This window comes from Pelodiscus sinensis, chromosome 2 (genome assembly GCF_052426305.1).
Source record: "Pelodiscus sinensis isolate ZL-2025 chromosome 2, ASM5242630v1, whole genome shotgun sequence".
Classification (NCBI taxonomy): domain Eukaryota; kingdom Metazoa; phylum Chordata; order Testudines; family Trionychidae; genus Pelodiscus; species Pelodiscus sinensis.
Genome location: NC_143053.1, coordinates 261,206,440 through 261,277,732, shown reverse-complemented (window position 1 = coordinate 261,277,732; position 71,293 = coordinate 261,206,440). Strand labels below are relative to the sequence as shown.

The window sequence follows — 71,293 nt, the reverse complement described above, 5'->3', positions numbered from 1 at the left end:
TGACATCTCTGGATCTGCTGGCAATGCTCCTCTTAATGCAGCCTAATATGCCATTAGCCTTCTTGGCTACAAGGGCACACTGTTGACTCATATCTAGCTTCTCATCCACTGTAACTCCCAGGTACTTTTCTGCAGAACTACTACTTAACTGGTTGGTCCCCAGCCTGTAACCAGGCTTGGGATTCTTCCGTCCCAAGTGCAGGACTCTACACTTGTCTTTGTTGAATCTCATGAGATTTCTAGTGGCCCAATCCTCCAATTTGTCTAAGTCACTCTGGACCCTATCTCTGCCCTTAAGCGTATCTACCTCTCCCCCTAGCTTAGTGTCATCTGCAAACTTGCTGAGGGTGCAATCCATCCCCTCATCCAGGTCATTAATAAAGATATTGAACAAAACTGGTCCTAGAACCGAACCTTGGGGCACTCCGCTAGAAACCGACCACCATCCTGACATCGAGCCATTGATCACTACCCGCTGGGCCCGGCCTTCTAGCCATCTTTCTATCCATCTTACCGTCCATTTATCCAATCCGCATTCCCTTAACTTGCTGGCAAGAATATTGTGGGAGACAGTATCAAAAGCCTTGCTAAAGTCAAGGTATATAACATCCACTGACTTTCCCATGTCCACTGAGCCAGTTACCTCATCATAGAAGCTAATCAGATTGGTCAAGCACGACTTGCCCTTTGTGAATCCATGCTGACTCCTGTCTTCCATGATTTTCCAAAGATGATAGTTAAAGGCTCAGATACCTCCTCTATCAGCTCCTTAAGTATTCTAGGATGCATTTCATCAGGCCCTTGTGACTTGCAGACATCTTAGTTTTCTAAGTGATTTTTAATTATTTTTTTAATCATCTAAACCTACCCCCTTCTCACTAGCATTCACTGAGCCTGACCAAACACTCTGAGAGGTCGTACAGCACCTGGATAAAACCCACAAGATGGGGCCAGAAGCTGAAGGCCTGCAGAAAGCCCAGAAGATATCCATGGTGCACCCTGTCAAACGCCTTCTCCTGGTCCAGGGACCCTAAACCTGAGCTCCAAGAGATCCTGGACCAAATAAAAATATCAAAAATGCTACAGCCTGGAATGGTGTAGGACTGGTCAGGGTGGAGCACGTACACCAGCAGAGACTGCAGCTGCTGTGAGGTAGCTTTTGCTATGACTTTGTAGTTCATGCTGAGGAGCGAGATGGGACGCCAGTTGCAAAGGTCATAGAGGTCCTCCTTCTTTGGTAGCAAGGAGAGCATGACTCTCCTGCACAACAGAGGGAGGACCCCACTTTCCAGGGATTCGGCTCAGATGGTGACGAGTTTTGGGCTGAGGATGTCCCAGAACATGCAGTAAAACTTCACGGCCAGCCCATTCATACCAGGGGTTTTACTGTTGGGCATGAATCAGAGGGCTTCCAAGAACTTGGCCAGAGTGAGAGGCAGATCCAGCCGGTCTCGGTCACCTGCACTGATCATCTGGAATGCGGTCCAGAGCACCCTGCAGGTGTCAGCTTCAGTCAGATCCAGGGAGAACGAACTGGCATAGAAGGGCCTGGCCCTTCCAGGCATCTCCTCCAGACCCATGAGAGGGGTGTCGTCTTCTTCCAAAAGGCAGGTGACGGGCTTTTTAGCCCCCCGCTTTTTCTCTAGGGCATAGAAGAAGTGGGAGCTGCGTTTCATCTCCTGAAGGAGACAGATGCAGGATCAAACAAAGGACCAATGTTCTGTGAGGGCCAGTTCCTCCCGCTTCACCCAGTATTCTAGACAAAGGGGTGGATCCTTGGGGTGAGATGCCAGGCACCTCTCAAGCTTCAAAACCTCCCACTCCAGCTGCTCTTTTGCCGCACCCCTCCACCAGCTGGAGCCCTTGGAGTCGTCACAGCATAAGAGCTGGGTGTGCACCTTCTGCACATCCCACCATCACTGCGCCAGAGGAAAGGTGGGCTGCTGTCCCTGCCTGCCAGCCAGAACTCCTGGAAGGACACCATAAAGCCCACGTACTCCAGCAGGCTATGGTTAAAGTGCCAACAGGCTGGCCCCAGCCTCTCCTGACTAAGACAGGCTTTCATGGCCACCGAAAGTTGGTGTGTGAACAGGGGCTGCCAGACACTAGAGGTGTAAGCTCATGCTAGGTTGAAACATTATAAATAGATGTGGTCCAACTGGGAGTCATGTGACCGATTGTCCCCCACCAGCAGCCCCCACCCCAGGCAGAAGCAATGGAAGGCAGCAGAAGCAGCAGCAATGTCCAGGGGGAGCAGGTCCAGCAGCCGGGTCCTCAGCAGGCGGGTGGTACCTGGGTAGGGCAGGGAGCGCTCCAGCTGGTGCAGGGACAGCAGGAACAGGGGGGAGAGGAAGGAGAGGAGCAGCAGCTACAACGTGCTCCTTCTCCGTCTCTGCAGTGGGGCACTGTATTTGGAAATCATGGGAGGGGTGGGCGAGCATAGCCCACCCACTTCTTAAAGTCTCTCCCCCAGCCCTACAAGAGGGATGACTAGACCCAGGGTCCAACTGATTTCCGGGGACAAATGATGACAAACAGGATCAAGGTGTGGGGATCAGGTTTAAAACAAGGGAACCGGATGGGGACATTGAGCAAAGAACCCCAGACAGTGCCCACTGCTCCTCAAAGCAGTCGGTGGAGCCAGTGGACGCTTGTGGTCTTTTTCTGCAGAACTGCTACTTAGCCAGTCGGTCCCCAGTCTATAACAATGCTTGGGGTTCTTCCGTCCCAGGGGCAGGACTCTACACCTCTCTTTGTTAAACCTCATCAGATTTCTTTTGGCCCAACCTCTAATCTGTCTAGGTCACTCTGGACCCTTCCCTGCCCTCCAATATATCTACCTCTCTCCCTAGCTTAGTGTCATCCGCAAACTTGCTGAGGGAGCAATCCATCCCCTCATCCAGGTCATTAATAAAGATATTGAACAAAACAGGCCCTAGAACTGATCCCTGGGGAACTCCACTTGAAACCAATCACTAGCCGCTTTTTCGACAGAGAGTCTAGACGCTCTCTTTTGAAAAAGCACAGTGTGGATGCAATAGCGCCTTTTGTCGACAGGACTCTGTTGACAAAAGACATTATTCCTTGTAGAATGAGGTTTACCACCGTTGACAAAACTGCCGTGTTCTGTCGACTTACTGTCGACAGAACTCGGAGGTAGTGTAGATGCAGGTATCGTTTTGTTGACAAAAATCCACTTTTGTCGACAAAACCCTGTAGTCTAGACATACCCTAGGTTACCACCCTCATCCAGTAAGGGCTCCACCCCCTCTCTGATCACCCTCTTATTGCTAACATGCCTGTAGAAACCTTTCTTGTTCCCATTCACATCGCTTGCTAGCTGCAATTCCAATTATGCGTTGGCCTTCCTAATTACTCCCCTGCATTCTCGAGCTATATTTTTATACTCTTCCCTGGTCACCTGTCCATGTTTCCACCTCTTGTCAGCTTCCTTTTTGTGGTTAAGCTCATCAGGTATTTCCCTGCTAACCAATCTGGTCACCTGCCATACTTAAAATACACCCGGCTCTCCTGGACTCCTTTCCCCTTCATGTTAGCATTCCAGGGGATCCTGCCCATCAGTTCTCTGAGGGAGTCAAAGTCTGTTTTTTTAACTTTATGTACCAGCAATATAGTTCCATTTTTGTTTAGGTGGTACCTAGCTATCCTCTGCTGGATTCCCCTTATTGAAATGGATCCCCAGTTCCTAATAAATCTAAATCCCTCCTCCCTTCACCATCATCTCATCCAATAGGACCTTGCAGTTCTGTGTCTAAGAGACTCTGGGCATAGCACTGGAACTAGTTCAGAGAATAGTGCACTGGAGACCCTGGGTTTTAATTTCTTATCTAACAGCCTAAATTTGGTCTCCAGGATCTTTCTCCTATCCATTCCTGTATCATTGGTGCATACTTGTACAATGGCACTCATTGCTCCCTAGGTCTATGTAAATGTTTTGAGAGACACACAACTTTCACACCAGTCACGCGAGTCACCTGCAATTTTCTTAGTCATCATAAACCCAGCTATCTATCTTTTTAAAGATTGAATCCCCCATCAATACTCCCTGTTCTGACAAAGCTCCTTCTTTTCTTTGGTGGGTTCTGCACTTTTGGGAGGATTGCTCTCTTCAGAGACTCTTGGAGGCCCTCAGGTTAGCCATTTTCATCAGTGGCATAAAGCTGCCATTTATTCTCCTAGCTTCATCATTGGCCTGCATGGGAGAAAGAGAATAGACTAATTCCCCTAGTCTCTATTGCCCCTCCAACTGAATTGGGGACTATCATAACCATAAGAGCTGTCCAGCAAGCTGGTGACTTAAGGGTTAACTCAGTCTCCTGTCCCTAGCCAAATATCTGGTCAGCCAATAACAATGCAGGAAGGGATTTCAAACTGGGACAAAGGAATTTTTATTTTTTCCCTCCTTTGTCTGGATCAGAGTAATTTCTTCCAAGTAACAGGGAGATGGGAAGGCCTGTCTCTCTCCAAGAAAAGACCTCTTATAATGGGTAATTAGGGCAAAGTAGTTAGCCCACCAGGTTTTATTGTTTTCATAGTTTGGGGACTTGGAATTGATGTCTGTGCTGTTAAAAGTGTGTTTTCTCTATTTTGTAACAAAGTTTTGAACCCATGGGAGCGGGGGGGGGGAGGGGGGAGGAAGGTCCCCATGAGTATTTTAATTGGTGTCTCTTTTCCATCTAGTCACTATGCTTATAACTGTAGTCTTGTTTTGATAATAAAAGTTTGTTTTCTTTTTCTAATTAACCTGTATTGGTTATTTTTTGTGTCCTGGTGTTATCTAAGGAATGACATTTGCCAAGTGATTTCTTCCCTGGTTTTCTTACAAATATTTTGGTGGTGGCAGTAGATATTCTCCAAAGTCCAGGTATTAGAATTTTGGGGGAAGTTTTTGTATGAAAGCCTGTAGCGACAAGATTTTGGGGTGCTTTTGTGGTCCCCACTTCAGCATTTGTCATGCCGAAGTGGGGAACACCTTTGACAGGTACTGGACAGACTCCTTTCCAGAAATTGTCTTTCTCCATTGACTATGTCTACTTGTCTAGATCATTTCTCCCATGGCAAGTAGGCAGTTGGAGAAATGGTGGGATGGAACCCTGGTCTGCCCTCTCTTCTGGGTTCCAGCCAAAGAATCATGTGTATAGCAGGTGCTTGTTACATCTCCTGAACAGCTGCATGACACCTATGGTTCCCTGGGCTATTTTTCTGTGGTCTCTTCCTAGCATCTTTCTTACTACAGTGCCTTCTTTCTAGAGTTTAATAACATCTGTACCTCCCATCTGTTCCACAGCACCTTCTGACACCAAACTCCTAGCCCCACTGAACTAGCTGAAGGGAAGTCCTTTTTATTCAGTCCTTGCTAGCTCATGAAAGGCTCCAGGTTTCCTGATTAGCCTGACTTAATTGGTTCTAGCAAATTCCTGATTGCTCTGAATGCTGACTTTTTTAGCTTACCTAGGGATAGAGGGACCTGTCTAACCTGGGGTCAATACACCTGCTTTCTATAACTCTTCTGTTGCTATGTGTTCCATCCTCATCACATATTCCAGCCCCCCTCTGGTCAACACTATGGGGTTAAGCAATTTGGGTCAACAAGTATTGTGCCCATGTGTGACAGGGGGTGCATACCCCGCACTGCAGCAGGTGGGGTTAAAACCCTGTGGGAGGAGAAAGTCCTGCCCCTTCACCCAGACTGGGAATGCTCTAAATGCTGGGGAAATGTAAGGCAGGAGAGCAGCTCAGTCTGGGCTGGACTCTGAAGGACCCTGACAGTGGGAATTGGAGACCAAGGAGACCACTGGTACACAGCCTTAGAGAAGATCCAGGGAGGAGCAGCTGCCTGGGAACCAGAGGAACCAGTGATCACATAGGATGCTGACCCACTGGCACTGATTTAAATATCCCATGCTTGATTAGCATATTTGCAGCCGGTCGCCATTTTAAATAGTCAGGAGATAGAAATGGTGTCCCTGGCCTCTGTTTGTCAGAGGCTGGAGAGGGATGGCAGGAGACAAATCGCTTGATCATTGTCTTCGGTCCACCCTCTCTGGGGTACCTGGAGCTGGCCACTGTCAGCAGACAGGATACTGGGCTAGATGGACCTTTGGTCTGACCCAGTACAGCCGTTCTTATGTACTTATGGTCTTATGTAGGCTCATAGCAATGTGTCCACAAGAAGCACCAGAGTGCCCAGGGGTAGCTCTGACTCCATGTTGCAGAGTGCTGTGGTGTCCCAATTGAGGGCAACCAGAGTACGTAGAGACACAAATGCTTTGCTGTCCCTCAAATATTTGGGTGGTGAGGTAGACAAGCAAGCAGGGAAATCTGAGAACTGACTGTCTGGGGGAATAAGGGGGTCTTTAAGCACAGACCTCAGTTTGCCTCAGGCAGAAGCTGCACACAGTAAGTTCTGATCTGATGCCCTGACGGAACTGGTTCCAGCCAGCCTTAAATGTGATTCAGAGTACACTCAGTGTGAATGCACTAATTTGAAATGCTATTTCAAAATCCATTTTGTGTGTAGACGCGTTATTTTAAAATATCTTATTTCAAACTAACTATTTCGAAATAAGATATTTCAAAATAAGGCTGTAGTAAGGTATGTCTACACTTGCCCCCTAGTTTGGACTAGGGAGGCAAATAAAGCATACTGAAGTTGCTAATGAAGCATGCGATTTAAATATCCCATGCTTGATTAGCATATTTGCTAAATGCCGGTCGCCATTTTAGAAAGCTGGTAGCCCATATTACTGCACCGCGTGTAGACACAGTATTCCATTAGAAAACCCTTCCCTCGATTTAACTGTTACTCCTCATTGCACAAGAAGTAACAGTTAAATCAAGGGAAGGGTTTTCTAATGGAATATAGCGCCTACACACGGCACGGTAATTCAGGCTACCGGATTTTTAAAATGGCAAGCGGCCGCGAATATGCTAATCAAGCATGGGATATTTAAATCCCACGCTTCATTAGCAACTTCAGTGTGCTTCATTTGCCTCCCTAGTCTGAACTAGGGGGCAAGGTAGACATACCCGTGTAGACATACCCTATGTACACAGTAGGCGGTTATTTCAAAATAGTGTCAAATTACTGTCAGGCTGGAGGACTTCTCACTCCAACTCCTGTAACCCTCATTGTATGAGGAGTAAGGGAAGTTGGAGGAAGAGCGCTCTATTTTGAAATAAGTGCTGTGTAGATGCTCCCACTTTCTAAATAAGCTACACAATTGACGTAGCTCAATGTGTGTAGCTTATTTTGAGTTAAGCCCTGCTGTGTAGTCACACCCCACAAGGGTCTGAGCCATGGTATTTCTGCAGCACAGCTAGGGCCTGAGAAGGAGGCTGGGGAGGTTTGTGCAGGAGACTGTGAGCCACCCTTTTATTCCAAAGATGGATGTTTGTAGGTTCCTCATCCCACAGAGTGGGGTTATGTGTTTTCCTTTCTCATTTCTCCTTTTTTTAAGTAGCTGCTGTTCAATAAATTATATTTTCTCGGGGGCATATGGAATGGTCAATGGGTTAGGAAAGCATCCAGAGCAGAGAGAGTTCCCTAGTTTGGGGACACGCTTCCCTCATGTTATGTGACCGAGAGAAGATTGAGGGTCTAGCCCCTCCTGGAAGCCTGGGCCCAGCCTCTCAGTGTTACTAGGACTCTGCCGCATAACCTGTAGAAGGGGAGAGCACGAGGGGAGGCCGGACTCTGGGTAAAGGGATAGGAGCCAGCGCTCAGATCCTTTTGCTAGCGAATTGCACTGGCAAAGTGCATAAGCCAGGAAAGTGCCCCACACTAGCAGGACCATTCCTCCACTGCCACATGCACCAAAGAGCCAGTGCTGCTTCCTGATTCTGGGGAACTCCGGCTGCTGGTTGGTGATTTTTGACTTTGTTTCACTGGTGATGAGATCGTTCCAGCCACTGCCCAGAACCTTTTGTAGGCACTTATTTTATTTTAGAAGGCCTCTGGTTTTCTGTCGGACATTTGGGTAGATGCCCTGCTCTCACAGGCGTACATTACCGGTGAGATTACATGTGTAATGAAATTTTCACTTTCAGTCTGCGGCTGTATGCCCTGGATTTCCATACCTTGTTGAATGTGGCATCACACTAACTCCAGATTCCCAGGGCAGGGTGTTTCATTGATTTCTCGGATATTACTGCAGGCTCAGCCTCTTTAGTCCAGCTTTCTCTGCTCCGGCAACATCCAGGGTTTGGCATGATGTCGGATGTCCCCTTATCATGGGTGTGGCCAAGTTTCCCACCGTCCCATAAAGTTTGTTTACAGCCCCCAGGCCTGGCTCTCAGTCTTCTGTGCTATGATTTATCTCTAATGTACCCCTCCATGTCCTCTAACAGCCCAGTCAGCAGTGGACATGCTTGTGATACCGCCAGGCTTTATTGACCTTGCGCGGTCTGGCAAATTCTCTGCTGCAGCACTGGTCAGGACTAGAGAGATTTAATCTGTACTAATCTCTGTCATTTCAACAGCACTAATGGGACACAGAATAAGTGTTCCATTGCGTTCCATGCTATTCAAACAGCGAACAAAAGAATTTCCTGCATGACAATCTTGTAATTGAAATGAAGAAGACACTAAAGGTATGTCTAGACTGCAAGCTTCTTTCGAGAGAGAGCATCTACACCTCAAAACTGGATCGAAAAAGCGATCTGCTTTTTTGAAAGAGAGAATGTCCAAATTGCATGGATTCTCTCTCGAAAAAAAGCCCTGATTGCTATGCACAGAATGGCCCCTAGCACACCTGTGCTTTTTTTGATTGCCTCTTCTTCTGAAATATATCCCTGTTTTGTGCTTTCAAAAAAGGCATTCTTCCTTGTAATGTGATGTTTACCAATGTTGAAAAAACCCTTGCATTCTTTCAATTTAATTTCAAAAGATGCAATTGCAGAGTGGACGCAGATGAAGTTTTTTTTCGAAAAAACCAATGTAGTCTAGACATACCCTAAATGGAGTTGATGAAATAAGAAATGCACATTTAATCAAGCCAATCTAATGAATACTTTTCCTGAACTTTTCACCGGGCCCTAATAGCAACCCCAATCATTCACATGTACCATATGCCTAAGGGCAGAGGGGAGGAGTCCCCTACAATATTGACATAAGAAGAAGGGTGAATGCTCACTAAGCACAAAGTTACCAATTTAATCTAAGGAGGCTACACTAGCAATAAATTAGAATGATTAGTGGGGTAGTTATTTGAGGGCATGGGAGAGATTTCCCCAGTGAAGGGCACTGGGCAATCAATGATTACAAGAAAGTTTGTTTGCTTGAGATGACTCATTTAGATTAGCATGTTTAGTTTTATTGTATGTTAACCGTTCCAATGCAGGGCTCTTATCTGCTGTAGCTATTGATTTCTTCTTGAGATGAACTTGGTAAATGACTCATTTAAATTATATTTTCCAGGTGCTCCAATTGCTTCTTCATTTCCAAGAAACTTTCTCAATAAAACTGTTTGGCTGTGTCTACACTGGGCCACTTATTCCGGAAAATCAGCCGCTTTTCCGGAATAAGCTGCGAGCTGTCTACACTGGCCCTTGAATTTCCAGAAAAGCAATGATGCTCTACTGTACAAAATCAGCCGCTATTCCAGAAAAACTATTCTGCTCCCGCTCGGACATAAGTCCTTGATCCGGAACACTGTTCCGGAAAAGGGCCACTGTAGACAGCCCAGTAGTCTTTTCCAGAAAAAAGCCCCGATCGCGAAAATGGCGATCGGGGCTCTTTTCCAGAAAAGCGCGTCTACATTGGCCACAGACACTTTTCCAGAAAAAGGGCTTTTCTGGAAAAGCAGCCTGCCAATGTAGACGCTCCTTTTCCGGAAAAACTGAAAACGGAATAGTATTCTGTTTTAAGCATTTCCAGAAATTCATGCCAGTGTAGACACAGCCCTTGAGTGTGGGATGATCCTGAATGTGGCATCCAATTCAACTGAGTGATTTCTAACATGACTGCACTGAAATAAGTGATTTTTGTAATCAAATGCAAGACCATGCAGTCCTCACACTATAGCTGAGAATCCAATCTTCAGCTTTCTCTCATTTTCTCTTTGAAGAACGTGCAGTACTGGAGAACTAACTCAATATGCTCTTCAGTGTATTACTGTTGCAGTGCCTGGATATGTTATATTTTAGGTACTAAATCCAACAGCACTCTTTTAGCAGTGTCAGGGTGCATGCCCCCACTGTGCCTCAGTGCCCCCTGACTGTCATCATCTAGCCCCTCTCAGGGCAAGTTACAGTCTGTACAGGTTGCTCATCATTGGCATTGGGGTTATCTCTACTGCCCTGCTTACCTAGGCTGCATTGTAATCCACCTCCGAACCCTGGGCCTTGCCTCCGGCCCCTAGCCCAGGGGAGTCTTGGCTGGCCTTCTCCCAGCCCTAGCCAGCTATCCCCAGCTAGTCACCCTCCTGGGAGCTCCTGCTTCCTCTGCAGTCAGCCTTTCACTGGCCCTCTCCGCTAAGCCAACTGTGCTTCACTAGATAGCTGCCAGCTGGGCTCTCCCTTGCCCTAACAGCTTCAGCTGGCCTCTTCAAGCAAACAGTGCTTCACTAGATAGCTGCCAGCTGGGCTCTCCCTTGCCCTAACAGCTTCAGCTGGCCTCTTCAAGCAAACAGTGCTTCACTAGATAGCTGACAGCTGGGCTCTCACTAGCCCTAACAGCTTTAGCTGGCCTCTCTGTTCCCAGCCCCAGTTCATGGCCTGAGTCCTGGTCTTAAAGGGCCAGTGCAGGGCAGGCGCCCTGTCACAAGCAGAAATAAACATAGGTAAGTGTAGAATGGCTTCATTTCTTCATTAAGGTATCAGGTAAAAGGGAGGAAAGATTTTCATGTCAGCAGAGGGAGATCAGGCATGACTGGAGAGAAGGCTGGGTTTATCTCCTCTCTGCCACCTTCTACCCAAACCCCTTTTATGTCACTTTCTTTCTCTCTCTCCCATTTTTCGTCTTCCTCAGATTGTACAGCAGGAAAGCATTTTACACTGTGGGATGTCCTGGAAGAGATGACTGGGAGCCCATTGTTAACAATCATCCCCCAGAAAACTACTGCTGGAGATCACTCATTTACTGTCTCACAGACTTCAGTGGAGTTCTATTTCAGTCTCTGGCTCTGAGCTTGCCCATGCACTGTCTTGCTCAGAAGTAACAACACTGGCATTAGTTACAATCTTTTCTCTTTCAGAACAACTCCGTGTGGATTCTGTTATGTCAGATTAAGCATCCTGTTGAAATAGTACCCCTCAAAATGGAAATGGGATGAATCAAAATGAAGTAAATCAGAAGACTCTAATGAAGAAAAAAATCTTAAATGAGCCAAAATGTTCCATAGAATCTCTATTCCATGCTCCAATAGTAAGAATATAACAGTAGGGATACACTGTCGACCACCTGACCAAGACAGTGATAGTGACTATGAAATGCTAAAGGAGATTAGAGAGACTATCAAAATAAAAACTCAATAATAGTGGGGGATTTCAACTATCCCCATATTGACTGGATACATGTCACCTCAGGATGAGATGCAGAGGTGAAATTTCTTTATACCTTAAATGACTGCTTCTTGAGCCCACAAAGGGAGAGAATATTCTTGATTTAGTCCTAAATGGAGTGCAGGATCTGGTTCAAGAGGTAAATATAACTGGACTGCTTAAAAACAGTGACCATAATGTAATATAATTTAACATCCCTGTGGTGGGAAAAACACCTCAGCAGCCTAGCACTGTAGCATTTAATTTCAGAAAGGGGAACTACACAAAAATGAGGAAGTTAGCTAAACAGAAATTAAAAGGTACAGTGATAAAAGTAAAATCCCTGCAACCTACATGGAAACTTTTCAATGACACCATAATAGAGACCCAACTTAAATGTATACCCCCAATTAAAAAACACACTAAGGTTATGTCTACACTTAGATGGATTTAGGGAGACTAATGATGGTGACTGAAATTGCAAATCAAGTGTGGGATTTAAGTATCCTGCGCTTGATTTGCATGTTCCCGGCTGGTCACCATTTTAGAAATTGACTAGCCTGAAGTAACTGCCCGCGTCTACACACGGGAGTGAAACAAGATTCCGAATTAAAGCCTTAAATCGAATTAGCTGGTAAACCTCATTGCAGGAGGAATACCAGCAAATTTGATTTAGGGCTTTAAATCGGAATCCCATTTCACTACTGCATGTCACCCTCATTAGCCTCCCTAGATCGATCGAGGGGGCTAGTGTAGACATACCCTAAGAGAACCAAGAAAGTGCCACCATGGCTTAAAAACCAAATAAAAGAAGCAATGAGTGATAAAACGGTGTCATTTAAAAAGTGGAAGTCAAATCCTAGTGAGAAAAACAGAAAGGAGCATAAACTTTGTCAAATTAAGTGTAAAAATATAGTGAGAAAAGCCAAAAAGGAGTTTGAAGAGCAGCTAGCCAAAACCCTCAAAAAGTAATAGCAGAATGTTTTAAAGTACATCAGAAGCAGGAAGATTGATAAACAACAAGGGTGCCTCTAGACTACGTGGCTCCATCAACAGAGCCATGTAAAGTAGTTTACTCAGCATAGTCAAAGAAACGGGGATTTAAATAATCCCCATTTCGTTAAAATAAAAATGGCCACCGCGCTGTGCAGACAGTCAGCTGATATGGCTCAGCACGGCAGTCTAGAAGTGCCGTGGTCGACAAGGGACACCTTTGTCGACCGCTCCTGTAAACCTCATTTCACAACATTTTGCGTCGTTTCACAACGGAGCCATGTAGTCTAGACGCACCCCAAGTGGGGTACTTGGACAATGGAGATGCTAAAGGAGCACTCGAAGATGATACAGTCATAGTGGAGAAGCCAAATGAATTCTTTGCTTCAGTCTTCATCACTGAGGATATTTGCAAGATTCCCAAACCAGAGCCAATTTCTTTAGGTGACAAATCTGAGGAATTGTCTCAGATTGAGGTGTCATTAGAGAAGGTTTTGGAAAAATTGATAAACTTTATAGCAACTAGTTACTGGGACCAGATGGCGTTCACCCAAAGGTTCTGAAAGAACTCAAATGTGAAATTGTGGAACTATTATCTGAGGCTTGTAACCTATCCTTTAAATCGGCTTCCGTACCTAATGGCTGGCAGATAGCTAATGTGATACCAATATTTCAAAAGAGCTCTAGAGGTGATCCTGGCAATTACAGACCAGTGAGTCTAACGTCACTATTGTCGTACTTCAGTGTTCTGTACTTCAGTACCTTTGGTGGTCTGTACTGTCAGTGTCAGCATCGTCTGCTCCGGGTCATCCTGGCACGTTCCTGACAGGACCTCTACTCCGTCGGTGATGATAAACTTTCGGCTGCGTGCATAACAATCGGTGCTCTCTTTATCTAGAATGTTAGACCCCATACACTTGGGTCAACACAGGCGATCTCTGAGAGCTCTCGGAAATGATAGATGCAGGCAAGGTTTGAAATCAATCGAGCAGGTTTATTGTCACATGCGAAGCTCTACCAGTTGGTAACAGAGATCAGTACAATGTTACACCACTGGGCACTATGGCCCGTGTTGACAAGGTACCAACACCGGGCAGGCCTATTGCCATATAACAGATAATTAACTGCAGTTAGTCAGAGGTAAGCCCCTGTGCATTCTGTAGGTCTTAGGCAATGACACCTGCCATTCAGGCACCTAGTGCGTCCCGCCTCCCCCTCCCTCCCAAGGTCGGGCGGAGAGCAGCCTTTGCAGTGTCCTTTTATAGACAGGTCCAAACAACTTACATCACTGCTTTACTTACCTTGTGCAAGGGGGGGCTTAGCTGCTATTCATCATCCTGTCAGTTCCGACCTGGTCCTGAACCTAGGTTGGTATGTGCAAAACTCCTAGGGAGTCCTTGTACCAGGACATTCCTTAAGGGCTGTGTCTAGACTGGACAGTTTTTCCGGAAAATCAGCTGCTTTTCTGGAAAAACTTGCCAGCTGTCTACACTGGTCGCTTGAATTTCTGCAAAAGCACAGACTTCCTACTGTAAGAAATCAGTGCTTTTTGCAGAAATACTATGCTGCTCCCGTTTGGGCTAAAGTCCCTTTTGCGCAAAAGAGCCAGTGTAGACAGCTCAGATTTGTTTTCCACAAAAAAGCCCCAATCGCAAAAGTGGCGATCGGTGCTTTTTTGTGGAAAAGCGCGTCTAGATTGGCCACGGACGCTTTTCCACAAAAAGTGCTTTTGCAGAAAAGTGTCCATGCCAATCTAGATGCTCTGTTCCTAAAATGCTTTTAACAGAAAACTTTTCTGTTAAAAGCATTTCTGGAAAATCATGCCAGTCTAGTCGTAGCCAAGATGTTCCGTTACTCCCCTTTGGCTTACAGTCTATACTTGGTGCTTCCCTGTGTCCTTCCATGCTTCACCTTACTTATACAATTATACAGTTATCAGTAGGGCCTCTTTTTTGGCTCCTGTGTTCCTGAACCAAAGTCTTGCTCACTAGATTTCAGACCTATTGCTGCTTCCATGTTACAGGCCTCTATTTAGGCCTGCTGACTCCATGTTACTGACACTGAACTTACTATAAGTACCAGGTAAATTAGTTGAAACTACAGTAAAGAATAAAATTGTCAGACACATGGATGAACATAATTTGTTGGGGGAAAGTCAACATGGTTTCTGTAAATGGAAATCCTTCCTTACTAATCTACTAGAGTTCTTTGAGAGGGTCAACAAGCATATGGAGAAGGGCAATCCAGTGGATATAGTTCCAGAAAGCCTTTGACAAGGTCCCTCACCAAAGACTCTTAAGTAAAGTAAGTTGTCATGGGATAAGAGGGAAGGTCTTTTCATGGATTGGTAACTGGCTAAAAGACAGGAAACAAAGAGTAGGAATAAATAGAAAGTTTTCCAAATGGAGAGAGGTAACTAGTGGGGTCCCCCAAGGTCTGTCCCTGAACCGATCCTATTCAACGTATTTATAAATGATCTAGAGAAAGGGGTAAAAAGTGAGGTGCTAAATTTTTCAGATGATACCACACTGCTCAAGATAGTTAAGACCAAAGCAGACTGTGAAGAGCTTCAAAAAGATCGCACCAAACTGAGTGATTGGGCAGCAAAATAGTAAATGAAATGTAATGTTGATAAATGTAAAGTAATGCACATGGGAAAACATGATCCCAATGATACATCCAATACGATGGGGCCGAATTTGGCTACAACTACGGAAGAGAGAGTTCTTGGAGGCATTGTGGACAGTTCTCTGAAGATGTCCACTCAGTGTGCAGGAGCAGTCAAAAAGGCAAATAGAATGTTAGGATGATTTAAAAAGGGATAGAGAATAAGAATTAAAATAGCTTATTGCCCTCATATAAAACCATGTTATGCCCACTTCTTGAATACTGCATACAGATGTGGTCGCCTCATCTCAAAAAAGATCTATTGGCATTGGAAAAGGTTCAGAGAAGGGCAACAAAAATGATTAGCAGTTTGGAACGGGTCCCATATGAGGAGAGATTAAAGAGACTAGAACTTTTCAGCCTGGAATAGAGAATCCTAAGGGGGGATAGGATAGAGGTCTATAAAATCATGAGTGCCCTGGAGAAAGTGAATAAGGAAAAGTTATTTACTTGTTCCCACAATATAAGAACTAGGTGTCACCAAAAGAAATGAATAGGAAGCGAGTTTAAAACAAAGAAAAGGAAGCATTTCTTTACTCTGTGCACAAACTTTCGAACTCCTTGGCAGTCTCCCAGTCTCCCAGCAGAGCGTCCAATATCCCCATCAATAGCTCCTCCCTAGTCTAGTGTCTTTTCTCCAGGTAGCAGGATAACCTGGGCCCCTGTCTTCTCCACCTCCTCTCCTCCACCCAATGTTCCCCCCTTGCTGGGACCAGATGGGCCAGTTGCCAGAGTCTCCCCTCTGCATCCCATTGTCTGTCACCTGGCTGGAATCGGCTGTGTCCTCTGAGCAGGGACAGGGTCACCAGGGCACCAGATGCCACAGCTACGGTTCTGGGCAGTTCTCTGCAACAACAAATTCCCCACCCTTTGTCACATTAAACCGGTAACATCTGGACGCTGAGTGGAATAAGTTGCCTAGAGATGTTGTGGAATCTCTATCTGAGGGTATGTCTACACTAGAAAGTTAGTTCGAACTAACGGACGTTAGTTCGAACTAACTTTCCTATGCGCTACACTAGCGCTCCGTTAGTTCGAACTTAATTCGAACTAACGGAGCGCTTAGTTCGAACTAGGTAAACCTCATTTTACGAGGACTAACGCCTAGTTCGAACTAGCTAGTTCGAACTAAGGGCTGTGTAGCCCTTTAGTTCGAACTAGTGGGAGGCTAAGGCTTCCCAGGTTTCCCTGGTGGCCACTCTGGCCAACACCAGGGAAACTCTATTGCCCCCCTCCCGGCCCCGGAGCCCTTAAAGGGCCACGGGCTGGCTACTCACTTTGTGCCAGTTGCAAGGCTGCCAGCACCCGTGCCTGCACAGCCTGCACCTGCCACACTATGAGCCAGCCATCCGAGGGCTCCCAGCCCTCCACTGCTCCCCACGACCAGCCTGGCGGCTCCCGGGAGCCTGCCCGGGGGCGCAAAAGGCGGGCGCCCGCCTGGTCAAGTGCGGAGATCGTGGACCTCATCGAGGTTTGGGGGGAAGCCTCAAATGTCCACGATCTCCGCACTAGCCACCGGAACGCGGCCGTCTATGGACGCATGGCTGCCAGCCTGGCCGCCAGGGGCCACCAGCGCAGCCGGGAGCAGGTGCGCTGCAAGATTAAAGACTTGCGGCAGTCCTACTCCCGGGCCTGCCTGCCAGGGGCTGACCCGGAGGCCTGCCCCCACTTCCATGCCCTGGACCGCATCCTGGGGCCTCATGCCGTCCCTGCCCCCCGGGACGTGATTGACCCCGGGGCAGAGGGACCGCTCCTGGACACCGAGGAGGAGGAAGAGGGCTCTGAGAGCCAGGAGCCTGCTGCCAGCCTTCCCAGGACCCGGGACCCCCGAGGCACCCCACAGAGCCGCTCGCCTGCATCATCAGAGGCCGGGGAGGCGTCCACCTGTGAGTACCCTCGTGTTCCCCTTATGTGTACGGGGGGCTGGGGCGAGAGGGAGCCCCGGGACCGTGCGCCTGGGCCTTGCCCACTACGGAGCAGCAGCTGGGGATCCTGCAGGGGCCCTGGCCTTGCAGAGGGGAGCTGGGTTTCACACACCTGGGCCCCTGGGGTAATTGACCGCTGGTCTTCTTGCACCACAGCTGCAGCACCGGGGACTGCAGGGCGCACCACCCCGCCTGCAGCAGCCGCCCGCGCCCGGGCAAGCAGGACAGCCAGGAACCAGGAGGACTACCAGAGGCGGCATCTCCGGTTCCTGGACCGACAGCTCCGTCTCCAGGACCACTGGGTCCAGGAGGACCTCAGGCTGCGCCAGAGGAGTCTGGAGGCCCTGGAGGAGCAGGGCCGTGCCCTGCGAGGCCACCTCCAGAGCCTGCTGGACCGCTTTCCATTTCCTCCTCCCCCTGCTCCCCCTCTTGCTCCCCCTGCTCCCCCTCTTGCTCCCCCTCTTGCTCCCCCTGCTCCCCCTCTTGCTCCCCCTGCTCCCCCTCTTGCTCCCCCTCTTGCTCCCCCTGCTCCTCCTGCTCCTCCTGCTTCCGCTCCTGCTTCCTCCACACCCCCTGTCCTCTCTGCCCCCCCCTCCACAACCATTCCCCACCGACGCCCCCGGACCCGCAGTGTGGCGAGACGGGAGAGGCACCCAGACTCCCACCCCTGAGCTTTCCTTTCCCTTCCTCCCTTCCCTCCCCTCCCCTTCCAGCTCCCTCGTCCCAGGTTTCCCCCTCCCTTCTCCCACCTTCATTCCTCCCTCCCCCACCCCAGTTCTGTGAAATAAACAGACGTTTTTGTTGGAAAAACAGGTGTCTTTATTTGACAGTAGGTAGGGAGGGGAAAGGGGAAGGGGGGGGTAGGGTGGAAGAAGGCCCCGGTGGGGCATGCAGGGAGAGGTCAGTCCTCCTCCTCCTCCACCTGGAAGCTCTCCCGCAGGGCTTCCCGGATCCGGATGGCCCCCCGCTGGGCTTCCCGGACGGCGGCGGTGCGGGGCTGACCGTAGTGTCCAGCCATGCGGTCAGCCTCAGCCATCCAGGCTGGCAAGAAAGCCTCCCCCTTCCGCTCACACAAATTGTGGAGCACACAACATGCCGCCACCACGGGAGGGATGTTGTGCTCGGCCAGGTCCAGACGGGTGAGGAGGCATCGAAAGCGGGCTTTCAGTCGCCCGAAGGCCCCCTCCACCACGATGCGGGCCCTGCTCAGCCTGTTATTGAAGGCCTGGCGGGAGGGATTGAGGTGTCCCGTGTAGGGCTTCATGAGCCAGGGCTGCAGTGGGTAGGCGGCATCCCCCACCAGGCAGACGGGCATGTCCACGTCCCCGACCCTGATGTGGCGGTCGGGGAAGAAGGTCCCGTCCTGCAGCCGCTGGCACACGGAGGAGTTCCGGTACACCCGGGCGTCGTGTGCTTTGCCGGACCAGCCCACATTTATGTCCGTCAACTGTCCCCGGTGGTCACATACGGCCTGCAGGATGACGGAGAAGTACCCCTTGCGGTTCACGTACCGGGACGCCTGGTGTTCCGGGGCACGGATGGGGATGTGCGTCCCGTCGATGGCCCCCCCGCAGTTGGGGAAGCCGAGGGCGCCGAATCCCCGGATGACGGCATCCGGGTTGGCGAGGCGGACCACCCTGCGGAGCAGCACCCGGTTGATGGCCTTGACCACCTGCGGAGAGAGACACAGCAAAGCGTCAATCAGTGGGGCGCCCGGGTGGCTGGGAGCGTGCGTGCCCTGGCAGTGCCCCGCGCCCCACTCCCGGAAGCAACCCCCCTGGCGGCGTGTAGTACGGCCGGGACAGCCCGACCCCTCCGGTGCGGGGCGCTTTCGCCTCCTCCCGCCCCCCCCTGTCCCTGGGGCGGCCCATCCCCTCCTCGCAGCCCCCCTGCCCCCCGGCTCGGTGGCCGACGAGCGCCGTACCTGCATGAGCACTGCTCCGACAGTGGATCTCCCCACGCCGAACTGGTTCCCGACGGATCGGTAGCTGTCCGGCGTGGAGAGCTTCCAGAGGGCGATGGCCACCCGCTTCTGGAGGGGGATGGCGGGCCTCATGCGAGTGTCCCTTCTTTGCAGGGCAGGGGCGAGCCACTCGCAGAGCTCCAGGAAGGTGTCCCTCCTCATCCTAAAGTTCTGGGTCCACTGTCGGTCGTCCCAGCGCTCCAGGACGATGCGGTCCCACCAGTCGCTGCTGGTGTCCAGACGCCAGATGCGGCGGGGCACGCCGGTGCCGGGGCGCCGCCGCGGCTCCTCCACGGCCCCCAGGGCGGCCAGGCGGAGAGGCAGGGGGCTGACGTTCCCCAGGTGGTGCCAGGCAGCCTCGAGCCATTGCTGGCAGGCTTGCAGCAGCAAGTCCAGAACGTGCACCAGAAGGTGCAGGGCGAGCCGTGGCTCCATGTTGCCACCTGCGGCGGTCCCCCCCGAAGGGAAGCACCGACACAGACGGGCACAGAGACCGACGCTTTGCTGTCCCTCGGCGAGGTTGGCAAGCAAGCAGGAAAAGCTGAGAACCGGCTGTCCAGGGGGGGTCCCTTTAAGCACGAGCCTCAGATAGCCTCAGACAGCAGCCACACAAAGCAACTGCTGACCTGATGCCCTGCCAGAACCGGTTTCAGCTGCCCTTAAATGCCCCCCTGCGTCCAATCAGTGTGGACGCGCTAGTTCGAACTAGCAAAACGCTAGTTCGAACTAGTTTTTAGTTCTAGATGCGCTAGTTCGAACTAGCTTAGTTCGAATTAACTAATTCGAACTAAGTTAGTTCGAACTAGCGCTGTAGTGTAGACGTACCCAGAGGAACATGGAATCATAGAATCATGTAGCTGGAAGAGACCTCAGAAGGACATTGAGTCCAGTCCCCTGCCCTAGGCAGGACCAATCCCAACTAAATCAACCCGTCCAGGGCTTTGTCAAGATGAGACTTAAACACCTCTAGGGATGGAGACTCCACTACTTCCCTAGGGAACCCATCCCAGTGCTTCACCACCCTCCTAGTGAAATAGCTTTCCCTAATATCCAACCTGGACCTCTCCCACCACAACTTGAGATCATTGCTCCTTGTTCTGCCATCTGTAACTACTGAGAACAGCCTCTCTCCATCCTCTTTGGAACCTCCCTTCAGAAAGTTGAAGGCTGCTCTCAAATCCCCCCTCACTCTTCTCTTCTGCAGACTAAACAAACCCAAATGTGCTCCAGACCCCTAATCATTTTGGTCACCCTCCACTGGACCCTCTCTAACGCGGGGTACTCCTTTGTTGCTCATTCCTCTTCGTATTTCTTCCCGATATCCGACTTTCCCACTCACCTCAGGGCTTTGGTCAGCGCCCTCCAATGAACTTAGTTTAAAGCCCTCCTCACTAGGGGTATGTCTACACTACAAAGTTAGTTCGAACTAACGTTCGTTAGTTCGAACTAACTTTCCTAGGCGCTACACTAGCGCTCCATTAGTTCGAACTTAATTCGAACTAACGGAGCGCTTAGTTCGAACTAGGTAAACCTCATTCTACGAGGATTAAGCCTAGTTCGAACTAGCTAGTTCGAATTAAGGGATGTGTAGACCCTTAATTCGAACTAGTGGGAGGCTAAGGCTTCCCAGGTTTCCCTGGTGGCCACTCTGGCCAACACCAGGGAAACTCTATGCCCTCCTCCCGGCCCCGGAGCCCTTAAAGGGCCACGGGCTGGCTACACACTTTGTGCCAGTTGCAAGGCTGCAAGCACCCGTGCCTGCACAGCCTGCACCTGCCACAGAATGAGCCAGCCATCCAAGGGCTCCCAGCCCTCCACTGCTCCCCAGGACCAGCCTGGTGGCTCCCAGGAGCCTGCCCAGGGGCGCAAAAGGCGGGCGCCCGCCTGGTCAAGTGCGGAGATCATGGACCTCATTGAGATTTGGGGGGAAGCCTCCAATGTGCACGATCTCCGCACTAGCCACCGGAACGCGGCCGTCTATGGACGCATGGCTGCCAGCCTGGCCGCCAGGGGCCACCAGCGCAGCCAGGAGCAGGTGCGCTGGAAAATTAAGGACTTGCGGCAGTCCTACTCCCGGGCCTGCCTGCCAGGGGCCGACCCGGAGGCCTGCCCCCACTTCTATGCCCTGGACCGCATCCTGGGGCCTCATGCCGTCCCTGCCCCCCGGGACGTGATTGACCCCAGGGCAGAGGGACCGCTCCTGGACACAGAGGAGGAGGAAGAGGGCTCTGAGAGCCAGGAGCCTGCCGCCAGCCTGCCCGGGACCCGGGACCCCTGAGGCATGCCACAGACCCGCTCGCCTGCGTCATCTGAGGCCGGGGAGGCGTCCACCTGTGAGTACCCTCGTGTTCCCCTTATGTGTACGGGGGGCTGGGGCGAGAGGGAGCCCCGGGACCGTGCGCCTGGGCCTTGCCCACCACGGAGCAGCAGCTGGGGATCCTGCAGGGGCCCTGGCCTTGCACAGGGGAGCTGGGTTTCACACACCTGGGCCCCTGGGGTAATTGACCGCTGGTCTTCTTGCACCACAGCTGCAGCACCTGGGCCTGCAGGGTGCACGGGCCTGCAGGGCACACCACCCCGCCTGCAGCAGCCGCCCGCGCCCGGGCAAGCAGGACAGCCAGGAACCAGGAGGAGTACCAGAGGCAGCACCTCCGGTTCCTGGATCGACAGCTCCGTCTCCAGGACCACTGTGTCCAGGAGGACCTCAGGCTGCGCCGGAGGAGTCTGGAGGCCCTGGAGGAGCAGGGTCGTGCCCTGCGAGGCCACCTCCAGAGCCTGCTGGACCGCTTCCCATTTCCTCCTCCCCCTGCTCCCCCTGCTACTCCTGCTTCCGCTCCTGCTTCCTCCACACCCCCTGTCCCTCCTACCCTCCCCTCCACAACCATTTCCCACTGACGCCCCTGGACCCGCAGTGTGGCGAGACGGGAGAGGCAGCCGGACTCCCACCCCTGAGCTTTCCTTTCCCTTCCTCCCTTCCCTCCCCTCCCCTGCCAGCTCCCTCGTCCCAGGTTTCCCTCTCCCACCCTCCTTCCTCCCTCCCCCCACCCCAGTTATGTAAAATAAAAAGACGTTTTTGTTTGAATAACAGGTGTCTTTATTTGACAGTAGGTAGGGAGGGGAAAGGGGAAGGGGGTAGGGTGGAAGAAGGCCCCAGTGGGGCATGCAGGGAGAGGTCAGTCCTCCTCCTCCTCCACCAGGAAGCTCTCCCGCAGGGCTTCCCGGTTCCGGACGGCCCCCCGCTGGGCTTCCCGGATGGCGGTGGTGCGGGGCTGACCGTAGTGTCCAGCCATACAGTCAGCCTCAGCCATCCAGGCTGGCAGGAAAGCCTCCCCCTTTTGCTCACACAGATTGTGGAGCACACAACATGCTGCCACCACAGGAGGGATGTTGTGCTCGGCCAGGTCCAGACGGGTGAGGAGGCATCGAAAGCAGGCTTTCAGTCGCCCGAAGGCCCCCTCCCCCACAATGCGGGCCCTGGTCAGCCTGGCATTGAAGGCCTGGCGGGAGGGGTTGAGGTGCCCCGTGTAGGGCTTCATGAGCCACGGCTGCAGTGGGTAGGCGGCATCCCCCACCAGGCACACGGGCATGTCCACATCCCCAACCCTGATGTGGCGGTTGGGGAAGAAGGTCCCATCCTGCAGCCGCTGGCACACGGAGGAGTTGCGGCACACCCGGGCGTCATGTGCTTTGCCAGACCAGCCCACATTAATGTCCGTGAACTGTCCCCGGTGGTCACACACAGCCTGCAGGATCACGGAGAAGTACCCCTTTCTGTTGATGTACCGGGACGCCTGGTGTTCCGGGGCACGGATGGGGATGTGCGTCTCGTCGATGACCCCCTCGCAGTTGGGGAAGCCGAGGGTGCCGAAGCCCCGGATGACGGCGTCCGGGTCGGCGAGGCGGACCACCCTGCGGAGCAGCACCTGGTTGATGGCTTTGACCACCTGCGGAGAGAGACACAGCAAAGCGCCAATCAGTGGGGCGCCGGGGTGGCTGGGAGCGTTCGTGCCCTGGCAGTGCCCCGCGCCCCACTCCCAGAAGCAACCCCCCCGGCGGCGTGTAGTACGGCTGGGACAGCCCGACCCCTCCGGTGTGGGGCGCTTTCACCTCCTTCCGCCCCCTCTTTGTCCCTGGGGCGGCCCATCCCCTCCTCGCAGCCCCCCTCCCCCCCGGCTCAGTGGCCGACGAGCACCATACCTGCATGAGCACCGCTCCGACGGTGGATCTCCCCTCGCCGAACTGGTTCCCGACGGATCGGTAGCTGTCCGGCGTGGAGAGCTTCCAGAGGGCGATGGCCACCCGCTTCTGGAGGGGGATGGTGGGCCTCATGCGAGTGTCCCTTCTGCGCAGGGCAGGGGCGAGCCACTCGCAGAGCTCCAGGAAGGTGTCCCTCCTCATCCTGAAGTTCTGGGTCCACTGTCGGTCCTCCCAGCGCTCCAGGACGATGCGGTCCCACCAGTCGGTGCTGGTGTCCAGACGCCAGATGCGGCGGGGCACGCCGGTGCCGGGGCGCCGCCGCGGCTCCTCCACAGCCCACAGCGCGGCCAGGCGGAGAGGCAGGGGGCTGACGTTCACCAGGTGGTGCCAGGCATCCTCGAGTCATTGCTAGCAGGCTTGCAGCAGCAAGTCCAGAACGTGCACCAGAAGGTGCAGGGCGAGCTGTGGCTCCATGTTGCCACCTGCGGCGGCCCGCCCCCGAAGGGAAGCACCGACACAGACGGGCACAGAGACCGACGCTTTGCTGTCCCTCGGCGAGGTTGGCAAGCAAGCAGGAAAAGCTGAGAACCGGCTGTCCAGGGGGGTCCCTTTAAGCTCGAGCCTCAGATAGCCTCAGACAGCAGCCACACAAAGCAACTACTGACCTGGTGCCCTGCCAGAACCTGTTTCAGCTGCCCTTAAATGCCCCCCTGCGTCCAATCAGTGTGGACGCGCTAGTTCGAACTAGCAAAACGCTAATTCGAACTAGTTTTTAGTTCTAGACGCGTTAGTTCGAATTAGCGCTGTAGTGTAGACATACCCTTGGTTTGCAAACCTGCTCTCAAAGATGCTCCTTCCTTTCTTGGGGTATGTCTACACTAGCCACCCTAGTTTGAACTAGGGTGGTTAATGTAGGCAACCAGAGTTGCAAATGAAGCCCGGAATTTGAATTTCCCGGGCTTCATTTGCATGTTGCCAGGCGTCGCCATTTTTAAATGTCCGCTAGTTCGGACTCCGTGCCCGCGGCTACACGCAGCATGAACTATCTAGTTCGGACTAGGCTTCCTAATCCGAACTAGCTGTACGCCTCGTTCCAATCTTTATCTTAGGTTGGAGGCGTACAGCTAGTTCGGATTAGGAAGCCTAGTCCAAACTAGCTAGTTTGTGCCGCGTGTAGCCGCGGGCACGGAGTCCGAACTAGCGGACATTTAAAAATGGCGATGCCCGGCAACATGCAAATGAAGCCCGGGAAATTCAAATCCCGGGCTTCATTTGCAACTCCGGTTGCCTACATTAACCACCTAGTTCGAATTAGGGTGGTAGTGTAGACATACCCTAGGTTAGGTGGATCCCATCTCTTCCTAACAATCATTGTGGCCAGAATAGAGTCCCACGGTTGAAGAAACTACAGCCCTTTCTCCGAAACCACCTGCATAACCACACATTTACTTCCTCAATCCCTACCCAGACCCTTCCCTTTGAAAGGGAGGATAGACGAGAACACCACTTGCACATCAAATTCTTTGATCCTTCTTCCCAGCAGTACGCAATCCACAGTAACCCATTCAAGGTCATTCTTGATCGTAACATTAGTTCCTGCATGAAGAAGCAGGAAGGGGTAGTGATCCGAAGGTTTGGTCAGTTTTGTAAGACTCCCAGTCATATCCTGAATTCGAGCTCCTGGTAAGCAGCACACTTCTCGATATTCCAGATCTGGATGGCAGATGGATTATTCAGCCCTTCTTAGGAGGGAGTGCTGGCCAACACCACCCATCTTTTTCCTTTGGGGGTGGTGGTCAAGAAACCCCCATGCCCAGGACTGCACATTCCATGCCTTCCAGTACATGGTGCCTGTGGAGAGAGCCTGAATATGATTACTTACCTCTTCAGCCATGGGGGATTCCTGAGTTGGCCTTTTTTTCTTTGTAGAAGTTACATGCTGCCAATTCTCTTCCTTGTCTTGTACTGCCTTCTCTGACTCTTCCGCCTGCTGTGTCTGCAAGATTAAATGCTGCCTTCTATTGAGGAAAAGCGGTGAGGAGTCCTGTGGCACCTTATAGACTAACTGAAGTGTAGGAGCATAAGCTTTCGTGGGCAAAGACCCACTTCGTCAGATGCATGTAGATGTATGTAGTACATGCATCTGACGAAGTGGGTCTTTGCCCACGAAAGCTTATGCTCCTACACTTCAGTTAGTCTATAAGGTGCCACAGGACTCCTCGCCACTTTTGCAGATTCAGACTAACACGGCTACTCCTCTGATACCTTCTATTGAGGAAGTCTTCATCCTTTCTGATCGAGCATTGGGTTGACACTTGGCCTCCAGTCCTTTAATTTTTTCTTCCAAAATGGCAACCAACTTGCACTTAGTACAGATGAAATCCCTTCTTTCTTCTGGGGGGAAGACAAACATGGCATGAGCAGTGCAGGTAACAATGGCAGACCTATCACTATCCATACCTGCTTTCCTTAAGTAAGGATTTAAAAGAATGGCAAGCATATCTCACACCCTTCCCACTCCTCTTTCAAATTCCCTCTCAAAACTCCCTATTTGCAATCACCGGTTCACAAGCTCCCTGGTCACTTGGTCCATTAAGCCGTGGACTGCCTGATAGTCCCTCTCCCTGCTAAGGCACAGGCAATCAGCAGAGGCTTCTAGATTTCAAAACCTGATTAGAAGCCAACAGCTTCCAGTCACAGCACACACTCAATGAGAGGGGGGAGGGGAAGTAGGAAAAAAATCCCACACTCACAAACACAGTTTCAGCACCCAGCACCCAGCAAGAAAGTCCAAATGCAACACGCACTTCAGACAGCTATTTCCCTCAGGTGTCCTGAATTTACTTCTCCTTCACCTGGAGAACTCCCTCTCAAAACTACCTGTTTGCAATTACCTGTTCACCTGTGGGGGTGACGGGAACAGTGGGTAGCCTGCAGGACTGGCTGCTAGGGGCAGGTGGCGAGTGCAGCGGGAGTGGCCAGCAGGGGGTCCTGTGGGAGTGAGGAGGTAGCTGGGGGGTGGTCTGTGGGAGCAGCTAGCAGGCATGGTGGAAGCGGCCAATGGGAGTGGCAGGGGTGGCCAGAGGGAAAGGCAGGGTGGTTGGAGGGATTGGTGGGGGCAGCTGGTGGAGTAGCCAGCAGGAGCAGTGGGGTGGCCAGCAAGAGTGGCAGGGTTGGGAGGTGCGAGTGGCACAAGAGGCAAACAGAGTGAGTGAGATGTCTTCTATTCCTACGCCTGCCCCCACAAGGGTGGGAGGGGAGCTCTTAAAATCACCTCTGAGCTCTGGTCTGCCCTGACCAAGAGCAGCAACTCTGGGTGGGGTACAAAGCAGGGTTGGGCATGCGAATGGGACACTTCCATTGCTGGACTAGTGAGCCTGAGAGGCAAAGGACATTGCTCAACCCAACTGAGCTGGGATGTTCACTCCTAGGTTGGCTATGAATTCTTCCTGTGGTGTTTTTCCAAGTCAATGTGACTTCTCTCTCTCTTTCATTCAAAGTTTCTTTTTTATGCTCAGACTCTGTGCTTGTGAGTGGGGAAACATTGCCTCTCAGGGGTGCCCAAGGGTGTAGGTGGATTTCCTAGGCTACTGGGTGCGGGCTCCAGACAGTTTTGTGTTCGACGGATGCAAAGGACCCCTAAGTATCGGACCCGGGCCTGACTGCTGCCAGCACTTCTTGGCAGAAGGTTTACACTAATAATGGGTAAAACATTCAAATACACACTTACAATTACTGGTCACTGCTCTTTAGAAGTGCCTGCCTTGTACTCTTCGTGCTGTCAACCACAGGCCTCCTGAGAACGGGGCTTCAGCCCTGCGATGGCAAGAGAGCTTCAGTCCCACAGTGGGGACCACCCAAGACCAGGGCTGAGCCCTGTCCCACTGGGCACTTGGGGTCCGGGGCTGAGCCCCACAGTGGCAAAGGGCCCTTCCTTCAGAGCTGAAGCCAACAGGGAACAGGGCTGCAGCCTGCAGTTTAGGCTGCAGCTGGGGGCCTGGTGTTCGGGCTTCAGCCCCATGTTCTGGAAAGACAGGCAGACTTCCCCCCTTCTTTATGATGCACAGGGAGGAAAGACACACACTACTACTTGGCTTCTCCCTTGGCACCCTGCCTGACTCCAGAAACCCCCAGAAACAGGAGGGTGCTGTGCCTACTGGTGAACTCACAGACTGGCAGGGGTATGCAAATACGGGACGTTTTGTCCCTTTTTAAAAAGAAGACAGCTTAAACATGGGGCAGTAAAAGCAGGATGGATGCTCTCCCTAGCTAGCACCACAGGTAGTTCTGAAGGAATGGGCTGAACATAAGGTATGGAAACATAAATGTACATTCCCTATCTGTCTGTTGAAAATGGGGTGTCTGTGACTGTTGTAAAGGCTAAGGCTCTGATTTGGGTCTGATCTCACCATTATTAGTTAACTGGTACACTGCCAGTGTCCTGGATTGCCCTCCCTTCATCCGGTGTCCCCCTCCTGGGATAAGAGTTCTGTTTGTTGTGCTTTGCATGCTAGAGGCAATTAGGGGGGCTCAGGCCCTCCCTCATTCTGAGCCCTAACCCAAGGCCTTAAAAACTGGGGTCTGCAACCCTGTCCGGTTGGTGGGGAATGCTTCCGCAGCTCACCAACCCATGGGCCCTCCTTTGGCCACACCCTAGGCCCCTTCCTACCGCCTCTCTGCATCCACGTTCATTTAGAATCTTCCTCTCTCTCCGTCTGTCACCACCATGAAGGCCTCCCATCTGGGCTTCCACGTTTCACCCCCTTCCCAGGTGGCGGTGGCGCTTTAAATGTCCGGCCCCCTGCACCACACCGTTGGAGCTGCCTTTACTTCCATGTCGGCTCTGCTCCCGCCCCATCCACCCCCAGCCCTTTTTAATGGGCAGAGCAGTCACCAGGATTCCCAGTGGCCACGGAACATGCACCACAAAACTGCAAAACCGCTGGAGGCAGCTTTTTTGCACAGCACAACAGGGTCGGTGCTGCATGAGTGCAGGAACCACTGGGGGTCCTGTCACACTGTGTTAAATGGAAACTTAAATGTATATTCTCTATGGGTATGTCTACACTACAAAGTTAATTCGAACTAACAGCCGTTAGTTAAAATTAACTTTCATAGGCGCTACACATACAAACCGCTAGTTCGAACTTAATTCAAACTAGCAGAGCGCTTAATTCGAACTAGGTAAACCTCATTCCACGAGGACTAATGCCTAGTTTGAATTGAGTAGTTCGAATTAAGGGCTGTGTAGCCACTTAATTCAAACTAACTGGAGGCTAGCCCTCCCCAGCTTGCCCTGGTGGCCACTCTGGGCCAAACCAGGGAAACTTGTCTGCCCCCCTTCTGGCCCCAGAGCCCTTAAAGGGGCATGGTCTGGCTATGGTGCCGTGCCAGGTGCAAGCCTGCCAGCACCCAGCCAGCAGACCCTGCACCTGGCACAGCATGAGCCAGCCACCCGCTGCCACCCAGCCCTCCGCCTCTTCCCGGGACCAGGCTGGAGGCTCCCAGGAGCCTGCCCAGGGCCGCAAGAGGCGGGCACCCACCTGGTCTAGTGCAGAGATCGTGGACCTCATCCAGGATGGGGGGAGGCCACCAACGTCCACGACCTGAACACTAGGCATAGGAAAGTGGTCGTCTAGGGCAGGATAGATGCCAGCCTGGCCACCAAAGGCCACATGCAAACCCAGAAGCAGGTTTGCATGAAAATTAAGGTGGTCCAGTGAGACCCCCGACCCTGAGCCCTGAGCTTAGAATGGCCGTACTGGGTCAGACCAAAGGTCCATCTAGCCCAGTAGCCTGTCTGCCGACACTGGCCAACATTCGGTACCCTGAAGGGGATGGACCGAAGACAATGACCAAGCCATTTTTCTCATGCCATCCATCTCCAGACTTCCACAAACAGAGGCCAGGGACACCATTTCTGCCCCCTGGCTAATGGACCCAACCTCCATGGACCCAACCTCCATGACTTTATCTAGCTTCTCTTTAAACTCTGTTCTAGTTCTAGCCTTCACAGCCTCCTGCGGCAAGGAGTTCCACAGGTTGACTATTTGCTTTGTGAAGAAGAACTTTCTGTTATTAGTTTGAAACCTGCTACCCATTCATTTCATTTGGTGTCCTCTAGTTCTTCTATTATGGGCACTAACGAAGAATTTTTCTTTATGCACCCTTGCCATACCACTCATGCTTTTATAGACCTCTACCATATCCCCCCTCAGTCTCCTCTTTTCTAAGCTGAGAAGTCCCAGTCTCTTTAGCCTCTCGTCATATTGGACCTGTTCCAAACCCCTGATAATTTTAGTTGCCCTTTTCTGAACCCTTTCCAAAGCCAAAATATCTTTTTTGGGTGAAGAGATCACATCTGTACACAGTACTGAAGTTATGGCGTCCCACAGTTTGACACTTCCCCTCTTCCTTCTTCCCCTGGCTTCCCCCTTCCAGCTCCCTCCTCCCAGGTTTCCCCTCCCCTCTCCCACCCTCTCTCTTCACCTCTCCCACCTCCTTTTCCCAGTCTCCCCCAGTTTTGTTCAATAAAGAGAGTTTCTGTTTTTGAGCACACGTGTCCTTTATTTTGTACATCAGGAAAGGGGGTTAGGGAGGGGTAAATGGAAGGAGGTGAGGGAGGAATGGGGTACGAGCCCCCGATGGTGAGGACTGGAGTGGCTCTGTAGGCTCCTCGGGGTGGAAACTCTCCTGTAGCCCCCCGATTGACCCCCCTGGATGGCAGCCTGTGGCAAGTGCAGCCGGGCTGATGGCCGAGTGCTGTGATGTGCCGAGTGTGGGCACTCAGCGCACTCCAAGCCAGGACTGCTCTGCAAGCCGGGAACCCCTGAGAACTGTCTGTCCGGGGTGGGGGTCGGGTCCCTTTAAGCACAGCCCTTGGCTAGCCTGAGACAGCAGCTCCATGCTCTAAGTCCTATTCTGATGCCCTGCTGGCACTGCTTCCGGCCAGCCTTAACTTTGGTTCAGGGTCCACTCAATGTGGACATGCTAGTTCGAATTAGCAAAATGCTAATTTGAGCTAGTTTTTAGGTCAAGATGCACTAGTTCAAATTAACTAATTTGAATTAAGTTAGTTCGAATTAGTGCTGTAGTGTAGACATACCCTATCTGTCTGTTGAAAATGGGGTCTTTGTGACTGTGCTAAATATATTCATAAACTATATTTGTAAATGTACTAGAGTTCTGATAGAGTGAGGGTTATAACTGTGCACCCCAGGGTTCCCAACCATAGAATAATTATATATAAGGCCTGATTCCGAGGTTCTCGTTTTCAGGATCAATCCTAAAGGTGGTAACTGGAAAATCAAGAGTAATCTAGATCAGGCAACGCATTACAATCGTTACTGTCCCCACCATTTCCACAGGCAGTACTTACATAGAAGATATCCTGGGAAGTTCTCTGCTGAAAAACTTGTTTGGAAAGAGAGCATCCACACAGCAAAAGCACATTGAAATAGCAATCCGCTTGTTTTACAGCACGCTTCCACACTGATTGGATGCTCTCTCGCACAAAAGGCCACCCAGAACCACTTCTGGCTGGGCATAAGGTCAGCAGTTACTTCCAGGTGCTGTTGCCTAATTCTAGCTGAGACACGTGCTTAAAGGGACCCCTGGACAGCCATTTCTCAGCTTCTGCTTCCTTGATTGCCTACTTGTCTAAGGAACAGAAAAGATTTTTTATAATGCGTGTTTTGGTTGCCCAGCTTTCGTTGAGAGACGAATTTGGAGGTTGGACACCAGTTCCAACTCATGGGTCCACCTGGTGATGGAGCAGTGGGATGACCGGCTGTGGCTCAACAACTTCTGCATGCAGAAGGCCATGTTCCTGGAGCTGTGTGCCTGGTTTGCCCTTGCCCTCCGATGACAGGACACCCATCGGCAGCCCACCATCCCCCTCGAGAAGAGGGACGCAATTACCATATGAAAGCTCAACAACCTTGATAGCTACAAGTCGGTGGGACACCAGTTCAGTATGGGCAAGTCCACTGTCGGGGTTCTCTTTATGGAGGTAAGACACTCTTGGGATACATTCCATGGGGGGGAGGAGATCCTGGAAAACAGGGATCCTCGAGAAAGGAGGTTGTGCCGTCCTGCCCTCACAGAGCCCTGCTGCTGAGGAGGTGGCTTCATAGGGGGTGGGTCCTGGATCAAAGCATGGAACAATTTAAAACCCACGTGAACCAGTTCTGTATGCAGGTGAATGTGCCCTCAAGCACCTCAAGGCTCAGGTGCCTGCTGATACACCTTGATGTGGGGGACTGCAACATCCCCAAGGTGGTCTGTGCATGTTGTATGCTCCACAACCTGCTAGAGATCAAAGGGGAGGCTTTCCTCCCGGGATAGGGAACAGAAGCTGGTGGCAAGGGGAGGGTGTTTGAACAGCTCTGGACAGCTGCCATTGGCCATGCCCATCAGGTCAGGATGTGCTCTCGGAGGCCCTGAGGGAGAGGTTTTCTGAAGGAGCCCAGTAACTCTCCCCAGGGCCTCCACATTGGAGGCTTCTGCCTTGACCCCCCCAATACCTTTCCCACCACAACCCCTCCCTTTCCTCCTTCCTGTACAATTAATAAACATATCAGTTTGTAAGTGAATACAAACATTGCATTTTTTTATAATAAAAGTACCCGTGGCAGAGGGGGAGCTGAGAACCTGGGTGAGGGAGGGAAGAGGGGGGAATCGGGGATGTGAGTGGCATGTGTCACCTCCGGTCTGGGGACCTTGATGACCTTGGGTTTGGGTGGAGTTGGGGACAACAGTGGGGCAGGGAGGAGGGGGAGATGAAACAGGGTCTGACTGACTGCTCAGCTACACCTCTGTGGGGTGGTAGGAGGGAGCAGGGGAAGGGTATTGGCATGACAGGGAGAGCAGGAGTGGGGGGAGGAGCTGGGTGTGACATCACTTCCTGGATGGTGGCACACATATTTTGCCCTGCTGCACAAGCTGGTCCCACTTGCAATTGCACCACTCAGCATCATTATGAACCTTTTGGGCCTGGGTTTGCTGCATGTCACAGGACATGTCATGTCATGAGTTCTTCATCGACCCCTCCAGTGCTTGAGGCTGCCCCTGAAAGCGTGGATCGCCCCACAGCGACAGCTAGTCTGGCTGTAGAGGACAAGAGGAAGAGATGGTCACTCATCCGAGCAGACATTGTCCTTGAAGTCATGTTCATCTCAGTGAGCAATGCCAAGCGTGGCCTGCACAGCAGACCATTCCTCACTGGTCCCGAGGTGCCCCAAGGAAAATGCTGCCTGCTTCCCCTATCCTATGCACAAGCAGGCCAGGAAGGTGGTGCACCCATAGTGGGATCCCAAGGCCAGAGAGGGCCTTGGTGCCGACTAGCCCTCCCTGGGGCCCACACACAGACCTGTATCTGGCAGTGCTGTGTGTGGCAGCGGGTGGTGCCTCACACATACATACATGTCCTTGTGCCATGTGCAGCACTCCTCAGTCTGTGTGGGGTCGAGTGTGTGCCCTTGGCCCAGCCTGCTTCCAGTGGTGGCTGGTGGGGGGCCATACCTCCCAGGGGTTGGACGAGTGTATAGTCTCCTCCCACCCTGTGATCCCAAAGCTTTGTGTACTCCAGGGTGAGCTCCTGAGACCATGTGGTGCATACTGCCACTGCATGTGCTTGCATGTGCACGGAAGCAGGATGTCCTGGCTGAGCATGCGAAGCAATGATCACACCCCATCCCCTGTGCTCCTGGCTCCTTTGCCCTGTGTGTGTGCCAGCCTGACAGCACTCACCTGATGTTTCCTCTCCGGTGTCAGATGATGCCTGGGAGATGTCTAAGGCCTGGGGTACTGGCTTGAGGTTGAGGGTGATGCCACTACTGAGGTCCTCTTCCTTGTACAGCTGATGTTCCTCCTCGTCCTCCTCCCACTGCTCCTCCAGGAGCACCAGCCAGGCAACTAAGGGTGTCGCAAACCGTGAGTCCACCAGAACAGGTGGGGACAGTGCTTGCCTACCACCCAGTATAAGGTGAAGCTCTCTGTAATAGGCGCAGTAGAGTGGTCCTGCCTCAGAGAGAGAGCTATGCTCCCTGGCCTGCGCATCCCCTTCCTGGAGCTCCTTCAACTTGCTCTTCAGTTGGTCCAAGGTGCAGGGTTGCTGGCTTCTGTGGGTGAGAGCTTCAGCCATCCGACCATAAATGTCAGAATTTCTACACCAAAAGCGGAGATCCTGGAGTGACTCCTCCTTGCCCCACAGCTCCAGGAAGGCCAAGATCTCAGCCCCCAACCAGGATGGCGCCTGGTGTTTGGTGCCCCAGGTGGGTCCTCACAGCCCTGCAGATGCTCTCTGCGCTGGCCAGGAAGGTTTGGGGGGCTTGTGGCTGTGCCATGGCTCATACTTTGTGAGTCAGGGAGATCTACACTGTCAGCAGGGTGTTCTGAAGCCGGCTTTCTGCCACAAGGCTTTTCCTGTATGCCTGCAGCTTTAAGAGCTGGCTGGAGACAGGCCCTATAGAGCTGTGATTACTGTGGATGGAGTAGCCACCAGGGCACCTGTGCTTTTTCCTGGAGGCCTTTTTTAAAAAAAATCTCTCTCTTCCACATTCACAGACGCCTTCTTCCTAAAAAGCTCTTTCAGAAAAGGCTATCTTCCTCATAGAATGAGGTTTACCAATGTCGGGAAACTCTTTCTTTCAATTCTTTTCGAAATAATTCAAATGCAGTGTGGACACAACAGAAGTTTTTCTGGTGGTAGTGGAACGCTGAGTGTTTCATGGAGCTCCCTGAGGCTGGTTCCTGTGAAGCGAGGGAGTCCACTGACAAGCTTTTCCACTGCTCAGTGTAGGCAGGTGGTGGCAGGGGCATCACACAAAGACAAGGCAGTTTTCTGTGAATGCCTCCCTGCAACCTCCGTGCATAGAAACCACCTGGCCTTGTGGAACCCTTCTGCTCCCAACAGTGACTCCCAAACTCTCCTCTATTGTTTTCACTCTGTCGCTCTCCTAGGGTATGTCTACACTACAGCACAAATTCGAACTAACATAATTCGAATTAGTTAATTCGAACTAAGCTAATTCGAACTACTGCATCTAGACCTAGTTCGAATTACCATTTTGCTAATTCGAACTACCATGTTCACAGTACTGGCAAGGCATCAGATTAGGACTTAGAGCATTGAGCTGCTGTCTCAGGCTAGCCGAGGGCTGTGCTTAAAGGGACCCGACCCCCCACCCCAGACAGACAGTTCTCAGGGATTCCCCACTTGCAAAGCAGTCCTGGCTTGGAGTGCCCTGAGTGCCCACACTGGGCACATCACAGCACTCGGCCATCAGCCCGGCTGCACTTGCCGCAGGCTGCCATCTGGAGGTGGTCAATCAGGGGGCTGCAAGAGAGCTTCCACCCCGAGGAGCCCGCAGAGCCACCCCAGTCCTCTCCATCGGGGGTTCGTACCCCATTCACCTCCTTCCACTTACCCCTCCCTAGCCCCCCATCCTGATGTACAAAATAAAGGACAGGTCTGTTCAAAAATAGAAACTTTCTTTATTGAACAAAACTCGGGGGGGGGGGGGTTAACCTCTGGGGAAACTGGGAAAAGGAGGTGGGAGAGGGGAAGAGAGGGTATGTCTACACTACCCCGCTAGTTCGAACTAGGAGGGTAATGTATGCATACCGCACTTGCAAATGAAGCCCGGGATTTGAATTTCCCAGGCTTCATTTGCATAAGCCGGGCACCGCCATTTTTAAATCCCGGCTAGTTCGAACCACGTGCCGCACGACTACACGCGGCACGGAGTAGCTAGTTCAGATTAGGCTTCCTAATCCGAACTAGCTGTACTCCTCAGTCCATGAGGAGTACAGCTAGTTCGGATTGGAAGCCTAATCCGAACTAGCTACTCCGTGCCGCGTGTAGCCGCGCGGCACGGGGTTCGAACTAGCCGGGATTTAAAAATGGCAGCGCCCAGTTTATGCAAATGAAGCCCGGGAAATTCAAATCCCGGGCTTCATTTGCAAGTGCGGTATGCATACATTACCCTCCTAGTTCGAATTAGGAGGATAGTGTAGACATACCCAGAGAGGGTGGGAGAGTGGAGGGCAACTAAAATCATCAGGGGTTTGGAACAGGTCCCATATGAAGAGAGGCTAAAGAGACTGGGACTTTTCAGCTTAGAAAAGAGGAGATTGAGGAGGGATCTGATAGAGGTCTATAAAAGCATGAGTGGTGTGGAGAGGGTGCATAAAGAAAAGTTCTTCATTAGTTCCTATAATAGAAGGACTAGAGGACACCAAATGAAATTAAATGAATGGGTAGCAGGCTTCAAACTAATAACAGAAAGTTCTTCTTCACAAAGCAAATAGTCAACCTGTGGAACTCCTTGCCGCAGGAGGCTGTGAAGACTAGAACTATAAAAGAGTTTAAAGAGAATCTAGATAAATTCATGGAGGTTGGGTCCATTGAGTGCTAGTAGCCAGGGGGTAGGAACGGTGTCCCTGGCCTTTGTTTGTGGAAGGCTGGAGAACGATGGCACGAGACAAATGGCTTGGTCATTGTCTTCGGTCCTTCCCCTCCAGGGTACCTAGTGTTGGCCGCTGTCGGCAGACAGGCTACTTGGCTAGATGGACCTTTGGTCTGACCCAGTATGGCCGTTCTTATGTTCTTATGTTCTAAGCTCAGGGCTCAGGGTCGGGGGTCTCACTGGACCAACTTGATTTTCATGCAAACCTGCTCCTGGGTGGCCAGGCTGGCAGCTCTCCTGCCCTAGACGGCCACATTCCTGTGCCTAGTGCGGAGGTTGTGGACGTTGGAGGCTTCCCCCCAAACCTGGACGAGGTCCACGATGTCTGCACTAGACCTGGTGGGCGCCTGCCTCTTGAGGCCCCGGACAAGTTCCTGGGAGTCGCCAGCCTGGTCCCGGGAAAAGGCAGAGGGCTGGGTGGCAGCGGGTGGCTGTCTCATGCCGTGCCAGGTGCAGGATCTGCTGGCTGGGTGCTGGCAGGCTTGCAACTGGCACGGGCACCGTAGGCAACCCGTGCCCCTTTAAGGGCTCCGGGGCCGGGAGGGGGGCAGACGAGTTTCCCTGGTGTTGGCCAGAGTGGCCACCAGGGCAAGCTGGGGAGGGCTAGCCTCCCACTAGTTCGAATTAAGTGGCTACACAGCCCTTAATTCGAAGTAGGCGTTAGTCCTCGTAGAATGAGGTTTACCTAGTTTGAATTAAGTTCGAACTAGCGGTTTGCATGTGCCTATGAAAGTTAATTCGAACTAATGGCTGTTAGTTCGAATTAACTTTGTAGTGTCGACATACCCCTACTGTTGTGACTGGCTAGACTCCTCTGGGGCACAGAAAAGGTCCTGGCCATATGCATCTCTGAACACCGACTTGCCTTCGGTCTCTGGCCCTCTCCTTCTCCTCTACCACCCTCTCCTCCACCATTTCCGCCTGGCTCAGTCCACTGTTGAGGGGCCCCTGAGTCAAGGGACTATTTCATGGGATCGTCACCATGGAGGTGGAGTCACCATCTAGTTGTTTACCCACCTCTTTGTAGAATCGGCAGCTCATATGCACAGCAGTGGGGGGGCAGTTTGCTCTTGTGCCTTGTGCTAGGACTTCCAGATGTTCTTCACTTTCACCATTTCTATCTGTATGTAGGTTTCATAGCTCCTATGGTTGGAGCACAACTGCTGATGAGGTCCAGCCCCTGGGCACTGCTCCTTGTAGTGCATGGATCAGCCATGGTCATTGGGAAGGGTATGCAGAGACCAGTGCACGTGTCTCCGAGCACATGGGACAGGGACTTCTAAATTCCCATGGAATTGATGAGGTGGTCACCTGCGGGCAGGGCAGTAAGGTTGAAACTGAGGACCATAGAGGTTAAAATAGGCATTGTGGGACATCTCCAGAGGCCACTAGCAATGCTGCAATAGCCCAGGGTGTCTGCACTTACACCACAGCATTGTAGCACCTATGCAGAAAGCGGTATGTGTCTTGTGTATTGTTTACAGCATGGCAGCTACACAGTTCCTATGGCTTAGTGATGTGATGTGATCCACAGAAATCTGATTTGCTGCACAGAAACTTGCTAGTGTCAACATGCAAGTGAGCAGAGTATCTGCAAAGGGCCCAGAAAGGGAAGAGTAAAGGGCGGGGCAGAGTCCGGGGGCCCAGGCAGCCAATTCACCTACAGGGGGTTCATTGACACAGTGTCAGTCCGATCCCTGAGACTCACAATCTCACTGATAACGTTCTGGTAAATGAACAGACTCCGTGAGGCTATGCCCGGGCAATAGAAATCACATGACTCGTTCAGCACCATTGCCCCCGATTAGCTTGCGAGAAAAATGTGACCATTGATTGCTGAAGCCCTGTCTGAGTGATAAAATACATACACGCAAACCCGAAAGTAAAACCCAAGATAAAGGACACAGTGGTGTCTTTCACAGCCAGCAATTCTGGGCATTGTCTGCTTCCCATCAGGGCAATGTCTCTCCACCCCCTTCCAGGAACAGTCATATTCAGAGTGGAAAGCGAAAGTCTAGATACACCCAGTAAACTGTGAATTATTTACATGCACTCGTGAACTCATTTACTACCCATCTAGTCATGGGGATGAAGGCTGTTGAGTGGATTGGCTCCCGGCCATCTCCTCCAGGACAGCACTCCCTCTAAAACGCTGTTCTCCTGAGGGTGAGTCTGAGGGAGGGGGAAACGTTGGGGAGGGACAGAAAGAGCAAGTGACATAACAGTAAAAGGGTCTCTCTGGGGAATTTGGCAATGAAGAGGGAAACACAACCCTCCCTCTGGTCCGGTATAATCTCCCTCCACTAACATGAAAATCTCTCTCAGTCCTAAATGGGAATTTGGTAGGTCTGCCTTGATAAGTCATATCTTAATAAGCAAATGAAATGCTCAGGGTATGTTTACACTACAGCACTAATTCAAACTAACAATTTGAATTAGTTAATTCGAACTAAGCTAATTCGAACTAGCGCATCTAGAACTAAAAACTAGTTTGAATTAGCATTTTGCTAATTCAAACTAGCATGTCCACATTGAGTGGACCCTGAACAGAGGTTAAGGCTGGCCGGAAGCAGTGCCGGCAGGGCATCAGGTTAGGACTTAGAGCGCGGAGCTGCTGTCTCAGGCTAGCCGAGGGCTGTGCTTAAAGGGATCCGAACCCCACCCCAGACTGACTGTTCTCAGGGTTCCCCGCTTGCTTGTCTAACTCGATGAGGGACAGCAAAGCAGTCCTGGCTTGGAGTGCGCTGAGTGCCCACACTGGGCACATCACAGCACTCGGCCATCAGCCCGGCTGCACTTGCCGCAGGCTGCCATCTGGGGGAGGTCAATTGGGGGGCTGCAGGAGAGCTTCCACCCCGAGGAGCCCACAGAGCCACCCCAGTACTCCCCACCGGGGGATCATACCCCATTCCTCCCTCACCTCCTTCCACTTACCCCTCCCTAGCCCCCTTCCTGATGTACAAAATAAAGGACATGTCTGATCAAAAATAGAAACTCTCTTTATCTAACAAAACTCAGGGGGGGGTTAACCTCTGGGGAGACTGGGAAAAAGAGGTGGGAGAGGGGAAGAGAGAGGCTGGGAGAGGAGAAGAGAGAGGGTGGGAGAGGAGAGGTGGAAACCTGGGAGGAGGGACCTGGAAGGGGGAAGCCAGGGGAAGAAGGAGGAGGGGAAGTTTCAAATTATGGTACGCCATATCTTCAGTACTGTGTACAGATGTGATCGCCTTACACCCAGAAAAGATATTTTGGCCTCGGAAAGGGTTCATAAAAGGGCAACTAAAATGATCAGGGGTTTGGAACAGATCCCATATGAAGAGAGGCTAAAGAGACTGGGACTTTTCAGCTTAGAAAAGAGGAGATTAACGGGGGATATGACAGAGGTCTGTAAAAGCATGAGTGGTGTGGAGAGGGTGCATAAAGAAATGTTCTTCATTAGTTCCCATAATATAAGGACTAGAGGACACCAAATGAAATGAATGGGTAGCCGGCTTCAAACTAATAACAGACAGTTCTTCTTCACAAAGCAAATAGTCAACCTGTGGAACTCCTTGCCGCAAGAGGCTTTGAAGGCAAGAACTATAAAAGAGTTTAAAGAGAAGTTAGATAAATTCATGGAGGTTGGGCCCATGGAGTGCTATTAGCCAGGGGGTAGGACCTTCGGTCTGACCCAGTACGGAGGTTGTGGATGTTGGAGGCTTCCCCCCAAACCTCGATGAGGTCCACGATGTCCGCACTAGACCAGGCAGGCATCCGCCTCTTGCGGCCCCGGGCACGATCATGGGAGCCACCAGCCTGGTCCCGGGAAGAGGCAGAGAGCTGGGTGGCAGCGGGTGGCTGACTCGTGCCGTGCCAGGTGCAGGGTCTGCTGTCTGGGTGCTGGCAGGCTTGCACCTAGCACGGGCACCGTAGTCAGATCATGCCCCTTTAAGGGCTCTGGGGCCGGGATGGGAGCAGACAAGTTTCCCTGGAGGTGCCCTGAGTGGCCACCAGGGCAAGCTGGGAAGGGCTAGTCTCCCACTAGTTTGAATTAAGTGGCTACACAGCCCTTAATTCGAACTACTTAATTCAAACTAGGCGTTAGTCCTCGTAGAATGAGGTTTACCTAGTTCGAACTAAGCGCTCCACTAGTTGGAATTAAGTTCGAACTAGCAGTTTGTATGTGTAGCACCTATCAAAGTTAATTTGAACTAACGGCTGTTAGTTCAAATTAACTTTGTAGTGTAGACATACCTTTACTGTCTCTGTATAAAACTATGGTACGCCCACATCTTGAATACTGTGTACAGATGTGGTCTCCTCACCTCAAAAAAGTGGCCATGGACCTGGTGGGGCCCCTAGAACCATCAGGGAGGGGGCACCATTATATAAGGGTGGTAATAGAGTATGTGACCCGATAACTCAAGGCTGTCGCCCTTAGGAACACCAAGGCCCCTTCCCTAGCCCAAGAATTGATGAGGGTTGGGCTGCCGCAGGAGATCCTAACTGACCACGTCCCGAATGTTACTTCTCAGGTTATGCGGGAACTGTGCTGAATGCTGAAAATTAAGTGGCTGCAGACCTCAGTATACCATCCGCAGACCGATGGTCTGGTTGAGCGATTTAACCAAACGCTAAAGGGAATGCTGAGGAGGTTCATGCAGGGCGACCCCCGGGGGTGGGATCAAATGCTCCCAGGCCTTCCGTTCGCAGTACGAGAAGTCCCCCAGTCATCTACGGGATTCTCTCCCTTCTAACTACTGTATGGCTTCCGTCCCGGGGAATCTTGGACCTACTGCGCGAAGGGTGGGAGAATCAAGCCACGGTGGGCTGAGGAACCATCTAGTACATCACACAATTACATGAGACGCTAAGCCGACTGGGGGAATACGCCCGTTTAAACCTGGAGGACAGCCAGAGGCGCCAAGCCCGGTACTATGATATCAATGCTCGTCAACCAGTATTTCAACCGGGTAACCGGGTGATGCTCCTGTTACTGACGAAAGAGTCCAAACTATTGGCCCAATGGCAAGGCCCCTTCGAGGTGGTTAAGAGATTAGGCGAGGTGGATTACGAGGTGAGGATGACGGGTCATCGGCGGGGCACCCAGATTTTCCACGTAAACCTGCTGAAGAAGTGGGTCCCCCGGGAGACCCTATGATCGCACCCCCATCAGAGGGAGACGACCTCAGACCATGGGGCAGGGCGAGGACACAAAGATGGTGGCTGGCATAGGCGCTGACCTAAAGGCCTGGCACCAGAAACAGCTTCAAGATTTCCTACAACGGCACCAACAGACCCTCACGACCCAGCCCAGGTGCATGGCCTTAGGGGTACACCGAATAATTACGGAATACGGCAAGATCATGTGGAAGCCACTACGGCCGCTGTCCCAGAAAATGTAGGACACCGTAGCGAAGGAGATCCAGCTGATGCAGCACTGGGGAGTGATAGAAGAATCAAACAGCGAGTGGCAGAGCCCAATCATCCTAGTCCCGAAGTCCGACGGGTCGAATCGGTTTTGCATCGACTTTCGGAAGGTCAACTCAATATCCCGCTTCAATGCGTCCCCGATGCCTCGGGTGGATGAGCTCCTAGAATGGCTAAGCCAGGCCGTCTACATATCCACCCTAGACCTCTCAAAAGGGTACTGGCAGATTCCACTGGACCCTGAGGCCAGAGAGAAAACGGCCTTTTCAACCCGCTTTGCCCTATTCCATTTCATCACCATGCCCTTCGGCCTACACGGGGCCGCCACCACCTTCCAGCGGATAATAGATCGATTACTGACACCCCACCACGAATATTCATCTGCGTATATAGACGATATCATTATGTATAGCCAAACGTGGGAAGACCACTTGAGACACATAGAGAAGGTACTCACCTCCCTAGGTAATGCTGGCCTTATGGCTAACCCGAAAAAGTGCTACTTTGCACAAAGGAAAGTTTCCTACCTAGGGTATACGGTCGGGCGGCGGAAGTTGAGGCCAATTTATAGCAAAGTACAGGCGCTACGGGACTACCCGACGCTGACTACAAAGAGTCAGGTAAGGCAGTTCCTGGGACTTGCAGGCTATTACAGGAGGTTCGTGCCGCAGTTTGCCATACTGGCGGCACCTCTGACCGAGATGATAAAGAACACCGAGCCAACAAATGTGAGGTGGACCCCGCTGGCTGAACCAGCTTTCCAGGCACTAAAAGGGAAACTTTCGGCCGCCCCGATATTGACTCAGCCTGATTTCAATAGGCCTTTTCTCCTATATACAGATGCTTCAGAGGTGGGACTAGGCACAGTACTGGCACAGGAACACCAGGGAGAAGAACACCACATCTTGTACCTCAGCCGGAAGCTCCTAACCCGTGAGCGAAGCTACGCCACCGTAGAGAAAGAAGCTCTAATCTGAAGTGGGCAATAGACACACTGAGATATTACTTATGGGGTAATAAATTTAAATTGATAACCGATCATGCCCCCTTAGTGTGGTTAAACTTGATGAAAGACATGAACGCCCGCATTATGCAGTGGTACTTAGCTCTCCAACCATATTGTTTTGAAGTGGTGCACCAGCCTGGAGCGTCCCATCAAAACACGGACTTCTTTTCACGAATAGGGGAGCCGGAGCCAACCCCGATGGAGCTTCCCCAAAGGGGGGAGATGTGTGACGGACCCAGCAGGGTCCACACTAACCTGGGTCGGGGGATACCCCCCCCCCCCGGTGCAGAGAGGGCAAGCGGATGACCCAGACGGCCGGAATAGCCCCGGTCGGGCTGAGACCCAGCACGGGGGAATGCACCTGGCCCCGCAGCAAAGACAGCGGGGCCAGACGCAGATGCGGCAGGCCGGCCGGGAGCCCACCAAGCTTGCCGGCTGCACAGGGCTGTGCAGGGCAGGGGGCAGAGCGCCAAGCCCCGGCCGTTCCGCAGTGGGGCGTGTGGATGCCCGAGGGGTGGGGCTAGCATACCTGGCATCCTTGCCCGGGCTGCTTGAAAAGCAGCTAGGAGAGACAGCTGGGGGCGGTGCAGGGAGGCGCCGCTGAACGCCCCCAAGCGGACAAGCATCCCACCCCACTGGAGGGCAAGAGGACTGACGCCAAAGCCCCCAGGACACCAGCCGGATGAGGCCAATGGCTCGGGTGTGGTAAGTGGCCCGGGCGAACCCTCCGGCAGGGCAGCAGGGAGCGGCGAGTGGAAGAAGCCCGGGGCAGGGCACTTCTGGCGCCCGTGGGCAGGTGAGTTACGGGGATAGTCCCCACCTGCCATGGAGGGAACGCGGTAGATATCCCCCACTTAGGGTCCTGGCCTGGGACCCGGTGAAGAGGGTGGGCCCAGGTCCCCCACACCCCTCCCCTTTGCCCGCCACTCCAATTTACCCAGTAAATCTATCACAAGGTTACCCGGCAACTCCTAGGGAGCCGGGCAACCAAGACCTCAACCTAGACACCAGACACCCCTTACCCCCTTCCGGGGAGGACCTTTCTTCGGAACAAGCCTCCGGAATTCTTCCCCCCCATTTCCTACAGGACCCATGGACCCCTGATGGGCAGGGCAGTGAGTCTGCCAAACCCTGGCACCAACACACAGCCGCTGAAGCCTCCTACCCCATCGGGAGGGGGCGCTCGCATCCAGTAAATCCGTCACACCATGTAATTTACACAAGAACCTTTGGGCTGTGTCTAGACTGGCAAGTTTTCTGCAAAATAATCTGCTTTTGCGGAAAAACTTGCCAGCTGTCTATACTGGCCGCTTGAATTTCTGCAAGAACACTGATGATCTCATGTAAGATAGTCAATATTCTTGTGGAAATACTGTGCTACTCCCGTTCGGGCAAAAGCCCTCTTGTGCAAATCATTTGCGCAAGAGGGCCAGCGTAGACAGCTGTGGCGGGATGGCCCCGCCCCTCCCGAGAGCCGCCGGCACGCCGCGGAGGGGGGGGAGGACTCAACCCCCGGGACGGCACAGCCCGCCGCCCGCGGCTTCAGCGCAGGGAAGCCGGCGCCCCGGCCGGGGAACGAGCCGGGGCGGGCGGGGGCGAGGGAAGCCGCCGCGGTACAGACCGCCGCGCACGAGGCAGGAACGGGGGAGCCGGCACCCCGGCCGGGTGACGAGCCGGGGCCGGCAGATAGCGCCGGAGGGGGACGAGGGCGAGGTGACGTCAGGGAGACGTCACATGACGCCCGACCCTGGGAGGGGCCGCAGGCAGACGAAGGCGCTGACGTCATCTGCCTGCGACCGGCGGCCCATTCAAAAGCGGCCGGGAGCCAGGCAAGGGGGGGAGACGCCGAGGAGACGCTTCCTCCGCAAGGACCAGCGAGCGTAAGCTGGTGTTGGAGGCCCTGGGTGGGGGCCGAGGGAACACCCGGGTGAACCGATGGGTTCCGGGGGAAGAAGTGGCCCAGGGCAGGGACGTGGACCCTGAGAGCAGGGGAGTTTAGGGGTCTCGACCCCCCCTGTTAGGTGGGGAGTCTTTCCCTTACCTTAGGGCCCTGGGCTGGGGTCCGGAGCGAGGGCGGGCCCGGACCCCCTTCCCCCAACCGCCGCGGGGCACGCACTGAGCAAGTTGCGTGGAGTGGCATACAATGTTTTGGTAACTGAGGGGGCGGACCTAAGTTCCCCCGGGGGTCAATCCCCTACACGTGGTGGAGAATGTGGGCAACGTAGGCCCCGAAACGGGGGTCTGGACGGGGTAAGCGAAATTAACAAGGTACCGATTAGCAGGACACGATGGAGGCAAACAAGATCTTGGAATGGTGGACGGAGACCCAGAAAGTGCAGCAGCAGCAACAAATGCAAGCGCTACAGCAACTCCTCAACCAGTTCCAGGAGCAGCAGGAGCAAATGGCGCGAGGGACACCGGTGATGGTACCCGGGGCAGCCGGAGGGCCCGGAGGCGGAGAGGGGGTCGGCACCCAACTACCTATACGCCTCACGAAGTTGGGGCCGGATGACGACCCAGAGGCATTCTTGGTAACGTTCGAGAGGGTGGCCGCCGCGGCGAAATGGCCACCAGAACACTGGGCGACCCTCCTCGCACCCTACCTATCGGGGCCGGCCCAGCTGGCCTACCGGGGGATGTCCGCCAACGACGCCTTATGCTACTTTAAAGTCAAGGAGGCAATTTTAGATCAACTAGGGGTCACCCCGGAGACTCACCACCGCCAGTTCCGTGAGGCCAAGTATGACCCTCGTGAGCGTCCACGGGCAGTGGCCCAGCAGGTAAAAGAAGCAGGGATGCGATGGCTCGAGCCTGAGGCGAAGACGGGGGTCCAGGTGGCCGACCTAGTAATACTGGAGCAGTACGTCCGCATCCTCCCGGCCGAAGGACAGCAGTGGGTCCGGCGGCACCTCCCAGAGACACTGGACGAGGCGGTGACCCTTATGGAACACTACCTGGCCGCCGAAGGGCCGGTAGGGAAGGAGGCAACCGGGACCCCGAGAGAACCTCGGAGGAGCGAGACGGGGACGGCCAAGCCGGCAGGGGCCCAACACGCCGGAGGAGGATCCGGGGGCTCCCTGGGGCCCCTCCCGACAAGAAGGTTGGCACCACGGTGGAGCCGCCCAGGGGGAGAGGCCAGGATGGACCGAGCAACGGAAACGGGGCCGGGCACCCCACTGCCCGAGGGGGCCCCGAAGGTAGTCTGCTACCAATGCGGCCAGGAGGGCCATTACAAAAGGGACTGCACCCTGATGGACTGCACCTTCGGGCAGAGATGCATGGGAGGCACGGACAGGAGGGCGGCTAGCATGGCGCAGGTAATCCGGAGACTATGGGTTAATGGGAACCCGGTGGAGGCCATATTAGACTCGGGGTGCGGGCAGACCATCGTCCGGAAGGACGTGATACACCCGGTGCGGGCCCGGGGCGTGCCGATAGCCCTCCGATGCGTTCATGGGGACATCCACTACTACCCCACAACCCAGGTACGGATAGGGGACGGGGAGGTGGAAAGGAACTGCATAGTCGCCGTTGGCCCAAGATTAGCATACCCGCTCCTGCTAGGACGGGATTGGCCCGGCCTGAAGCGACTCCTGGGTCAGTGGGGCAGGGGCCGGAACCCCGGACAAGAGCCCGAGGTGGGGCAAGGGACCCTGGTAGCCCAAGGAGAGCAGGAGGGGGAAGAAGCGATCCCGGGGGTGGCCCCGGCGGCTGAGACATCAGGGCAGACCCGACTCGACGTCGAGGAGGGGGACTTCCTTACACAGCAGCGGGAAGATCCCACCCTACGGGCAGCCTGGGAGCAGGTGCGCACTACAGGGGAAACCCCAGGAGAAGACCCGCCCAAGCAACCAGACGGGCCTCGGTTCGAGGTAAGAGACGACCGCCTTTATCGAGTATCTCCAGGGGAACTCCTAGGGGAGGAGAGATGGCAGCTGCTGGTCCCGAGGCCGTACCGATGGAAGGTCCTGGAGCTAGCGCATGAACACCCGTGGGCCGGACACCTGGGCACGGAGAAAACCCAGCAGAAGGTACTCCAGAGATTTTTTTGGCCCGGGGTGTACCAAGAGATTAAAAACTTTTGTAACTCCTGTCTACAGTGCCAACGATCATCCGGGACCCGGGTCCCACCGGCGCCCCTTGTCCCCCTGCCCGTAGTGGGGACCCCCTTTGAACGGGTGGCATTGGACCTAGTGGGGCCACTGGAGAAATCAGGGCGAGGGCACAGTTACATTCTAGTCATCATAGACTACGCCACCCGTTGCCCCGAGGCGGTGGCCCTGAAAAGAGCTACGGCCCCCGCTATTGCAGAGGCACTGGTCAAGCTTTTCTCATGGGTCGGGCTGCCCAGGGAGCTGCTGACGGATCAGGGGACGAACCTAACCTCGAAAGTTATGACAGAACTGTGCAGGACCTTGCAGATCCGGAAGCTCCGGACGTCGGTGTACCATCCCCAGACCGACGGGCTAGTAGAGCGCTTCAACCGCACGCTAAAGGGGATGCTCCGGAAGTTCGCCCAAGACGACCCCCGGGAATGGGACAAGCTGCTCCCCGCACTGATGTTCGCCGTCAGAGAGGTACCACAGGCATCACTCGGGTATTCCCCTTTCGAGTTGTTATACGGGCGGCGGCCGCGGGGAATCCTGGACCTGGTAAAGGAGGGATGGGAAACGTCGGTCTCCCCCGCCCTGGGGGCAGCCCAGTATGTGCAAAAACTGAGGGGGACCCTCCATACCCTGGCGGGCCGGGCACGAGAGAACTTAGGAAAGGCGCAAGAGGGGCAGAAGGCCTACTATGACAAGAAGGCGCAGGTGAGGGAGTTCGAGCCCGGCGAGCAAGTCCTCCTATTGTTACCCAGTGGGGAGTCCAAGCTCTTGGCCCACTAGCAGGGGCCCTTCCGGGTAATAAGGAGGCTGGGCCCAGTAGACTATGAAATACGGGTGGACCGCAACCGGCGAGACACTCAAATTTATCATGTAAATCTTTTGAAGAAGTGGCACCCGCGGGAGGTCCTCCTAATCGAACCCAGAGACACGGATATCGAGCTGGGTCCGTGGGGGGAACCCGAGGTGAAAATCGAGGGAGTAAGGATTGGAGAGGAGCTACCGGGCCCGAAGCAAGAACAGCTGCACCACCTCCTCGATCAGTTCAGGCCAGTATTGACTAGCCGACCCGGGCAGACCACGCTGGTACAGCACGAGATTGAGACAGAACCCGGCAGAGTGGTGAGGGACAATATGCGCCCCCTTCCGCGAAAGTTATGGGGCACGGTGAAGGAAGAACTCCAGGCCATGCTAGAATGGGGGGTGATACAAGAATCCCGTAGTGAATGGCGAAGCCCCATTGTGTTAGTACCTAAGGCGGATGGGTCAACCAGGTTCTGCATCGACTTCCGCAAAGTCAACGCGATTTCGAGGTTCGATGCGTACCCTATGCCCCTCATAGACGAACTACTGGGACGCCTGGGCAGAGCCACCTACCTGTCAACCCTTGATCTTACCAAAGGGTACTGGCAGATCCCGCTCTCGCCCGAGACCCAGGCAAAGACGGCGTTCGCCACACCTTTCGGGCTATATCAATTTAGGAACATGCCATTCGGGTTGCACGGGGCCGCAGCCACGTTCCAAAGACTCATGAACCAGGTCCTGCGAGAGCACCAGGACTACACGGCAGCATATATTGACGATATTGTGATATTCAGCGAGTCCTGGGAGGAGCATTTAGGTCACATAGCAAACGTGTTAGGAGCCCTGAGGAAGGCAGGGCTGACGGCCAACCCAAAGAAGTGTCAATTCGGGAGGGCTGAAGTGTCATATCTAGGATACACGGTGGGGAGGGGAAAGCTCAAACCCTTAGTGGACAAGGTTCAAGCAGTACGGGACCACCCGGTCCCAACCACGAAAAGAAAGGTGCGGCAGTTCCTGGGGCTGGCAGGTTATTACAGGCGGTTCATCCCTAACTTTTCCTCACTAGCGGCGCCTCTTACAGACCTTACACGGAAAGGACAACCAGAAAGGGTAAGGTGGACCCCAACCTGTGATGGCGCATTTCGAGAACTACAAGGCCGACTGGTAAGCGCCCCCGTACTAGCTCAACCGGATTTTAATAAGCCCTTCACCCTTCAGACGGACGCGTCCGAAGTAGGACTGGGAGCAGTGTTGACGCAAGAGGAGGGGGGCGAGGAACATCCCATCCTCTATCTAAGTCGCAAGCTCTTCCCTCGGGAGAGGGGGTACGCGACAGTGGAAAAGGAGGCCTTGGCCCTCAAATGGGCTATTGACTCACTAAGGGTATGTCTACACTACAAAGTTAGTTCGAACTAACGGACGTTAGTTCGAACTAACTTTAATAGGTGCTACACTAGCGCTCCGCTAGTTCGAATTTGAATCGAACTAGCGGAGCGCTTAGTTCGAACTAGGTAAACCTCATTTTACGAGGACTAACGCCTAGTTCGAACTAGCTAGTTCGAACTAAGGGCTGTGTAGCCCTTTAGTTCGAACTAGTGGGAGGCTAGCCCTCCCCAGGTTTCCCTGGTGGCCACTCTGGCCAACACCAGGGAAACTCTATGCCCCCCTCCCAGCCCCGGACCCCTTAAAGGGGCACGGGCTGGCTACGGTGCCCGTGCCAGGTGCAAGCCTGCCAGCACCCAGCTAGCAGACCCTGCACCTGGCACGGCACAGAGCCACCCACCCGATGCCCCCCAGCCCACCCCCTCTTGCCGGGACCAGGCTGGCGGCTCCCGGGAGCTTGCCCTGGACCGCAAGAGGCGGGCACCTTCCTGGGCTAGTGCGGACATCGTGGGCCTTGTCCACGATCTCCGCACTAGGCACAGGAAAGTGGCCGTCTAGGGCAGGAGAGCTGCCAGCCTGGCCACCCAGGACCAGGTGTGCATGAAAATCAAGGGGGTCCACTGAGACCCCCGACACTGAGCCCTGAGCTTACAATGGCCGTACTGGGTCAGACCAAAGGTCCATCTAGCCCAGTAGCCTGTCTGCCAACAGCGGCCAACACTAGGGACCCTGGAGGGGATGGACCGAAGACAATGACCAAGCCATTTGTCTCGTGCCATCCCTCTCCAGCCTTCCACAAACTTTGGGCAGGGACACCACTCCTACCCTCTGGCTAATAGGACTCCATGGACCCAACCTCCATCACTTTATCTCACTTCCCTTTAAACTCTGTTCTAGTTCTAGCCTTCACAGCCTCCTGCAGCAAGGAGTTCCACAGGTTAACTATTTGCTTTGTCAAGAAGAACAACTTTCTCTTACTAGTTTCAAGCCTGCTACCCATTCCTTTCCTTTGGTGTCCTCTAGTCCTTCTTTATGGGAACTCAGGAAGAACTTTTCTGAATGCACCCTCTCCACCCAACCCCTGCTTTTAGAGACCTCTAGCCTGTCCCCCCTCCGTCTCCTCTTTTCTAAGCTGAACAGTCCCAGTCTCTGTAGCCTTTCTTCATCTGGGACCTGTTCCCAACCCCTGATCATGTTAGTTGCCCTCCCCTCTCCCAGCCTTTCTCTTCCCCTCTCCCACCTCCTTTTCCCAGTCTCCCCCAGTTTTTTTTCAATAAAGACAGAGTCAATGTTGGAAGAAACGTTATCTTTATTTTGTACATCAATAAGAAGGGGGGCTAAGGAAGGGTAAGTGGAAGGAGGTGAGGGAGGAATGGGGTACGAGCCCCCGATGGGGAGGACTGGGCTGGCTCTGCGGGCTTCTGGGGGTGGAAGCTCTCCTGCAGCCCCCCAATTACTCCCTCTCCCCAGATGGCAGCCTGCGGCAAGTGCAGCCGGGCTGATGGCCGAGTGGTGTGATGTGCCCAGTGTGGGCACTCAGGGCACTCCAAGCCAGAACTTCTTTGCAAGCGGGGCACCCCTTAGAACTGTGTGTCTGGGGTGGGGGTCGGGACCCTTTAAGCGCAGCCCTCGGCTAGCCTGAGACAGCAGCTCCACGCTCTAAGTCCTCCTTTTATGCCCTGCCGGCACTGCTTCCGGCCATCCTTAAGCCCTGTTCAGAGTCCACTCAATGTGGACTTGCTAGTTCGAACTAGCAAAACGCTAATTCGAACTAGTTTTTAGTTCTAGATGCGTTAGTTCGAACTAGCGCTGTAGTGTAGACGTACCCTAAGATACTTTCTCGTAGGTGACAAATTTACCGTGGTGACGGACCATGCCCCATTGCAGTGGATGCAGCAGATGAAAGACACCAACCCACGGATTTTGCGGTGGTATCTCAGCCTGCAGCCATACCAATTTCGGGTCATACATCGCCCGGGGACCAACAATGGAAATGCAGACTGGCTGTCCCGCGTGGCCGAGAATTCGGAAACAGAGACGGCGAGTGGGGCACCAGACTTAAGGGGGAAGGCGTGTGGCGGGGTGGCCCCGCCCCTCCCGAGAGCCGCCGGCACACCGCGGAGAGGGGGGGAGGACTCAACCCCCGGGACGGCACAGCCCGCCGCCCGCGGCTTCAGCGCAGGGAAGCCGGCGCCCCGGCCGGGGAACGAGCCGGGGCGGGCGGGGGCGAGGGAAGCCGCCGCGGTACAGACCGCCGCGCACGAGGCAGGAACGGGGGAGCCGGCACCCCGGCCGGGTGACGAGCCGGGGCCGGCAGATAGCGCCGGAGGGGGACGAGGGCGGGGTGACGTCAGGGAGACGTCACATGACGCCCGACCCTGGGAGGGGCCGCAGGCAGACGAAGGCGCTGACGTCATCTGCCTGCGACCGGCGGCCCATTCAAAAGCGGCCGGGAGCCAGGCAAGGGGGGGAGACGCTGAGGAGACGCTTCCTCCGCAAGGACCAGCGAGCGTAAGCTGGTGTTGGAGGCCCTGGGTGGGGGCCGAGGGAACACCCGGGTGAACCGATGGGTTCCGGGGGAAGAAGTGGCCCAGGGCAGGGACGTGGACCCTGAGAGCAGGGGAGTTTAGGGGTCTCGACCCCCCCTGTTAGGTGGGGAGTCTTTCCCTTACCTTAGGGCCCTGGGCTGGGGTCCGGAGCGAGGGCGGGCCCGGACCCCCTTCCCCCAACCGCCGCGGGGCACGCACTGAGCAAGTTGCGTGGAGTGGCATACAATGTTTTGGTAACTGAGGGGGCGGACCTAAGTTCCCCTGGGGGTCAATCCCCTACAACAGCACAGTACTGTTTTCCGCAAAAAACCCCCGATGCCTAAAATGGCGATCGGGGCTTTTTTGTGAAAAACCGCGGTCTAGCTGGCACGGACGTTTTTCTGCAAAAAGTGCTTTTGCGGAAAACTGTCCATGCCATTCTAGACATGCTTTTCCGAAAATGCTTTTAACGAAAAACTTTTCCGTTAAAAGCATTTCCAGAAAATCATGCCAGTGTAGATGTAGCCTTGCTGAGGGATCTTGTCAAAGGCTTTCTGAAAACTTAAGTATACTATATCTACTGGATCCCCCTTGTCTGCATCTTTGTAAACCCCTTCAAAGAACTCTAATAGATTAGTAAGACAGGATTTCCCTTTACAGAAACCATGTTGACTTTTCTCCAACAAATTATGTTCTTCTACATGCTTCACAATTTTATTCTTTACTATTGTTTCGACTAATTTGCCCAGTACTGAAGTTAGACTTTCTGGTCTGTAATTGCCAGGATCGCCTCTAGAGCCCTTTTTAAATATCGGTGTCACATTTGCTACCTTCCAGCCTTTAGGTACGGAAGCCGATTTAAAGGATAGGTTACAAACCACAAATAGCTCAGCAATTTCCCATTTGAGTTCTTTTAGAACCCTTGGGTGAATGCCATCCGGTCCCGGAGATTTGTTAACATTAAGTTTTCCTATTTGTTCCAAAACCTCCTCTAATGACACTTCAATCCGGGACAGTTCCTCAGATTCATCACCCACAAAGGACAGTTCAGATTTGGGAATCTTCCTAGCATCCTCAGCCGTGAAGACTGAAGCAAAGAAATCATTTAGTTTCTCCGCAATGGCTTTATCATCCTTGATTGCTGCTTTTATAGCTTGTTTATCTAGAGGACCCACAGGCTTTTTAGCAGGCTTCCTGCTTCTAATGTACTTAAAAACATTTTGTTATTTCTTTTTGAGTTTTTGGCTAGCTGTTCCTCAAAATCTTTTTTTGCTTTTCTTATTACATTTTTACACTTGATTTGACAGTGTTTATGTTCCTTTCTATTTATCTCACTAGGATTGGATTTCCACTTCTTAAAAGATACCTTTTTGTCCCTCACTGCTTCTTTTACATGGTGGTTAAGCCACAGTGACACTTTTTTAGGTCTCTTGCTATGTTTTTTAATTTGGGGTATACATTTAAGTTGGGCCTCTATTATGGTGTCTTTAAAAAGTTTCCATGCAGCTTTCAGGGGTTTGGCTCTAGTCACTGTGCCTTTTAATTTCTGTTTAACTAACCTCCTCATTTTTGTGTAATTCCCCTTTTTGAAATTAAATGCCAGGGTGCTGAACTGCTGAGGTGTTCTTCCCACTACAGGAAAGTTGAATGTTATTATATTATGGTCACTATTCCCAAGCGGTTCTGTAACGGTTATATCCTGGACCTGATCCTGTGCTCCACTCAGGACTAAATCGAGAATTGCCTCTCCCCTTGTGGGTTCCTGTACCAGCTGCTCCAAGAAGCAGTGATTTAAGCCATTGAGAAATTTTATCTCTGTTTCTCTTCCTGAGGTGACATGTATCCAGTCAATATGGGGGTAATTAAAATCCCCCATTATTATAGAGTTCTCTATTTTGGTAGCCTCTCTAATCTCCCTCAGCATTTCTATGTCAGTATCGCTGTCCTGGTCAGGTGGTCGGTAATATATCCCTACTGCTAATTTCTTATTATTGGAGCATGGAATTACTATCCATAGCGATTCTATGGAACATGTTGATTCATTTAATATTTTTATTTAATTTGATTCTACGTTATCTTTCACATACAGTGCCACCCTGCCACGCACCCGGCCTGCTCTATCCTTCCGATATAGTTTATATCCCGGTATGATTGTGTGCCACAGATTTTTTTCATTCCACCAGATTTCAGTGATGCCTATTATGTCAATCTCCTCCTTTAATACGAGGTACTCTAGTTCACCCATCTTATTAGTCAGACTCCTAGCATTTATGTAGAAGCACTTTAAAAATTTGCTTCTGCGTATTTGTTTGCCCTTCCCTGATGCATTGGATTCTTTTATATGCGGTTGTTTGTTTGCTCTGGCCATGGTTTGTCCTCTCCCCTCCTCTCTTTCTGACTATAGCTTAAGGAATCCATTGATAGAGATTCTCCTGTATGAGAAGTCTCTCTCTGATTTACATGCCTCTCCACACCAATCGACTTTCCCCCATCTCCTAGTTTAAAAACTGCATTATAGCCTTTTTAGGCTGTGTCTAGACTAGCAAGTTTTTCCGCAAAATCCTCTGCTTTTGCAAAAAACTTGCCAGCTGTCTACACTGGCCGCTTGAATTTCCACAAAAGCACTGACGATCTCATGTAAGATTGTCAGTGCTTTTGCGGAAATACGGTGTTGCTACCAATTGGGCAAGAGTCTTTTTTTGAAAAACTTTTGTGCAAAAGGACCAGTGTAGACAGCAGAGATTTGTATTCCACAAAATGCCTCGATCACGAAAATGGCGTTTGGGGCTTTTTTTGGAGAAAAGCGCGTCTAGATTGGCTACGGACGCTTTTCCGCAAAAAGTGGTTTTGCAGAAAAGCATCCTGCCAATCTAGACACGCTTTTCCGAAAATGCTTTTAACGGAAAACTTTTCCGTTAAAAGCATTTCCAGAAAATCATGCCAGTGTCGACGTAGCCTTAATGTTTAGTGCCAGCAGTCTGGTTCCACCCTGGTTTAGGTGGAGCCCATCCTTCCTGTATAGGCTCCCCCTCTCCCCGAAATGTCCCCAGTTCCTAATAAAGCCAAACCCCTCTTCCCTACACCATCGTCTCATCTACGCATTGGGACTCTGAAGCTCTGCCTGCCTTTCTGGCCCTGTGCATGGAACTGGAAGCATTTCTGAGAATGCCACCATAGAGGTCCTGGATTTCAGTCTCTTTCCCAGCAGCCTAAATTTGGCCTCCAGGACATCTCTCCTCCCCTTCCCTACGTCATTGGTACCTACATGTACCACGACCATCGGCTTCTCCCCAGCACTACTCATAAGTCTATCTAGATGGCTCGAGAGATCCGCAACCTTCGCACCAAGCAGGCAAGTGACCTTTCGGTTCTCCCGGTCATCACAAACCCAACTATCTATGTTTCTAATGATCAAGTCACCCACTACTAGCACCTGTCTCTTCCTAACAACTGGCATTCCCTCCCCCTCAGTGGTATCCTCAGTTCTTATGTCCTCATGTTCTTTACTGACCAGTCCCGCTGTACCAGCTCCACTGGTCTCTCCCAGCCAAGGCCCCGAGCTGAGGTCCCTGCCTCCACCATGAAGCAGCACAGACACTGAACCTCTTCAGGTGCAAGAAGAGTTCAGTTTGGGGCCCAGCTTCCTGTGATGCCCCTCCCCAGCTGGCATCAGATCCCAATGAGTCATTTAGGTAAGCCTCCTTTAACAATGAAAGTGTTACTTCCCCAGGTAATAGTATTTTGCACTGGGTTCGATAGAAAATAAAAGTGATTTCATGAATTACAAGCAGTAGGATTTTCGTGCTAATAAGTGAGAACAGGCAGAGCAATGTGGGTTACAAATCAAAAGAAGAAAAACAAGTGGCTAATTCTACACTGAACCCTCAATATAAACGTCTTCAAACTCACCCTAAAGGATTTTTTCCAGTGCCCCTTCAAACCAGGGCTCTCCCCACCCTGATGTCTTCTGCGCCTTCCTTCGGTTGCTGCCCAGCCCAAAGAACAAGGCCTCTGCTTTCCTGCTCTTTTTGTTAAGGAACTGAGGCCACTCCCTACCAACCCCTGCTCAGACATAAGGACAAAAGAGATTGTTTACCAGTTTCTCCTCAATGCAGCCAGGGTAGCACCCTTCATGTCTCCCATTCACAAATTTGAAACTCACAAAGTATTCCTCATTCCATGGCTACGTCTACACTGCACTAAGATATGCAAATGCGGAGGGGGATGAATTTCATCACACCTAATTTGCATACTGAATGAGCTGCCATTTTTGAGGCATGGGCTTTTGTGCAAGAAGGAGCTGTCTACACTGCTCCTTCTTGTGCCAAAAACCCCCTCTTGCACAGATCCATTCTGCGGCCTTGGTCAGTTGGTGCCTCTTGCACTAGTCATTCTCAGAAATGCTTCCAGTTCCACACGCAGGGCCAGGGAGACAGGCAGCACTTCAGAGACTCAATGCATGGATGAAACCATGGTATAGGGAGGAGGGGTTTATATGTATTAGGAACCGGGGGAATTTTGGGGATAGGGGGAGTCTATACAGGAAAGAAGGGCTCCACCTAAACCAGAAAGGAACCAGACTGCTGGCCCTGAACATTAAAAATGTCATAGAGCAGTTATAAACTAAGGGCTGGGGGAAAGCCGACGGGTGCAGAGGAGCATGAGGATGAGACAGAGACATCTCTTAGGGGTGCAGTCTATTAAAAAAGGTGCTCTGTGTTCTAGTCAGGAGGAGAGGAGGGTAGTATGGGTTGAATCAGATGAGACACAATCAGATGAAAAAGAGTCTAACATCAGGAAATGGCAGACAGATAAATAGTGACAAATTATTACAGTGCTTATACGCAAATGCTAGAAGTCTAAATAGCAAAATGGGTGAACTGGAATTCCTAGTTTTAAAGGAGGATATTGATACAATCAATGGGACACAGTCATACCAGGGTAGAAAATATATCAGAAAGACAGAACAGGTCATGCTGGTGGGGGAGTAGCACTATATCTGAAAGAAAATGTATAATCAAATTAATTAAAAATCTTAAATGAGCTAAAATGTTCTATAGAATCTCTATGGATAGTAATTCCATGCTCCAATAATAAGAATATAGCAGTAGAGGTATATTATTGACCCCTGATCAGGTCAATGATAGTGACTATGAAATGCTAAGGGAGATTAGAGAGGCTATCACAATGAAAAAAATTTGATAATAGTGGGGGGTTTCAGCTATCCCCATATTGACTGGGTACACATCACCTCAGGACAGGATGAAGACATTAAATTTCTTGATACCTTAAATAACTGTTTCTTGGAGCAGCTAGATCTGGAACCCACAATGGGAGAGGCTGCTCTTGATTTAATCCTAAATGGAGCACAGGATCTGGTCCAAGAGGTAAATGTAACTGGACGGCTTGGAAATAGTGTCCATAATGTAATAACATCCCTGTGGTGGGAAAAACACCTCAGCAGCCCAACACTGTAGCATTTAATTTCAGAAAGGGGAACTACACAAAAATGAGGAATTTAGTTAAGCAGAAATTAAAAGGTCCAATGACAAAAGTAAAATCTCTGCCAACTGTTTGGTAACTTTTCAATGACACCATAACAGAGGTTCAACTTAAATATATACCCCAAATTAGAAAAAAAACACAATAAGAGAACCAAGGAAGTGCCACTGTGGCTTAACAGTAAAGTAAAGGAAACGGTGACAGATAAAAAGACATCTTTTAAAAAGTGGAAGTCAAATCCCAGTGAGGAAAATAGAAAGGAACATAAATTTTATCAAATTAAGTGTAAAAATATCATAAGAAAAGACAAAAAGTATTTTGAAGAACAGCTAGCTATAGACTAGGAAGGAGTTTTTGTAAAATTTGGATGGGTTAGGCTCTCTGATCTGACCAGAAAAATCTAGGTATGTCCTCTATCCCAGATTACAGTTCTGACTGACAGCAACCACACTTTAACTCAGGAAATGAAATAGAAAATAATTGTATTGCTAAAGGAACAACTATGATAACCACTACAGCAAAAACACTGGCAAGAACACAAATCACTTGAATTCCTTCCCCAGATGTCATTCACACAATCAAATTAAAACTTATCTAAGTATACAGAGAGTAAGAATACTATAACAATACTTCCTACACACAAGGACCCCAAGATTGGACGGAGAAGGGTGGCTTCCCTTCCCCTGCACGACCTGGGAGCAAGTCGTAGTGAGATTCTTAAAAGCAAACTTAAGAAAAATTAAAGAAGCAAGAAGACAGTGTAGCAACAAGATAGATAAAAATATTTAATTTCTGACCTGAAGGGATAGCACACTCCGGAGTGGACTACTTTAGCGGAGCTGGGACAGCAGCCCCAATCTCTCTAATTCCTAGGCCTAAATACCCCTTTCGGCACCAAAATGTTCCGGATATACAACCCCTTTTCCAAAGTTGGCTTAGAACCCTCAGATTTCTAAGGATACCATCTCTGATTGGAAGAAATATTCGGGGACCTTATGAATATTTATTAAGAATGACTGATGTTTTATTGGATAACCTCCCAAAACCACTTGAAAAATGCGAGAGGCTGTGGTTTCAGAACTTGCCGTCTGGACCAATTGCGCAGAAGATTTGAAATGACAACTATCACTATGTTGGCAGATTTTCTTTGTAAATTCCAGGCAGAATTTAAAAATAGGCTATTGCACCAACTACAAACTCTTGCTTCACCCATTTTATGGAAAAATACAGAGAAAAATAACAGGGCTGTGTCTAGACTGCATCCCTTTTTGGTAAAAGGGATGCAAATTAGACACATTGCAATTGCAAATGAAGCAGGGATTTAAATCCCCCCTACTTCATTTGCATAAACATGGCTGCCGCTTTTTTCTGGCTCGGAGCTTTGCTGGAAAAAAGCGCCAGTCTAGACGGGGATCTTTCAGAAAATAAAGCCTTTTCCAAAAGATCCCTTATTCCTTAGTTCCATGTTTGATGCATGATTGGTGCATGATACACCACCAAGGGAGGCGCATTCATCCGTTCGTTATAGAAGCCATCTTCAAGGTGACCTATGGACTCGACTGCATCCCACTGCTCAAATACATCCTTGTCTGGATCCAACATAGGCAAAGACACCATGAATGACACATACAAGAACTTGAAGACTGAGCAGCCCTCTTGGTTGGGATGCGGTGTCATAGATCCCAACTGTCTCGTCATCCTGAAGGACGTTTGTGGACAGGCATCTAAGCAAGTGGATCTTTCACTTACAGGCCCCTGAAAGAATTTTGGGCAGTATCAATTAAGTAACTGCTAATCCTTAATCAAATCAAAGTTTCAGCAATTGTATCTATAACATATTCCCCATAGGCAGAGTGTGATGGGGTGGACAAAGCCCAATCTCCCTGCTAGAGGCCTTTCAGCTCCCTGGCCAGTGGAAAGTTCCTCTGAGCAGGGTAGAGGGGTAGCCTTCATTGCAGTGAATCAGAATGTGGCATACTGCTATACAAGGAGCTAAAGCCTGTCAATTCTTTCCTGGACCTCAACGCATGTAGACCTCTGGGCTGACTGGCAACACCAGAACCTTGGACAGCTCTGGGTGGGTGCTGAGCTCTTGTAGCTAAGTGGAGCTAGATCCTCCGCCCAAAGGCTAGCCAATGACAATTCTAAGGAACCCGGACAAGAGGAACTCTGCAGCAAAGCTCTAGAGAAGGGCTGGATTAAATGGCATCCCGGGGAAGTGGCCCAGAGATGCGACCATACCTGCAGACTTTGAAACTTTGCAAGTAACTGCTACATATAAGATCCCTGGGCCAGGACCCAGAGAAGTGGGCTGGCCTGGGTACCCCCAATGCCCTGCAAACCACACCTGACTGAGGGAGAAAAGAAGAGGACTGCGCCTTGGCCACACACTCCACTTTGACTCACCTGATGACAGGCAAGTTAAATATTGTGAAATCCCCTTCAGCCACCAAGGGGTGCTTGCACACAGGACTGAACTGGTTACACTGGTACAAGGAGCGGGGAGATTCTATGAGCCACCCCTGCATAATGGAGGACTTGGGGAGGCTCTGGTCTCAGCAGCAACATAGTGCTGCCAAGGCACAGAAGGCCCTGCTGGAAGCACAACAGGAGGCCCGCAAGTGGCCCTGCAAAAGCACAGAGTACTGCTGGAGGTACTTCAGCTACAGCAGCAGAGGCAACAGCAGCAACAGCAATTTCAGGAGGCAGTACTACAGTGACTGGTAGCCCCAGGGCCTGCTAATCTAGTGAATGCAGGTCTTGGGATCCGGCTGGCCAAGCTTGGGCCACACGATAACTCAGAGGCCTACTTGGTCACCTTTGAGTGGGTCGCTACTACCACCAGCTGAGAACTCATAGAATCATAGAATACTAGGACTGGAAGGGACCTCAAGAGGTCATCGAGTCCAGTCCCCTGCCCTCATGGCAGGACCAAATACTGTCTAGACCATCCCTGATAGACATTTATCTAACCTACTCTTAAATATCTCCACAGATGGGTATTCCACAACCTCCCTGGGCAATTTATTCCAGTGTTTGATCACCCTGAAAGTTAGGAAGTTTTTCCTAAAGTCCAACCTAAACCTCCCTTGCTGCAGTTTAAGCCCATTGCTTCTTGTTCTATCCCGAGGCCAAGACGAACAAGTTTTCTCCCTCCTCCTTATGACACCCTTTTAGATACCTGAAAACAGCTATCATGTCCCCCGTCAGTCTTCTCTTTTCTAAACTAAACAAACCCAATTCCTTCAGTCTTCTTCATAGGTCATGTTCTCTAGACCTTTAATCATTCTCGTTGCTCTTCTCTGGACTCTCTCCAATTTTTCCACGTCCTTCTTGAAATGCGGTGCCCAGAACTGGACACAACACTCCAATTGAGGCCTAACCAGTGCAGAGTAGAGCAGAAGAATGACTTCTTGTGTCTTGCTCACAACACACCTGTTAATGCTGCCCAGAATCATGTTTGCTTTTTTTTGCAACTGCATCACTCTGCTGACTCATATTCAGCTTGTGCGCCACTATAAGCCCTTGATCCCTTTCTGCCGTACCCTTTCCTAGAAAGTCACTTCCCGTTCTGTATGTGTGAAACTGATTGTTACTTCCTAAGTGGAGCACTTTGCATTTGTCTTTATTAAACTTCATCCTGTTTACCTCAGACCATTTCTCCAATAGGAGGAAACTCTTAGAGGGAACACATCCCCCAGCCTCTCCACTCCCGAGTTAATGTCACACACATTGGGTTAATGCAATTGCAGGGGGGTTTGGTGGGGACCAAACTAATCCCTAGTGGTAGGAGGATGGTGGGAAAAGTCCTTGGGGGGGTCACATGTCACCTTTTACTTCTGGTCATGTGTCCATCTTGCCCCCAAGAGTGTTACCTCCAGAGGTGTAGCTAATGGGAGTCAGGGGGTATGGCTAATGGGGGCCAGGGGCGTGGTTAACAGGGGTCAGGGGTGTGACTAATGGGGGTCAAAGTACATTTACAAAAATTCTTTGGGTGCGCACTCTAATGAAGTGTGCTGCACATGCCTATGGTTAAGTATATCTGTAGATGTAATGTTCTTTGATGAACACACTCTTCTATGTGTACTACAGGGAAAGGAGTTGTGGAATAAGTAATCATAGTCATCATGCCTGGTATGGCTGATTAAGTGAAAGACTCTGGTTGCATATGACCAATTTTGCATGAAACCAATCAAAAGTGTTGCCAATGTAGGTATCAGTATAGTTCCTTGGAGTGTCCTGTCACAAATCCAAATTTCTGTTTTACTGCAAAGTATCCCAACTTTGGTGGGGAACCAAGCTATTTCCCTAGGATTACATTTAAAGTCAATGTTAGCTCATAAAAAGACCCACTTCACAGAAATTACTAATGATATGAAAAAAACAAAACAAGCTATTCCCCAGTTAATAAAAGAAGGTAACGAGTCTTCAACAGTCCTTGGTGTAAATGTTGGATTAAAAGGATAGGTTATAAATCAGGGATTATTGAGATTATTTTCATCTCAATCTAAATGGTATAAACAAAGACCTATAGAGGCACGAAACATTGGTAACAGTGAATATAAATACATAGGGGTATGTCTACACTAGCCCCCTAGTTCGAACTAGGGAGGCTAATGTAGGCATTCAAAGTTGCAAATGAAGCCTGGGATTTAAATATCCTGGGCTTCATTTGCATCTTCCCGGGGGCCACCATTTTTAAATCCCCTTTACTCTGAAGTCCGTGCCCGCGGCTAGGATCTCTAATTTGAACTACCGTTACTCCTCATAACAGGCTAAGTCTGAGGGGAGGCAGACTGATTGTCCCACGGACCGAGGACCCAGCTGACATTGGGAAGAGCCATCTCTGCTCATCAGAGGGGCTGTGCAGCTTGTACTCTGGGCTGACGGACGAACTGAACGTACACACTGCTGCCTTGTGCTGCAAATCCTCAGGCACACCCATGCAAGCAAGTGTCTTGGACTCTGGACTCCCGAGCAGTGAATGCACTGTGTGGGTAACTGGTGGCAGTGTAAATGACAGTTACGTATGTTGTGCTTATTATTGTCTCCTGTGTTTAATTGGCTTTATTCAGCTACTTGCTGTGGATTTCAATTACTGGTCATATTTCATCTTAGTCCATTACACCCCTTCTCTTCAGGTAAGTGAAGGTGTGTGAAGTCTCATTTAAGTACCGTGGCTGCATAACTGGTAGTGTTGAGAAACAGCAAATAGTCTAGTTTATGGGTTTAGCTGTGGTGGTTGTTGTTGAAGTTTTTTGTTACAGACTAACTCAGCTTCCCCTCGTCTGGTATTGCTGAGTTAGACTCTTGCCAGGGGTTGTTATTAGAAGAGGAGCATGGCTGGATGTTCTCTCGGCATGCCATTGAGAGTGCCCAGGGGCCAGCCACAGCGAGGTGCACCTATTTCAAATTCCTGTCAGAGGAAAGGGACTACGACAGAGGGATGGCTAGAGGATACCCATCTATGCAACATGACTGCTGTCGTACCTGGGACCATCCCTAGCATCAGCAACATCAGACGCTCAGGCACACAGGTGAGCGATACCTGTTCCCAGGTAACCAAAGAAGGAAGGCTCATTGCATCTCAAGAGGCGTGAGTGATGTTACACTGTGCCTGAGTGGTCACTAGCCCATTGGCACCACACGTCATTCTGAATGGGCTCACCTGACGCAAACAGCCTTGAAAGCACCAGTTCCCTTGTGCAATTCTTGCTACATATTTAGGTCGTGCCTATTACAGCAACAGCTGCCCTTCACCATAATATCTGACCATGCCAGCGGGCAGAGCTTTGATGATGGGCGAAGCTTGAGAGAGTATTAGCCTCCAATGTTTGTCTCCTACTTAACCCTGTTGTGCGTAGAGCTCCAGAAACAGTGTCTACAAACAAGAACATTTCAATACATGGAAGAAGTTGACACATGGGAAAGGAATCCAGAGGAGGCCCATAAAAAGGACTGAAGGGATTTCTCCCCTTCCTCAGTTTCTCCTTCACCTACAGCAGCTAACCCCTCAGGAGTATGAGCACTGGGGGCAGATTTCCCCTGTTCACCCCACACCCCCTTCTGGCCACTCTTTCTTCCCTGCTGGGGGAAGCTCTTAGAGGATGTAAAGTGGCTGCTGAGTCATCTGTCCCATCCTGAAGCAGGTGGGGCCTGAGGCAGGCCAAGGTGTGCATGGGGCAGAGCAGTTTCCCTCCACGGCTCCCAACTGATGTAGGGTCCCCTAGGGATCAGATCTGGATGGAGTAAATTACACCAGCCACAGGGCCTGGGGCTGCTGGAGACTGCGGAAGACATACCTAGCTCCTTCACCGCCTCCTTCTAAGCGACGAGGTCGTGACAGATGGGACCATCTGGGCCTCAGTGTCACGTCAGAATAAGACAACAAGGAAGCGCGTTATGCCTCTGAGTCGGTTGAAGACACCAAGTAAAGAGAATAGAACCGGCCGGACTGCAACTGTGAATTCTGCCTTTGGCAGGTGGGGAGAGTTGGCAGACGAAGCAGAGAAACTGCCAACTGGCACAGCAGGGGTTAAAGAAAGCCTCTGAGTCCAGTTAGCCCCACCCCAGTGTCCCTGCAGCCAATGGCAAGCCTGGAAGTGGGATAAAAGAAGGGAGGTTGGCTCAGCTCGCGCTGACCGGAGAAGAGGCAGAGGCTAGCCGTCTCCCTGCCTGAAGGAACCGAGCTCAGCCCCGCCAGCAAGCACTGGCATCCTGCCAGGTGAGACTGCAGAGGTGTCCCCGCACCACAGGTAACTGAGCAAATCCAGGGCCCTGTGGGGCTCGTCCCTACCAGTTTGTGGTTCCCTGCCCACAGGAGCCTGGGACGGCAGCAAGGTGCTATCCAGACCCCAGAGGGACTCCTGTGGGCAGCAAGCTGCCTGCTAGGCGGACTAGAGGGACCGTGCCCAGACTGAAGGGATTAGTGGACTGGTGGGAGTGGCCCTGGGCAATGGATTTGGACTCCCTGCTGGGAGGGACACTAGCCCCTTTTCAGGGGCTGGCATAGACAGGGCCCTGAGCTGAGGTGAGGAAGGGCCTGAGTCCCCCTACTCACCTCAGAGACGGGGGCCCCTCACTCAGCCATCACCACAAAGTCCAGCTCCAGGGGATCAAGTGGGGAACTCGGTTCTATGGGGCGTGAAAACAACGAGTCGATCGCCAGCGGGTTCAGGTCCAGGTTACTGCAGAGGCCACAGGGCCTTGGTGCGTGTGTAGCTGTGGATGTGGTGAATGTCCAACCACTGTAGTGTCTGCATAATTGCTGCTGTGTGTTTGCACAGGGAATTCTCCCCTCTGCTTCTGGGAATCTGGCTTTTGAACCCAGACTGAGGCTCTGCAGCTCCTGACAGCTTTTACACTTTCCTGCTCCTGCCAAAGCTACCAGGGGTTCATTGATTTTCTGGTCAGACAATGGTGTAGAAATAGCCTCAAAACATAGCGGCAAACTTAGATGGTTTCCCTCAAAGGATGCACCTTGTGTGTTCCAGGTTGTAACTTGTAGATTTTTTGTGTTTATGGAAATCAGGTGAATTTTCTGTACGTCTCCAGTCTTCACCATTGTCATGTGTTTGTATGTTGTAATCCCATCCCCTCCTCTTCATCTTTTTGTGTCTTTGTCTCATAAGCCCTCATGGGCAGGAAGTGCTCTAGATGACGGGGTCCAACTGGAGCCTTTACTTGCTCCCAAGTAATAGATACCCATATGCTTATGATTAGTCACTAATGCCAGTAATGTGCCATCAAAAAAAAATATATCCCAGCCTGAGTTTTGTCACCTTTTTCAGGGACACTTTTGGCAGAGCATCAAAAAGGCGTGTGTGCATGCACACAGACACACACACACACACTCGTATAGTTCTCTGATGAATCCAGTTGTGCACCTTGCTTTGTTACATCTTCCCAGATACAATCCTCCATTTTCTCCCATACAATGGCTCATATTTGCAACATGGCTATGTCAGCTGCATGCTGTTTATGTGATCTTTGTGCTGGCTGTCTTTATGGCTATAAATGTTCTTCTCTCCTCGAATACGGGTGCACTGGCTGCAGGGCAAAGGTTCTAATTCATTCTGCACCGACCCACCTCCTGTGAAATGCAGACTTGTTTATTTAGCAAGAGGTATTTCCTGGTCAGTGGCAGCAGCTGGCTCTGCCTTTATGTAGAAAGAATTCTAAGTCACCGAGTAGCTGATTTTCATTTTCACAACAGTTCCATCAGCTATTAGTACAAAGCTACTGGCAGAAAGAGGAAACAAGAATACTCAGGCATTTCAGAGTAACAGCAACAGCTGGGAGGACTGTGCAGAGGTTCGAAATACCTGCTTAATCTAAGAAAATATCACAGATTAGATCTCCAAGCTAAGGTATGTGTGTGCACTCATGCTCCTATGCCTGTGGGTACATGGAGAACGGTGGTTTAAGGGAGGTATTTTACGTTACCTGCAAAGCTTGAAAAATGAAAATATTTCTGAGCAGAGGAAATGCAGGGGCAAGCCGATTTCTCTTCCCTTGGTATTTGGATGCAGAAAGCCTGCCTGATTCGGGCATTAGGGTCAGTGGGAATAAAGTTTGGACGAAGAATGCCTGAAAAACACAGCTGGTTTAACTTGTTCTAACCTGCTACAACCCAAGGCTGGGTGTCATTTGGGCAGCCTGGAGGCTACTCTACCTATGAGAGAGTCCAAACTGTCTCCTGCTCCTGCATGTGTCCCAAGTTAGAGGAGGAACAAATGCATTAGAAAGCCACCTTCCCCCCTACACCATCACTATGCTCAGCTCAGCTGGGGTGCAGTGATGTCCAGCGCCCTCAAGCCTCCTCTGTAGGTGCTCCAGCCCTCGTACAATCAAACCTAGACTTCATCTATAATAGCTTATGGAGATTTGGTTTAACATACTCTCTGCAGAATCACTGAGATAGGTGATGAAAGTACAATGGAACAGCGAGAATTCCAGTAACTCCAGCAAGCCCCTGGAAGAACAGAATTTTCTGAGTCCATGCAGTACCAGCTAGAGCCAAAATGTCTGACTGCTCACATTTTTACAAGAAATAGTTAAAACATTTCAAGCATTTTCATGAAGTTCAGTGCAATATAGGGCCCAAACTGTGATTTTGAAAATCCCAGTAAGCAGCAGTCTGCCCCGTTAGGTGCCAATATGGCATTACAATCTGGGTCATGGTAAATAAATCATTCTTGTGTCAAGAACTTTCCAGGAGAAAGGAGATTCCTTTGACATTGCTTGGCGGTAATGAGATAATTCTGTGTTAGTAATTGAAGTCCAGGAGAAGAGCTGGTTGGCTGACAGGGAACAGATGAATATGAATGGACACTACAAGAGTCTGAATAATTCTTAGTGTGTTTCAAGCTTCCCAGACTCTGCTCTCTTGAGATGCCAATCACAGTCTGTGCAGTTGCCCTTAATACAGTCATGCAAATGCTGCTAGGCTTGGTTCCATCTCAGAGGGGTCTGAACACATCCCGGGGCTAGTCAGCCTTTGTTCCCGTTTGGTGGGGCTTTACAGAAGTCTCCAGTCTTGATTTCAACTGTTCCATTGAGAGAGAATTCACCACAACTCTTAGTAAATCAATCCAGTGGTTCATTGCCCTCCCTATTGTAAACATGGACCTTAGTTCCACTCTGATTTTGTCCTGCTTCCAGTTCTGGCTACTGGGTATTGTCATATCTCTGTCTGCTAAATTATAGATCCCACTGTCCGATTGTTGTTCTCCACATTGGCACTTCTGGAATGTGATGAAGTCACCGCTCAGTCCCGGGGGAATCCTGCAGTTATACCATGGCTCCTGATGCAACAATCGCAGAATTCCTCCAGGGCTACGTCTTAACTTTCTCTTTGTCAGGATGAGCAGATTGACCTTCTCCAGTCCCTTACTTTAAAAATGGTTTTCAAATCCTTTAATCAATCCCATGGCTTTTCTTTGAACACTCTCCAGTCTCTCAACATCCCTCTTGCTATGTGGACACCACAACTGGACCCAGTTTTCCAATATATAACTATGGAAGTAGATCAACCTCTACTCCAATTCACGATTGCTCCAGGATCACCCTGAGCCCTTTTGGCCACAGTCTCTCTAGGGGATCATATTTAGCTGATTATCCACTATGACCCCCAAAATCCTTTTCAGTCACTGCTTCCTATGGTAGCACCGCCACCTTGTAATTATGGCCTGTATTACTTGTTCAAGATGTATGCATTCTCATTTACCTGCAGTAAAACCAGGACTTGTGCTGGGGCTCACTGGGCCATAGCTCTGGTATGAGATTTGTTATTGTGCGTTCTGTGCACTGTGCATGGGAGAGCACACCAGCAGTGGTGGAATAGTGCACTCAAAAAATGATGTCCACCATTTGGTGCACTCTGCTTGACTTCCTTCTTTGCACACTGATTAAAATACATGTTGTTCAACTCTGCCCATCTTGCAATGCAATCCAGTAACACAATCAGTGACATGTCCTCTTCAATATCTACCACTGCCCCTTCTTTTTGTTATATTCAAATTTGTTCAGTGATTATATATATATATTTTCCAGGTCATTGATAAAAATGTTAAATGGCATTGGGTCAAAAACTGTCAGACTCCCCTGGAAATACTCCTCTTTGGTGACACTTTCCCATTTCCATGACATGGGTTTTAATCCATTCAGTGTCTCCTGTGTTAATTTTGTACCATTCTAGGTTCTTTATTAAAATGTTGAGTGGTACCAAGTTAAACACCTTACAAAAAACATGCATATTACATCAACACAGTCGGTGTTATCAAACAAACTTGTGTCAAAAAAGATAGGGAGTTTAAGAGGATTTATTTTCCATAAATATGTCAATTGGGATTAATTATAATACTCTCCTTTCTGTTTTATTAATCAAATTCCATAGTTACTGCTCCATTCTCAGTCTACAATGTATTTCAGACTGGTATCACTATGTACCTGGGTAATCCCATTTACCCTTTTAAAATATTGCTGCAACATATGCTTCCTTTCAGTCTTCGGGAAGTTCCCCAGTGCTCCCAGAGTTACTGAAAACCAACATTAAGGGACATGGAAAAATCATGAGCAGTCTCTGGAGACACCAGTGATTATCATGAGGGCCTAAAAATGAGGTGTTGCAACACTCAGCTCTGATGTGTATCCAGGCCTGTGACTCTGATCCTGCAACTGAAGGCACAGTGCCCTGACTAAGCCACAGTAACAGGCAATGAATATTCTGCCAAGCCCAGTCTCCCTGTTAGACGCTCCCCTCCCAGGAGCAAGGTCTTAGCTTAGAGGCTCTTGTTGTAAGGACCTAGAGGGAGAGTTTCAAAGCCCCCATGCCAGTTAGGGCCCTAGCTCCCATGGACGTGTGCCGCAAGGTCTGCCTCGGAAATTCTCCCCCGTGTCCTCTTGTCATCTGTCACGCACATTTATGGCACCTGTGACATGTCCCCCTCCCATGCTTTATGAAATTGACTTATGGATCCAAATATGCACAACTCGAATGTGCTTTGGACAAAATACCTCCTGTAACCTATGAATTTTAATGTCACAGGCTGCTGGGTATGTATATCCTATGTAGGCACATGTAACATTCTTATGTGTGAAGTTAGATATATGAAGAATGGAATGCTTTGTGGTATTAAATGTGCAAATGAAAGCCAGAAAGGGTGTTTCCAATGTTAGAACTATCTAAGCATTTTCTGTTATGTTACATTTGTGATTTACTTTGCCTGTTTTCGCTTGCAACCACTGAAATTGTACTGCTTGCACTAAATAAATCACTTGTTTATATTACCAAACCCAGTGTAAATTATTGTTACCTGGGGAGCAATCAGTGTGCACATTCCCCCTTTCTTTGTTAAAGGGGGCTGACCTGAATGGTTTATTTGTCTACTCATTCCATGTGGGGGTTGGGTTCATGGCTCCTGTGCCTGAAATGACATTCTCCTCAGACCTGAAGTCATTCAGAATGTGCATTGCTGACCAGGGAGCAGGACAAGGGAAAGGGTGATCTCAGCTATGTGCCTTGGCTGGGGAAGACCAGGAGATCAGGCCCAGCAGAACAAGCCAGTTAGAAACCCCAGAGAGCAAGGAAGTGAGTGTCAGTGGCTTTGTCAACAATCCTGGAAGCACCCCCAAGGGGTCTTCTGTGACCATATAATTAATTAAGAAAGCAGTCCCTCAGTCTGCAGAGGAACAATGGGACACAGACCAGCTAGGATTTGGCTTTCATGTGTATTAAGCAGTGCCGTTCATTTTTCAGGAAGAAGCTATTTAAGATCCCTGTGTCAGGGGAGAAATGTCAGACTATCGATCAGTTGGAACAACTGTGTGGGTACGTACTAGCCATGGACAAATCCAGAGGTTCTCAGGTTTGGTTACTGTGGATCAGAACCAGTTCAACAGAGACACCAGAACTGTGAGCTCATGAGAACAGGCCTTTCTGAGACTGTAAGTTCATCTAGCCTATAGAGTTTTTCTGGGATACTGCAGGAAAAATTTTTCAGAAGAGCAGATGCGTTTTTTGGCATCCCCATAAATCTTGTTTTACAAGGAAGAAGGGATGTTCTGAAAAGGGTTTTTTTCCCCTAACATTTGGCCCAGTGTAGAAAAAAGAAGCTGAAAAAGATATGCCAACTGTGGTTCACAACTGACGTATCTTTTTCCGGAAGAATTGGGTAATCTAGACACAGCCTAAGTGTGTGATTGGTCATGTACCAGGAAAGAGTCCTTCCATTTCCACACATACTACAGCATGGCTGCTTGTCCCAGTCTCCAGTATTACTAGGTCCCACCATTCTGTGCTCATTTCTAACATATTGCTATAGATTACAATAGGCCCCAAACAGTGCTTTGTTGGAAGCAAGTGCTCGAAAAGCTTCTGATTTTGCCATCTGGTATGTGACTCTGGGTCTGCCTACGCTTTCCAGAATCCCTGCTTCAACACTTACAAACACATACACAGTCTGCTACCTCAGTCAGATCAGATCCATCCTACCCAGTATCCAGTCTGCGACAATGGCCCCTACCAGAATTTTAGGGGGAGTGAACAGAACAGGGCACTTCTGTAAGAGCTCTCCCTGTGGAAACTCCACTGCAAGTCAGAGACTTTAACAGCAGTTACCCTATAGTCTGTGCGTGCGCAGTGCCTGCCTCAGGAGCTGTCAAAGCATGAACTCCTCAATTTCTTCTCTATTGTCCCCCGTAAATACAGTGTTCAGCCATCCAGTGTCCTTACCTTTACTGACTACATTTATGGTTCATAGGTAGTCATGGTTTCCCATTTACAGCTCAGTTTAATTCATGCTTACAAAAATGTTTTTCTTCACCTCACAGTCCCCTCATGCCTGGCTCACAAGGCTTTAGGAGATGTATCTCCTGCAAGGATGTCAGCCCCATTTTGGATGGGCTCTCACAGTGTGTATTCTGATTGGGGGATTCCATGTGCCCCAAAATGAAGCCACTGAAAAAACTGTAAGCTCAGACTCAAAAGGATAGAGAATTGTGCATCAAACAGCTCCTATTGAAAAACTAACTCCTTCCACCATCTGACTCGGGCCAGCTGCTCTCTCCTTTTATAAGAACATAAAGAACATAAGAATGGCCCTACTGGGTCAGACCAGAGGTCCATCTAGCCCTGTAGCCTGTCTGCCCACAGCGGTCCACCCCCGCTAGGGCTTCTGGCATTGGCCAAAGACAAGGATCAAGCAATTTGTCTCCTGCCGTCCATCTCCAGCCTCTGACAAACAAAAACCAGGGAAACCACTCCTTACCCCTTGGCTAATAGCCTTTTATGGACCTAACCTCCATGAATGTATCTAGCTCTTTTTTAAACTCTCTTATAGTCCTAGCCTTCTCAGCCTCCTCTGGCAAGAAGTTCCACAGGTTGACTACGCGCTATGTGAAAAAGAACTTTCTTTTATTAGCTTGTCACGGGGGTAACTCCCCCCTCATAATCCCGCAGGAGTGCGGGGTAGGGCGGGCCCACGTTCAGTTTGCTCTGTCCATTTGCTCTAGCCCTATAGGGCGTAGTAGGGTTACCCCACACCGGGCAAGTCCCGATAGGACTCACACCCTCCTACTTATGCCCTGGGCCCCTCTGCCTATAGACTATTCCGGCGCCGGGGGGTCCCTTTCGGTTCTCCGGGTCGGGTTACCATCCCGACCTTACGCCCTCCTAGGAAAGGAGCGCTGGGTACCTCCTCTGCCTGCAGGCTTCTTTCAGGCTCTGGGCTGCTTCCTGGCGGGAGTCCCTTGGCTGGTCTTCGGTGGTCCGGAGCTCCGTCGGTCTGGGCAGGGGCACGCTGCCCCTGTTTTGCCCCTGCCCCTCGCTGCTTGGCGGACAAGGGGGAATGCTCCCTGGCTTGCCTGCCGTCTGCGCTCCTCCCTGGTCCGGCAGCGTCCTCCTCCTTCTCCCCTCTGCATCCCCCGCCTTGCTCTCTGACCTGCGGGTGTGTCCCGCCCCCCCAGGTGCACCGGTGTTCTGTTTAAAAGCAGACACTGGCTTGCCACGCATGCGCGGCAGTACAGCCGGCGCTCCTCTGGCTCCCCACTCACAGCGCGAGCCACCAGCACGCGCGAACCTGGCACGGGTGACGGGGTTGACCCGTCACAAGCTTTAAACGTGCTACCCATTAACTTCATTTGGTGGCCCCTAGTTGTTATATTATGGGAACAAGTAAATAACTTTTCTTTATTCACCATCTTCACACCACTCATAATTTTATAGACCTCTATCACACCCCCCTCAATCTCTTCTTTTCTAAACTGGAAAGTCCCAGTCACTTTAACCTCTCCTCATATGGGACCCGTTCCAACCCCTAATCATTTTAGTTGCCCTTTTCTAAA

General features: G+C 51.2%; 1 protein-coding gene across 1 annotated transcript; it reads left to right on the top strand.

Annotated features, from left to right (window-relative positions):
- The first annotated feature begins 16,238 nt into the window (after positions 1-16,238).
- On the top strand, positions 16,239-24,934 carry LOC149525484 (uncharacterized). Its single transcript, XM_089776032.1, has 3 exons — positions 16,239-17,048; positions 17,244-17,428; positions 24,788-24,934. The coding sequence occupies exons 1-3, from the start codon at positions 16,499-16,501 to the stop codon at positions 24,932-24,934; spliced, it is 882 nt and encodes a 293-aa protein (XP_089632158.1). The 5' UTR covers positions 16,239-16,498.
- Positions 24,935-71,293: the final 46,359 nt, after the last annotated feature.

Coding starts and splice junctions, on each gene's coding strand:
- LOC149525484 (XM_089776032.1), top strand. CDS start 16,499: ATGAGCCAGCCATCCGAGGGCTCCCAGCCCTCCACTGCTCCCCACGAC. Junction 17,049..17,243: donor GGCCGGGGAGGCGTCCACCT/GTGAGTACCCTC, acceptor CTTGCACCACAG/CTGCAGCACCGGGGACTGCA. Junction 17,429..24,787: donor TGCGCCAGAGGAGTCTGGAG/GCCCTGGAGGAG, acceptor CCTTCTTCCCAG/CAGTACGCAATCCACAGTAA.